A 66,101-nucleotide genomic window follows, 5' to 3' on the forward strand; every position below is an offset into this window, starting at 1 on the left:
GAAGTATTTGTACTTCATTACTTTGCACCTCTATAAATCCAGCATCTGTTCCTTTAGCTAGCAGACACATTGTGCAATAAACTCTGCAGAAAGTTTGTGCGTTTTCCTGATATTTGTTGCTCTGCTTGCACTCGCTCCTCTTCTGCAGTGGTAGTTGGATGCTGAAGTGCCACGACCACAACTTATCGACATCAGCACTTAAAACGCTGTTTCAAATCCCTCCAGTACACTTTAATGCCCGAGTGTTACACTATAAATGACAGATAAATCATGCAGTGATGGATATTTTAATTTAAACTTTCACATTGTTTTTCAAACTATATCTAAACTCTAACCGATTACCAAATGCAGGGAAAATTACATTTTAGGATAACAACAAGAAGAGAAGTTGAACTAACCGTCTGACACTGAGGGCGACACAAGGTTGTGGATGAGGAGCTAAAACTTGAACAAGGCATGTGTGCAAATAGTTACACCGTAGTAAACCATCATAAACAGTTTTGTCACATCTGTTTAACAAAACCAAACCAATGGCTGATAAAAACTAGCACTAATACAGCATTACAGAATAACATCTGTATATTTATTTACTTGATAGTTGAGTAGAATGTGGTAGAAATATATAATTTCATATTAAAGGTATTTGCATATTTTTTTTTATCGAGAACAGATCTACTTACACCATGGACATAAAAACAATAAACAAATACATAAGACTAAATGAAAGCCACAGTTTAAGAGTAACAAGGGAAGCAAAACAACTAAAGACACAAAATTGAATACAAAATAAAACACACAAAATGCACACTTGTGATGTTATAGTTAAAAACACAAAACCAAAAAAAAACCTTGGATGTTTTCATTTTTATTGACCTCAGTCGACACTGTCATGAGTTCAAGTGTGAACCAGAATTCATAAAAAGTTAGGATAAGAGAATCTTAGTGCTTAGAGAATCCAACTGCATGGGTTACATCCATTACAAAGGAAAGACAAATTGTGCAGAGTATAATTTTATTTCTTTTATCTCCACCTGTTAATCCATTCTCCTGTACTCATAAAGTATTTATATACTATATAGGTACTGAACACACTAAATTAAATATAAACGTTCAGAAATTAGAAAAAGGCTGTATTACACCGTTCTACTGAATTCAATTTCAGTTGAAGCGCAATGACAGTAAACCTGAATTTTTCATGAATAGATTCACACACGGGATGGTTGGTAATGTCATATTATTATGTGGCTGCTGCTTTTATCTTTGATCAGAACACATAGAATGAGAGACAAATGAACCCAGTCTCATCATACTATCTCAGTCTGATAATCTAATCTTTTATTTCCAGGATCTTAGAGCCTCTTGTTCCTCTTTCCACAGGTGTAACTGGGAAAGATTGTTCAATATTTTAAGAACGAGTTTATAATATTACATTTCCATGTGCAAAAGATCTTATCTTGCTGTATAAAATCTTGGCACAAAAATAGAAACTGATTACAATGCTGTACTACCAAATGGAGTCATCCAGGCATCTATATCATAGGATGATGAGTCAAAATGCACTCTGAGAATCAAAGATCTCACTGTGAAAGATGCTGGACATCACCACTGTCACTCTCCTCACATCAGCAAGCACTATCGACATGAAAGCCTTTTTGTAGGATAATAACAAGAAAGCCCTGAGTAACGAATCTATGCAATTAACACATTTTCTTGTTTCTCTCATAACCTCATGCCCGATGAAACATTGTCACTACAGAATATTCTGTTCACCTACCCAAAGCGAAAACATTGATATACAGTGGGGCAAAAAAGTATTTAGTCAGCCACCGATTGTGCAAGTTCCCCCACTTAAAATGATGACAGAGGTCAGTAATTTGCACCAGAGGTACACTTCAACTGTGAGAGACAGAATGTGAAAAAAAAATCCATGAATCCACATGGTAGGATTTGTAAAGAATTTATTCGTAAATTAGGGTGGAAAATAAGTATTTGGTCAATAACAAAAATACAACTCAATACTTTGTAACATAACCTTTGTTGGCAATAACAGAGGTCAAACGTTTACTATAGGTCTTTACCAGGTTTGCACACACAGTAGCTGGTATTTTGGCCCATTCCTCCATGCAGATCTTCTCGAGAGCAGTGATGTTTTGGGGCTGTCGCCGAGCAACACGGACTTTCAACTCCCGCCACAGATTTTCTATGGGGTTGAGGTCTGGAGACTGGCTAGGCCACTCCAGGACTTTCAAATGCTTCTTACGGAGCCACTCCTTTGTTGCCCAGGCGGTGTGTTTTGGATCATTGTCATGTTGGAAGACCCAGCCTCGTTTCATCTTCAAAGTTCTCACTGATGGAAGGAGGTTTTGGCTCAAAATCTCACGATACATGGCCCCATTCATTCTGTCCTTAACACGGATCAGTCGTCCTGTCCCCTTGGCAGAAAAACAGCCCCATAGCATGATGTTTCCACCCCCATGCTTCACAGTAGGTATGGTGTTCTTGGGATGCAACTCAGTATTCTTCTTCCTCCAAACACGACCAGTTGAGTTTATACCAAAAAGTTCTACTTTGGTTTCATCTGACCACATGACATTCTCCCAATCCTCTGCTGTATCATCCATGTGCTCTCTGGCAAACTTCAGACGGGCCTGGACATGCACTGGCTTCAGCAGCGAACACGTCTGGCACTGCGGGATTTGATTCCCTGCCGTTGTAGTGTGTTACTGATGGTGACCTTTGTTACTTTGGTCCCAGCTCTCTGCAGGTCATTCACCAGGTCCCCCCGTGTGGTTCTGGGATCTTTGCTCACCGTTCTCATGATCATTTTGACCCCACGGGATGAGATCTTGCGTGGAGCCCCAGATCGAGGGAGATTATCAGTGGTCTTGTATGTCTTCCATTTTCTGATGATTGCTCCCACAGTTGATTTTTTCACACCAAGCTGCTTGCCTATTGTAGATTCACTCTTCCCAGTCTGGTGCAGGTCTACAATACTTTTCCTGGTGTCCTTCGAAAGCTCTTTGGTCTTGGCCATGGCGGAGTTTGGAGTCTGACTGTTTGAGGCTGTGGACAGGTGTCTTTTATACAGATGATGAGTTCAAACAGGTGCCATTCATACAGGTAACGAGTGGGGGACAGAAAAGCTTCTTACAGAAGACGTTACAGGTCTGTGAGAGCCAGAGATTTTCCTTGTTTGAGGTGACCAAATACTTATTTTCCACCCTAATTTACGAATAAATTCTTTACAAATCCTACCATGTGAATTCATGGATTTTTTTTTCACATTCTGTCTCTCACAGTTGAAGTGTACCTCTGGTGCAAATTACTGACCTCTGTCATCATTTTAAGTGGGGGAACTTGCACAATCGGTGGCTGACTAAATACTTTTTTGCCCCACTGTAAACAGCAACAAAAGCTGATCATTCAGACGTGGGTGGATGAAACTGGTGCTCAAATACAAGAGGACGCTCAGTATCAGATTAAGCAGCAGACTGCTTGTGATATAACTCTGACTGTCACTCTTCAAAGTCCCCAAAACAAGAAATTCAGGTGCTGGGTGATTGTGGATGAGCAAGCCAAAATGTCAGTGGAGCTGTGGGTCAGGGTGTCAGGTTTGTTTAACTGTTAACCCTGACCAGTAGACTCTGACATACTGAAAGTAAAAGAAAAGATAATAACAAATGTATTTTTGTAGCACTGAAAGGGAGACAAAGAGGCTTCATCGTGGATCAAGAACCTGAACCTCTAAGTACAGATTTATTCTTATTCATATACAATAAAAAAAGGTTTGTTCTGCATATGTGAATTTATAATCCTCATTTACATATTTCAGCTAATCCAGCAAGATCTATATATTATTTTGAGGGTTTTTTTTTTTCTAAAACCACCATTTGGGCATTGTAAACATTGCTTTTACCAGCTCAGACACCTGTGAACATCATCCCAAGTACAGCAAAAGACAACCAGTGCATTTCACTTTTTATTTATTTATTTTTTGGCAGAAATCTGCTTAAATTATTTTTGGCCATAAGATAAACTAATTTTTCACACTTCGCTTAAAGAGACCCAATTAAAGAGAGCTAGTTAGAAGTGATCTGATAATAATAGTGATGATAAAACCTAGTAAAGCTGAAATAGACCAAGACACTATGTCAGCATTGCTTTTCTAGCTCTCATTCTTTAAGATTAGATGTGGTGTTAAAGAACATTTCTCATCATTGCAGAACATTATTTCAACATTTAAAAAGTACCTAATCTCCATTTTCAGACCTCAAAGGACACAACACATGCATTCATATCAATAATATGAATGCACGTGTTTTTTATTTATTTATTTTTGTAGGAATTCAGTTACTTAATGACCCATCTAACGCAATTACTTCCATCAATGTAGGTCTTCAAAGAACATAAACTGCTAACCTGCTTTTAAACTGAATAAATATGTCTATTTGTCTATTTGTTTAGGTGATGAATGTAGATGATGTGATGCATGCAGACAATAATCTCTCTGCAGTCTAAGACACACTGTGGGTTCAAGAGTGCGAATCCACACAATACACCTGTGTCAAACACAAAAAGCATGCTGTACAAAACAAAAGAAAACCTTTGCCATGTGTTTAATATCACTATATATCACTATATTCTCAGTATTAATGTGTTTGATATATTAAAAAAGATCTGCTTCCTTTTAAGATTGAAGTTTTAATCCAGTGATTTTGCTTGTGTGTATTTCCTAAACATGTAAATGTAATGTAAGGTTTAAAATTTAAGGTGCAAAAGTGTGTTTAAATCTAAAATACACAGATGATAAGATGACAAACATGGTTCAGATGGATGATAATTGTGCTTTAGGTCAGAGTCATACTCTCACATGGATGGTTGCTATTAACTTGAGAGATTTGGTGATGACACCTGGTTCGCAGTATAGGAAGTGACAGTGGCAATAGCAAATTTTGGTTTCCTCTGGACAAAGAGATTTTCTGCCTACCCACGTCTAACTGACTTAACAAAAACAGCATATAGGAAATGCACTGGTCTACAAGCAAAAAGGGGAAAACTACAGACAATGACTAGAATTCATTACAAAAAGACCCCCCCCCCCACCCCCAAATGCTGTTTGTCAAGTCTCATGCTTTAGTTCTTTTCTTGGGCCTCTTCTTCAAAGCAGGCTCCACCCTGGACCACCTCTTCTGCCCAGGTTAATTAACAGGCAGCAGCTACAGTGTTATCTGATGTGGAAACCGTTTGCAGTGGTGAGAAATAAGAGTTTGATGATCGAACTGCACTGAATGAGGTTAACACTTTATATACTGAAGATATATATTTTTAAAAAATGATAGGAAAGTGGACAAATTGGTGGAAAGTGGAAAGATGGGGAACTGAATTAGATTCTAAATGTGAAAAAAAAAATCACTAATAAAAGTCGGCAGAAAGTAGATAATCTAGTGAAAGTCGAAAACTTTTGTTTACCAGAGACTAAATTTTGACCTGAGACTAACATGCACTGCATATGAGTAATACAGTTAGAACGGCAGTAATGTCATGGGTTATGTGGTGGGGCAAGAACGAGAAGCTGATACTGCATTATTAAAATATATGTGCATGCATAGATTGACTGGGCAAAAAGGAAATCAATGTGTGGGGTATGGTTCAGCAGCCAAGTCGGCATCGTCACACCTGAATATTATTCAGGCTTGTCTCTGAGGATTTGCTTAGGGGCAATGAAAACAACACCAGTATATGCTTGAGGCATTAGAAATGCCACTGTGGCTCCGTAGGGAACAACTAACGGTCAGGTAAAGAAAGCTACCCAGCAAAAAGGTAGGTTTGTTGAAAAAAGTATCAGTTAAAAAAGGACGCAGGTAGCAGAACAAATCAAATTTAACTTTGTCCTACAGTGTTATAACAGCCAGTCTGGAGCAAGTCTGGATGTTATAAAAACCCTTGGGTGATTATTAGAAAAGAAAAGAAAAGAAAAGAAACGAAAAGAAAAGAAAAGAAAAGCTAGTAAAAAATCCACTGAGTTCATTTGTAGGGGCTGAGCTCTTAAATGATGAGCAGTGAGAAATCACCAAGATTTAATATATCAACTACTGTGTACTACCACACAAGAATCCCTTGAAATGGGACAGTAGACAAGCTCCAAACAGGTCAGTCAGCACAGGAAATACACATGTTAATGTTAAACAATGGCAAGGGTATTTAGGTAGTGCAACAAAAGAAAGACACCCGGAAAAAGAATTTTTTGCAACTTTCAGCTGGGCAGTAGGATCAGTGATAAGAAAATGAGGCAAGAAGTGAGATAAGAAAAAGAAGAAAGTTGAAGAGATGTAAGTAGATGTTTTTAAACCAGCACATTCAACACATTCAACCTCTAAAACTAATTTTTATGTTTAGGAATGCAAGTAAAAAACTTAATCAAAGATAATAATGTGCTTTTTAAACAATATTTTTTTTTAAAAATTCATTGATAGCAACAGTAATTATATTTTAACAATAAGAACAACAATTTGGTTAAAGAGCCTGGGCATATTGGTGGATTAACCATTACAGAAGCATAACACATAAAACACAGTACTGAGCTGTTCCAACATGTAAACGATACATTTTGTGGTGGTCAAATAACTTGTTAATCACTGTATGCTTTATATGTTAAGTTCCAGAATTATCTGGCTGTACAATCTCAAGTTCAAAAACACTGAAAACTGAATTTTTTAAATATTTTAAAATATTTAGATTTAGGCAAATCAGTTCCATGTTTGGCCACTCCTATGCAAATTGTAGTACTTGTTAAATTGAATTAATCGCTCTGCAAACCAGGTGGAGTAACTGGGAAGAAACTGAAGCACATGTACACAAACAAAACACCGGATTGATAACACATAAAAAGCACAACAAGCACAACAAGTCTAACTGAATCGTTTAGCAGAGTCGCATGTTCATGCAAGTGATGGAGTACAAGAAACTGACCATTCAGCAATTTGTGCCATGAATGTTAATTAAATTTCTATAGAGTGCAATGTTAGATGCAATCTAAAGCTCTGTCCCTTCTTTCTCGCACTTACACACAGACATGCATCCACAGCAGGTAAGAAATTCCTGGAGCCGGTCCCGGTGCTGCCCTATTTACATTTTAAATACTTGCAGCCAGCCCACTACTGTGTTCACAGTGCAATGCAGCACAGCTAATCTACACACCTAAGGCTAAAGCCAGGAGTCTGCGGGGGTTGAGGAGATGGTGAAGACAAACACTGACAAGAAAGGTGGCATGAATACACATGAGGAGCCTTACTGGAATTGGCTAAAGGCACTTATTCCATACAATGTTAAGTAGAAGCAAATATCTTTATCAGATTCTGAAGACGTACGCTTATTTTAATGTCAAACATAGGAATGCAACAAGTGAAGATGGATAGAGTACCTTTTCTGCCAATTGCCCGAAAGCCACTAAAGTACAGATGAAATTTAAGAGCAGACATGAAGATGTTTTAAAATGTTACTGAACTAGAACTACATAAAATGTACTTTTCAGTCAAATTTGTAATGATGTGTGTGGTCTCTCACACTCTATTCATCCAAGTGGAGCCTTCCTGAGATCAAAAATCACCATTTCCAGATGGACCTTGCCAAAATGGCACTGCCACACTGTACAACCTAGGGAAGACAAAATCCAACTCATATGCAATCTTACGGAAAAACAAGATTCAGTTTCAAATGAATTTCAGAGTAGCTTTATTGGCCAAAAGAACTATGTTCTCAAGCTTTTGAAACCAACCTACCCATATGGAAAAGATATATATAAATCTTACAAAGTTTGTATCTGTCTTGTGTGAAACTTGTATGAAAGCACACAAGAGTGAAAACAGATATAAGATCCCTTGAAAAATTATATAATGAAACTTGTATGTTTTGGATACTTACTAGAACAATATATGAAAGTAATGAGAAAGTGGCCACTTTCATGAGTAAATCATATAAGCCTTATATGATTCACTATATGAAGTAGGCCACATCTTATGCAAGTCTTTTATAAGTTTTTACTATTTCTTTTCCATATGGGTAAACTCCCTTGTAGTATCCAGATCTGACAGTTTCAGTTCCTTCTATAGATTATTCAGGCCAAAAAAATAAATAAATATGGCGGCGTATTTAAAAGCTTCTTTGCCCGTTTCACTTTGTGATTTCTGCGTCACCATAGTGATCATCTTTCAAAATCTAAGTGTTAGTGAACCCTTTCTGTGGATGTCCACATGTTTTTAGACTTTAAACTAAGACAATGGATGCAAATCTAAAGGAAAAGAAATTGTCCACACACCTAGAGCTGCACTTTTTAACAAGTGGGTGTTTGTATGCATTATTTGCAGTGTTAACTATACAAACCAAAGTGTAAAATGTACCCATTCTACTGTAAACCCCCCACACAACCAACCACATTCACACATTGACCAATTAGCTGATAAGCTTCAGACCAAAGCCTTGAACCCCGGTGAACTCAGGCACCAGTGAGTCTGCTCAGAACTTGGAGTGCACAGATCTTTGGTGTGTCCCCTGGTGTGTGCATCCACACACCAGGGGACAAATGCTCTTGTCCCCTGGTGTGTGGATGCAATGGGGGAGTTTTGGAGGTTTAAAAAAAAGTCCTCCAGAGAGGGTATCCTCCAGCTGTGGGGGGTTAGGGTAGAGTCACTGGGATTGTGTGTGTGTGTGTGTGTGTGTGTGTGGTGGGGGTGTCTCTGTGTGTGTGGAACAAAAGGCCTTGATCCCTGAAATCCTGCAAAAGGCAGGAGAGGAGGTGTTAGAAGTGATACAGTAGAGAAACAAGTTGACCTGGGCTTCTGGAGCCTTTTTCTCCTCTCATGTCCACACCCTGTCTACACATATCCACTTCAATAACTAAGTAGCACTTACACTACTGTCTACCCTGGACAACCTAAAACTGATTTGTAGTCTTCTGAGTGGAAAAAAATATAATAAAAAAAATAAACTGACAACGTGTATTTTTATGCAGCATAAACGTAAGGTTGGTCAGTTAATGAAGCAAAAACGGGGCCCTGCTGCTCTCTTAACCCGAGAGCACTTGACAAATAACCTTGAAAATGAACTTTTCAGTGTGAACAAAAACAAGCCAAAACGCGTTGAGGAAAAAAAAAACTACAAGTACCTTCTTCTTATGGCCCCTAACACATTTGCTCCTGTTAACACTTCACTTTGAAATTGACCCTGGCACGACGTAAGGAGGAGCAGGCGGGGAAGACGAGAAAAGGAGGAGGTGTTTCGCGGGGAGGGACGGCGAGAGGCGTCCAGGGTCGTCCGTGGACTGTTTCCTGAAGGGAGGTGTCGCTAATCGATGTCCACATCTCAACTGCACACCGGAGAACAGGACTCCCAGAGGTTAAACGGACGCAATGGAGTAAAACACTCGCAGTGTGAAAGCAATCTATGATCTGTGAAACCCTCCAGTAAGATACCAGTAAGAGTACGTGGTTTTCATTGATACTCATCTTAGGTCACTAGGCGCTCAGGTAAGAAAGATAATGGCTTCCATCATTGTTTTGGGTTGTGATGTGGAGTTACTGTTCGGCGTTCGTTCAGGGTTTTTTTTTTTTTGGGGGGGGTTTTTTGGGGGGTTTTTTTTTGGTGACTAAGAAGGCGTCAGTGGTATTTTTTTTTTTTTTTTTTTTTTAAGTAATCAATAAGCGTTGGCAGAAAACAAAAACACGAGTAAATAAAACCCCCAAAACAAACAGACCATGACGCAGCGCAAATTGAGCCATATAGCCTACTAGGTAATGACTTTGAAATTGTTCAGATTTCTTTTCTTTCTTTCTTTTTGTCCTTTAAATAATGTAGCTAACAATTTCTCTATTTTAATAAAAACAAAAATAATATTCATCACGGGCCACTATGACCCAGGCCAATTTTACAGACTTTTTGTTGATTGCATTTTTATTAGGCGACCTGTAAATTTACGGAAGTGTGATGCACTCATTTGAGTTAAAACAAAGTGGTTTTTTTTTTTTGTTCTTCTTTCAATTAACGGGACTATATCTAAATTTTAAACATAACGTTTTATGAAACTTTGAATAATTAAAAGGTGTTATTTCACAGATCATAGACCTGCTTAGTTTAATCCAGTTTTATTTTGGTTTAGCTTTGACGCATTAGGAGATTTTAGTGTTTGTAATGTAACTGTATCGTACCTGTGCTGACCCCCTCGCTTCACTGTAGGAGGGGTCAGGCCTGTTAGCTGCAGGTGAGAGCTTCTAGCAATGTTTTGGGCTCGCTTTAATTTTATAATTGATAATCAACATTTTATCACGTGAATACGCTGCGCTTCTGCTGAAAACACAATAATTTTACATTTAAATAACACTCTCTCAGATGAGTAGTAGAGACATGCTTTAATTTCCAGGTTAGCCTTTCCTTAATTAAGGAGGAGGTGGTGTGGAGTTATTTGTTACTAACAGCATTTGGTAATTCAGGATTAAAGTTGTTGCAGTTGTTGCTTTTACATGTTTCAGCCACAGTAATCTCAGTAATGTAGTTTACTTGTGATAAAGGCATTGGGATAAGATTTACCGGTCATTTTTTATTTAACAGTTTAAATAATTAAATCTCAAATAATCTTCAGTTTTCCTGGGATCTGGAATTGTTCTCTCCCCCCACTGTTCTTCCTTTAGGTCTTATCTCCTCCTCCTTCCTTGCAGCTCTGGTGTGATCCACAGGTATGGTTCAGAGGGATGAGGTCATGCTGTCTGCTCTGGGAGAGCTCCAGGAGGCCACAGAGAGCCCTGGCCTAGATGCAGTGACCAAAGTGGCCCAGAAGGTGGAGCAAGTCCTCGCTGCCTTTCAGCTGCCCAAGACCACCTGTCAGGATTTCCCTGAGTGGGCAGGAGTTGACGATGCCGCTCATGGTTTGTACCCAGCTGATGCACCCAGGGGCCTCCTGCCTCTAAACTGTGATGGAGAAGGCAACTTACTGTTTGATGCAATCAGCTTGCTGTTAGTGGGCAACACTGGACTGAGCTTGGAGCTACAGGTAAGCAGGATCGTGTGCGCTAATGGTCTAAATCTACTGCCTTGGTTCAAAAAGGTTACCCCTGGTTTTCGTGGAAGGGAAAACATTTAAGAACTACAGTCATTTCTATACACAGCCTCATTTCATTCATTTAATTTAATTAGCAAAGCTATGTAATGTTAAATATAAGGACTGTCTTTAATCACTGAATAAAAATAATTTGCTGTGACTTCCTGAAGTCTAGAACACATGGACCACCAAGTGCTGGAGTTCCTCCCTTGAGATGTGCTGCTAGGCCTTTTTTGTGGGTTTATCTGTCTTTTGTTTTATCTTCCATCACTGAAACACATGTTCTGTGACCTGGTGACTGACTTGACCGGTGGAAAAATATCTAATTTCTTCCTTTCCTTGATACACTTTTGTGTTACTTTTGGAATTTTTTTTGGGGGGGGGGGGTCATCATTCTTTTGCACTTTGAAGCACTCTGATCAGCTTCACTTCAGAGGTGATCCTGTAGGGACTCCGTTACACTAGCAGCTGTACACTCCCAGACCATAACGCTGCCACTGTGTCTGACATATAATGGGAGTTTTTTTTTTTTTTTTTCCATCATATTGATACACGTTCATCTCAACTAGGTGCAGGGTTTGATGGATTGTTTTAGTCTAATATGGCCTCTTTGTTCTTCAGTGTAACCAGTGCTTTGCACCTCACTGTAAACCTTTCATATTGACATTAATGTATCTCTTTTATATACTTTTAAAATGATGTGGCAAGCTCCTTAAGAGTGTTCTTGATTTCATTAGAAATGCTCAACCTGGTTTTTCTTAACACTCAAATAATTCTCTCATTTTGTACTTTTAGTTTCCTTCTGTGATCTTTGGGATATTTTTTTTTTGTGTGTGTGTTGCAGAGCTGACTGTTGTGCTTGTTCACTTGCCCTGACATGTCTTTGGATGTCGAATTTAAAATTAGAGTGAAAATCTGTAAAATGTAATTTAACACTTTGAATCAACTTTCAGTTATTATGTCCCCTCAATTGAAATAACAATTAAACAGACATTACCTGGCCATGGAACTGCTTGTCAGTCAAGTGTCCAATCAATTTTGAGCCTTTAAAAATGGGGGACTATATATAAAAATGGCTGTAATTCCTAGAAATGTACTCCAATTTTTCTTATAAAACCACTTGAAATTGTGCACTTCAGTCATATATTGAATGCATGATTTAAAATCATCAACATTATCAGCAAATAGGGATCGGGTTATTCCATCTCAAATCATCATATTTTTAGAACATCTCTGTTAAAACAACCTCCAATTTGCCAGAAATTTTGTATTTAAAAATTTGACATATACAATGATATGTCAACTACATTTCTAGATATATATTTTTTTAAAAGACCTGTCCACCTACTCTCAGGCCTCTTTCTTTTCAGATTGAAATATGAAGCAATGAGCATGGATATCTCAAAAAAGTTTGAAGATGAAAACCTACAATTTTACTGATCTTTTTAAAAAAAAAAAAAAAATTGCAAATGGCATTTCCCCCCCCACTAATCATGTTTTCCACTTGCACCTGCAAAGTGGAAAACATGTCAGCATAACATTTTCAGATCTTTTGTACTCTCAAACTTTAGTCTCGTCTGCATTTAGCAACTAATTTTCATTGTGAAATCATTTCAATATAAAATGCTGTCAGAACAAATCGACTGTGAATGCAGTCTGTATTTAAAAGACCACTTCTTAAATTCTTAAACATCCTGGAGTAAGAACCACAATCATCCTCACTCAGAAATGCTCTCAATCATCTCAATCATATGATGCCAACTGTGAAAAGAATATTTAATCTGTGCAGCAGGAGGAATGACTGTTAATCAGTGTCTCTTGTGCTTCAGTGTAAGGGTATTGACTGCTAGCAGTCCTAATGTCCACGCAGTGAGAGAACTCTAAAGAAGTATAGCTTTTATTCCAAACTGAGGATGAGTTCATGTGGCATGGATCATATCAGAAGCTTCATAAGAAACGAGTGGTCCTTAAATGTCTTGTCATTTTTTTTTTTAAAGGATATAAGCTAAGCAGTTTGGGGTTTCGGTTAAGGTTCAGAGTGAGTGACCAGGATATGTATGGGGCGCCGTTTGTAAAGTGAAACATGCTGAAATTAACGGCAACATTTTTCCACATTTAGCTCAAAACCTTACAAAAACATGTTTTTTCGAGTAATTTTTTACAACATTTAGTAAAATATTTGTAACTTTTCATCAAATGTTAAATATTAAATCTAAATGTTAAATATTAAATCTAAATATTATAATTAAATCTAAATGTTAAATGTTAAATCTAAATGTTAAACCTAAATGTTAAATGTTAAACCTAAATGTTTAGGCTAATATGCAAATTTATTGTACGAATCAACGGAAATACCAAAATAAAAGCTTCCCGAAAACCTCCGGTGCAAAATTGTGTCTGTTCTCCTCCTCACTTCTCCCCGCCATGTGCTGCTTCACTTCTTGCCTACCAGCATGTCCAGCGATTTTGCTGGACATGTGCTGCAGCGATTGTGAAGTGGAGACTACAGCTGCTAAGAGTGCACTACTGCTGAACCTTTGGATGGCCGACGAAACGGATCTTCCGATGTTTTCAGCTAAATCGCCGGACGTGCTTTCTCATGGTCCGTGCCAATGACTGTATAAATGTATATACATGTATAAATGACTTTTATACAGTCATTGGTCCGTGCCGGGTTATGGCTGAATTCCAGTGGAATGACGGTCCCGCCATAATAGACGTTCCAGCCCTAAACCTAACCTTATCCCTAACTATAACCTTATTCCTAACCTTTACTAGCAGTTAAATGACGTAAAATAGTGTTTTCCAAAGCGATTTTTAGAAAATGAACAAACATGTGTAGATTGAGTCCAAACAGTTCTCATGTGCTCTCCTTTTTCCGATGCCGTAATTTAGGAACGTGTTGGGTACCCGAAAGCATAAAATGTTGACAATTTGTCACCTAGCGAAAATTATTACGCTTTGGGAGTGAGAACGTGTCTGAGCACTACCGGCACACTTTTGCACCGGAGGTTTTCGGAAAGCTTTTATTTTGGTATTTCCGCTGATCCGTGCAATAAATTTGCATGTTAGCCTAAACATTTAGATTTAACATTTAGCATTTAGATTTAACATTTAGATTTAAATATAATATTTAGATTTAACATTTAAAATTCTGTTTTAAATATGAAAAGTTACAAATATTTTACTAAATGTGGTAAAAAATGGCTTGTTTTGAGCTAAATGTGGAAAAATGTTGCCGTTAATTTCAGCATGTTTCACTTTACAAACGGCGCCCCATAGATATGTGACCAAACCTTAAGGCTTGCTTCATGCAAAAAAAGGGAAGTTCTCTAATATCAGGATTAACAAATCAAATCTCCGTTAGCAAGTTGACGCCATGCAGGGTCTTTTAGGTGGGGATCATACTTTTCATTCATACATTCATTTTCATTTTGTCATCAGACAGTTAGAGCAATGGTCTATGTGGATGTCTGCGTGCCTGCCTATTTTTTGTGATTGCACAGACTCGTCAGTGGAGAATTTACGTAACAGTCTACCAACTATGCATGAACCCAGGACTTCAAAGAAGTATAACGTGAATGACTGGTTGGTTGCTGGGTCGCCAGCTAACAATGTCCGTAACTGTGTATAATACAGGCTTTAGAAGCCATTTGGTGTTTCTGAGCCGAGCAGTACATTTATTCTTGTAAAGAATAGACCAGATTGTTGATTTGGTCACTCCTTTTTATTTTCCTTCAGCCCAAAACTAGCTTCTCTCACTTGTACTGACATGTCTTTTGTGTGTCATATTTAAAATTACAGTCAAAATGAAAAATACTTCCAAAATTATATCTGCCATTTGTCATGAAATAACAAGCAAAAAAACTCACATGGCCATCAAAGTACTTGTCAGTTCATTATCCAAATAGTTTTAAGCCTGTGAAAATGGGGACTACGTATAAAAATTGTAATTGCAATTCATCAGCAGTTAATGCAAAATGGCCCCATGAATTAAAGTTGAAAGTCTACACTTGAATTTTAAAATTGGTGAACAGAAGCACAACAACAAAAATTTTCTTTGTCCCTGTTGTTGTCCCTCACAGGTACGAACCACAGTGGAAATGGCGCTGTGGAAGAGATACTACTTGTCTGGGATGATAGATTCTAAAATGATGCTGCAGGCTGTTCGCTTCAGTCTGTGTGCTGAAGAGTCTGAGGACATGGTAAACCTGCCTGGAACAGTATTGGAGGCCATCTTTGATGCAGATGTTAAAGCTTCCTGCTTCCCTGGCACCTATGCTAACATGTGGCATGTGTACGCCCTGTCATCAGTTCTTCAGTTCAACATCTACTCAATCTACCCCATGTTCAATCTGAAAATCAGGCCCTATTATAACAGAATCATACGCCCGAGGACCTGCCCCAAAGACTTTGAGCCCCAAACCATCCACATTATGTGGTCTGGTGAGTTGCAGTCCGAATCATCATTCAGACCCAATCATTTTGTGGCATTAGTCCGCACAAATGACCTTACATTTGAAAACCCTAACAGCACACAGAGTGTGTCAGCCATTAAGAGTGACGAGCAAATTCAGGACCCCCAGCTTTCTTATCCCAGTCTGAAAGACAAGTACAACATCACCAAGAGAACCTTCTATCGTTGGAAGAGGCAGACGCAGGAACACTGCAAAAAGTCAGCCGCCAGGTATGAGGCTAAACATTTCTTGCAAGCTTGCTACTTATCAGGCAAGCTCATCCCTTTGCACCTGTTTAAACAGTTCTTCCCCGAGATCTCTAGGTCATCTTATTACAACTGGAAGCATGAGCTCATGAAATCTGGAGGAAAATTCTCCACCACCTCTTCCACTGGGGAGACGAGTTCAGGAGATAGCACAGAGCAGGAAGCCTGGTCATCACCTGATGCAAAGCAGGATGAGCTGGATCCTAATGATAGCGTTGCCGGTATGTTTGGCCTCAACCTTGGCAAGCTGGATGCAGAACGTGCTCACAATGTTGCACATATGCAGGAAGCTAAGCGCTGCCTGCAAAATTGCATTGCCATGAACGCATCCTTGCCCTTCAGAATCTTTAAAAGAAATTTTCCAGGAATCTCAAGATCAACCTACTACAACTGGAGAAGAGAAGCCATGCTGTTCAACAGAGGGTACAAAGGCAGCACTGGCAGCAGTGAGGATAGCTCAGACAAGAGTCAAAGCCCCAAAAGTCTGTCACCAGAGCTGCGCAATGTCAGCCAGCCTGCTTTGGCAAGGATGAGGATCTACAGACAAAAACACAGAAGCTACAGGCTTGCATATATGAGCAAAAAACAGCTCAGAGAAGCTGCAAAGTTGCACGTCCAGAAGGCCAAATGGTCCCTGGCAAAGTTTAAGATGAAATTCCCCTCCATGTCAACTTGCCTCTACTGGCTGTGGCGTAGTAGCCAGAACCACAAAAAGAAAATGGTCACCCAGAACACAGAGGCCAATGTCCTCAAGACGCTGGAGAGCACAGGTACAGAAAACCAGACCACTGATAGCAGGGTGGAGAGTCAGCATGTAGCCCCATTTGTTGAGACCCCTAAATTTCTAGAAAGGCCCACCATGCCCCCCTTTGTCCCCACCCACATCCTTCACAGAAAGGCACCTGTAGGTGAGCCGATGTTTCCGATGGATGTTGTGACTCTGGCCAACTTTAAGGCAAAGGCCAAGCTCTTCCTACAGCAGCGCTTTGAGGAGAAATCCTTCCCCACATTTAAAGAATTCAGGTCCTACTTCCCGTTCACCCCTCGCTCGACCTACTACATGTGGAAGCGAGCCTTGCATCACGGGGTGTCACTAATTCACGCTTAAAAGCTTTTATGCCACTTAAAAAATTGGCATTCAGGAGCAAAATGAAAGCTCTGCTAGTCTATGTCACGTTCATACCGCAGCGTTTTGTTCTAAACAAACTACCTACACATTGTTGCCTTATGTTCTAATGTTCTAAAAGACTGTATACATGGGCTTAGCATTTAAATGCATTCTGTCCTTTCCTCCCCCCCCAGTACCACCCCAGTAGGTCATTCCTCCCTCCTGGACATTTGCACATGCACATGTGTGAAAAGAAACTGAGCTGTGGGTCCATTCAAACCATGCATGTTACCCTCCAGGCAAAAGGCAGTTCAAAGCTTTTGTTTTGTGTCATTTTGTTTGAACCTGCATCTCCTACATTCTCCTTTAATCCCCATCCCCACTATATAATTCGGGTGTCCTTATTTTTCTTTCTTTAACTTTTTATTTTCTTTAATTCTTAATGCTTAAGTGTAAGTCTTTAGTTGTAATTGGCCTGGGGATTTAATGATTTTTAAAAAAAAAAATTTATTTCTTTGAATGTAAACAACAGTGTTAGTTTTCAGATAAGATTACTTTTCGTTATAAAAAAAAAAACAGGGTTGCATTTTCCTTTCAGGTTGTTGTTGTGTATTATTTTTTTTTTTTTTTTTTTTGTACTACAAATTAGCGAGCGAATTGGTGAGCTGACAATTTAGGTAGTTTTTAAATGATCTTAAGATTTTGACATGCTGGCTTGACTTTTGTTTAGGAACTTAGTAGTTCATAGTACCAGTACACTGTTGGATGTATTACTTGAGCCATTACACCATCTAGTTCCATCTCCCAGCATGTCAGTTACTGCCATGTTATCAATAGGCCAGTGATACTGCAGAAACATCCACATGGTGTCCTTTTCACCTCGTGCCTCCATGCATCATTGGAGGCAGGAGTGACAGTGGTGTAAATCGGCACTGGTTTGTCAACCAGAAGACCTTGACTCCTTTTCCACTCCATTTAACTACTGGGTTAGATTTAGAGGAAATGATCTTGACATTCTTGGATTAAATGGCCATCTTAAAAAGGTTCCTGTATGCTAAAAAATCATGTTTAACAGACCAAATCGGAGGAGGTTTCCATTTAGGGTGACACTTTTCTCTTGACATCTTGTGCATATTTTTGGCACACCAGTGATTTGTGGCAGTATCTGACATCCATAGCAATGAGAATGTGATACACACTCTGAGTATGTACTTCAGAGTATTTTATTATTTTATTGTTGTTGTGTGTTTTTTATTTTTTATTTTTTTATTTTTATTTTTTTTTTTAACTGAATCTAATTTTGTGAAAAAACAAAAAAAAACCAAAAAAACAAACAAGCTAAAAATTGAATGTATGAAGACGTGTTGTTGTGCACACAATTTTAGAACTACCTACATCAGTAAAATATCTGTGAAGATTTGTCTTTTCATAAGCTACTCTTTTGTATTGTGCACCCTATGGATTCCCCATAATAAATTTAGTCTAAATTTGACCTGAGCATTTGTTTTTTGTTACGTCTGAAAAGTGTACAGTTAAGAATGCTGGCATGTGTTTTTTTTTTTTTTTTTTTTTTTCTTCTCAGCACAGGTTTTGCTTCTTTTAACTTCATATGAACCTAAGCAGTACAGTGCTTTATGTCAGCTCATGAACACGGGTTACCTGGTGCAAAGCATTAAAACCACCCATTGTTTACTGCAAACATATGGAAGATTGGGAAATAGTTGAATACCTCTACTTTTCCTAAATAACTTGGTCATCCTTCCAAGTTTTTGGATGGATACCAACAACCCCTTTCTGAGCATATCTAATCTTGTACTCCATCAACTGAATCCTGATTTGATTGTCTGGTAGAATGAATTGGACCACTTAACAGGTGAAATTGTTCATTCCACAGTGCGTCATGACCCAGAGGAAGTGAGGCATAGGCAGTATATTCATATTAACAAATTCCATGCTGTGCAAAACATAAGCAAGGCAAAAATAAAGAACAAAATCCCTTTATATAACCGCAGACGAGCAGGTCAAACCGAGCCAGTGGCTAAAGAATAACAATGAGCTTTGAGACTGGTTTTGTGGTTTCTGCTTGCCGCCTCCTCTCTGTTTTAGCTATTGTGCTCATGTTAATGGTCATAAGTGTGAGGTCGAAAGGGGGGAAGGGGGTAATTGTATGCATGCGGATAAAAGTGTTGGAGATCAGACCAAGAGATCCAAGAGTTTGGGGGAGGGATGGAGGTAATGAAAAGGAAGAAGGGCTCTGTGTAGCTTTTTGTGTTTAAAAATCAGCATTTAACCCCTTGTAATGAATAGCTGATGCCACACTGGAATTTTACTACAAGTAGAAATTCACAAGTTATTGTAAATAGGTAGTTTCCAGCGTAATGTTTCTTACATACTCTTCAGTGATTTTACTTGCCCTGTGGTTGGACATCAAGTCTGGAAGCAAAACAATTTGTTAACTTAAGAAGGCTTTATAAAAACCGGGGATAGTTGTAACATTTTTGACATTTCTGTCTGTAAATTGGAGCTCTTTTAAGGTAGTGGATTCAAAATGTAATGCAAAGTATTTACATGTCTCTGCTATTAAATAGTGCAGCTATTTTCTCTGCAGCGCAATTACCCATTGCATGGTATGGTCTCAAACGCAAAGAGTGAAATGTTACAATTAACCCCATAGTCTGGGTTAGTTGTAACATATCCTGGGGTGAAATGTAACACAATGAAATAAGGGTACTAACAAAACATTAACATGTAATCTTTTTTATTCAACACATGAATGCACTTAGAGCCATTTATGTAGCTGTGTGTGTGACAGAATGCAGAAATCTAGCTTTTGAACATGTTCCAACCCCCCAAAAAAGACAAATTATGGAATTTTCTGCAACTGAATATTTCATTAATTTTGGTTGGTCTTCCTTGAGTTTGGCCTCATTGGCTCAGTGGGCATTATAACCTACAACTCTTGCACCAACTTTTGAACATAACAATGAAGCTGAAAAAATGTAGTTGTGCACCAGCATTGCAATTCCATTACGTTTTATCATGGCTTACCTTGGTGTGGTTTGCAAAGTGCTTCAGAAAGATGAGGAAATCTGTTTCTTGCACCCATCCTGATTTATTTACACTACCAGTACTTCCTACTGGTCCATCTCTGACACAGTGCTCTGCATAATGTATGTGTGGGGACACAAACAGTGGAGGAATTGTGTTGCCAATGGCATTAACCGCATATACAAAGGTGACCAGTGAACCTCTCTCTGCTGATGTCATATCCCCAACTTGTTTAATATAAGTTAAAGTAATAGTGTGGTAAGTTGTAACATCTGCATTATTGTTACAACTAACCCAGACTGTTGCTGTTACAACTGACCCAGACTCCTATAGCCATGAACTAGCTAACATTACAGCCAACGGCTAAAACATTAGCACTAAAGACCTACACAGAATATATCCCCATAGGCATACAAATAACACAATTTAAGTTTGATGCGTTTAACTGCAAAGCAGATAATATTAGAAATTGAAATAAAGTAGAAAAACTTACTTTTTGGCAAACAAATGACTTTTTTTCATGTTAAATTGTCTGTGTTTGACAAAATGTGCTGATTTTTCACATGTGATAGCAGAACTGAATTGGGCATGTACAGGATGAATCACATCATTTGAAACTTAGCCCTGATTGGAGAAATTGGAAGTGTTACAACTGACCCACGTTACAACTATCCCCGGTCTCCCCTACATGAAATCTAAACAAAGAACTGTTCTTGCCATTGTTGCCGTTTACAGCCTTAGTGATGTGGGTGATGACGTCTGGGCCTGTGGATTCCAAACCATATTCTGCATCTGTAATAAATGATTCGGAATGCAATGTGCAATGTAGCACTAATCAGAAGCTGGTGAATATAATACATGTGCAATTCAGCTTAAACATAAAAATTTGAAAAGTTTTTCATTTTAAATAGTAATGTGATCGGCATCGTGCAGTCTCAAAGTAACTGACCTTGGTATAAGCAAATATTTGATGAAGTCTCTTTCTTTGCCTTTGGGCCTGTTTGCCATCTCTATCTTCATTACTGTATGATGGAGGGAAATCTCGCTGGCACTAAGCTACTCTGCATTGTTTATCTCAAAAATAGCATGAAAATAATGAGGGCTGGCAGGTGGGAGCTGAAGTCTTCAAGGATTAGCATACTGCAGTTGCCTCAGAAAGACAGAGCGATAAAGCAGAGAGGCATCTCAAGGATGCCAGGTTTATCAGTAAACAAAACAGGCCTGTGAGACTCTTTAGGCTTCCAGTTTTCTGCCAATTATTCTCTGACAAGAATGGTGATGTGAACTCAGACGCAATCTGACATTTGACCCTACAAGAAAGGAAGTAAAGAAAGTGAGTTATTACTGAAAATGTTGCAACCCTGATGACTTTTAGAAATTACCAGATAGTCATTATGACCTCATTTCCTTACTCAAAACTGAGCCGTGCCACACAGGATAATCATGTGTTTTCTGCCACCTTCATTTAACAACAGCTCTGATCTACATCCACCAAAGCATGCATGTAAAACATTTGCCCACTTGGTGGCAGTGGTTTGCTTCATAAGAAAATTTCCTCGGTTTGGTTCCCTTTGTGAAAAGGTTTCAGGCACACACATTTTGGTTTGGACACAAAAATCAATATGTTACTGCACCGCTCAGGGTGCTCAGTGCAGATTTCTCTTGTGATATCTCCATTAATAAACATAATCCTACAGTGCAGCCAACTAATGCTGAAACCAGATAACATCTGGGAAACAAATTGTTTAATGCCAGATTAAACAGTGCAAGAAGAAAGAAGGAAAACATGGAGAGACAAGAACACCTAAGAGACCCAGTCAGGGATTATTTTTATGCATGAACACTTGATTGGTTGTTTCTATTTCCTGCATGGAAATTCAACCCCCAAAATAAAATAACATTTGAATAAACACTTTGCCTCAAACGTTAGGGCTCCCCAAGAGAGCTAAAGGTAAGATTTTAGATCAACTAATGGGTCCGGGGTTCACTAAATCACAATAGCTCACATCACCCCGGTACATTTTGTTTCCAATCTCCGAAATAAAGATAAAGATTTGAAAGACCACCCGAATGGAGGTAACATCATTAAGTTTATTTTTTTGCAGTATTTTTAATTTAAGTACATATAGCACATCTGTGCCACCTCACCCTTATGTGCGACATTTACATTTGGTCTTTGTTTTATTTTAATGGCAGAATTACCTGTTGAGCTTTGATGGCTTATTCGTGAACTAAGGCTCCCAATTTTAAGTCCTTCACTCCTCAGAAAAAAGATCCAATTTTTGGTCATTTTGAGCTGGCCCAGCATAATTAGAATCAGCACCTTGTCACGTTAGGTGATAAAAAAAAAAGTATATCTGAAGTTTACTTTTTTAATGAGCACTAGAACCCGCTTTTTTTTTTTTCAATACTCGATGGCAGAAAAACCAAAGTGGGTTTGCAGAGTTTAAACCAAGATGCTCACAAAGGAACAATGAGGCGTTACATTTGACTTGAAAATGAGGCTGATGTGAGATGAAGTTTTGAAGCGCTCACATCAGGCGAGAAGAAAAAAAGCTTTTTGTGAATTTTCCATGAGTAATGTGCCATTTTTATGCTTAATTATGCATCGTGCTCTGTCTGAGATTTCTCAGATCTTGAGGGCATGGCAAGAAGGACTTTTTTAAAAAAAAAAAAAATACAAACTTGAGGAAGAAAGCATCAGTTAATACAGTAGGAATTGTATTTACTTACTGCTGCCTCATGGCTTTGATCAATTTCCTCTCATATTTATTTTAGTGATTTACAGCAGTTTTCTAGTTGTTGTTGTTTGTCCAGCACCTCCTATTTCATTTCCAAACACACACACACACACACACACACACACACACACACACACACACACACACACACACACACTATACAGCTACTAATCGGGGACCTGCACTGAAAAGCAAACCAATGAGTGACAAAACCAGACTCACTTTCCCCACATCAATTTTTATATTGTTTGTTTGCACTGAATCAATAATCATTCTTTTTTTGGGGCTCTCTGAAAGGAGAGAGCGAGACAGTGAGTCTGTCCATGCAACGACGAATTGTTAGTGCAATGCAGTCAACAACTACTCCATCACAATTTCTCCTAGTGCACTCTCCCACATGTTGACAGATGATAATCAGGGTCAAAGGTCAGATACATAAAGACCTCGATGGGTAATCCCTGTTTGTGTTCAAGTAATCCTTTGTGTATGTTTGCTTTGTGGTCTTGTAACTTCTAACACTTGTTCAGTTTCAACATAAGCTGATAAAAAGCAAGAGGCTTGATACTGCAATGCAACTCCTGAGAGCCAGAGAGCAGAACTGCAAAGTTCAATAAAGTTGGATCTGGAGATAAGAAGGTGAAAGGGAAAATCTTTTTTATCTTCTTGGGCATCCAGCCCTCCATCACAAGTCTTAGTTCCGTTTTGAAAATCAATTTTCAGTTAAAAGTGCAAGGAAAGCAATAATTAGCTATACTACACTTTTCTTTAAACTTTTTTTTTATATGTTTTGACTAAAACCTCTCCTGGCTACAACTGTCAGTTTCGGCGAGAAAAAAGGTTGTTTTGCTCCCTTGGCAAAATGAGAGATCAATATCACTCTTGGTTCAATATCAGCAGCTCTTGAGGTTAGCATAAAAACTGGAAAAGAAAGAACAACTAGCATAACTGTATTCCAAACCAAAACTGAGACAGCACTTTTCTAGCATAGTTTTAAGATAAATATATTTCATTTCTATAAAACATTGGATGGAATTTGTAACAATCAGGTGGTCAGGTGATAGTTGGCCACAACAATAAAACGAGACAAGAAAGCTGCTTTCAGGTATTCCTTTGCCACGGGAGTCAGCTTTGCATGTTTTCATTTGGAGCTGCACAACAGATGCTCTTCCTTTGTGTCTCTAGCTGGAATCAACAACCTTTTGCAGGTGAAGTGAAAAACCTTATTTTGCTGCAGTGGCATGAGTCAACAGTTGAAATACATGCAGCTTAAGAGTCTACACACCTTTGACTAGGGAAAAAATTGTAAAGTCTAAGTTGGAATTTCAGAGTTTGCAGTCAGTTTGAATCTGGAAGACTCCCTCAACTCAAATTTCACATTTAAAAAGGCCAACAACTCCAAGCTAACAATCCAAGATGGTGGCACTGAACATAAACACTAGTAAAACTGTAAAACTTTCAATCTGTACTGTCACTGTTGTGTGTTTGTGACTAATTAAATAAGCCACATGCAGAGTACTGACCAGGCTCTATCCATGAAGGTGCTGCAGTGCTGTTTTAAGTGCAACAAAATAAGTATCATGCTGTATTGCCAGGGATGCCTGAATGGCTATTCATTGTTAAGAACAAAAAAACAAATCCCGTTTTTCCTCACTCATTCTGACATATGACTTTCAAGGTATCCAGAATGTGACGTGACCTAAAGTACTGGAGTATTCCAGGTAGGACATGGGTAGCACAAGTAAGGACAATGGTTTGATCAGGAACATAGTTGTTTACCTGAGTAACAGATGCCAGCAAGATGCACTATGGAAAGAAGAAAACCAGCATAAGAAGAATGGTATGTACCATTTTCTCTCGGTAAACCTGGATCCTGGTCCGCTTTGTACCAACCACCTAAACATTACTGCAACCTCAGGCAGAGCTCCTTTTCACCAAGACCAATATCTATGTCCGATCTTTTCAGGCCCCATCTCACATATCACTCAATATAGCGTTATATGACTCAGTATAGAATCTTGATGCCTGATGCAACTGGGCACCTTAAGAGGTCTTGTGCTATTTAGACAGCTAAATTGAGGAAATGTTGTGTCTTAATATAATGATGTTATATGTACAGATGAGGACAAACCTGGCACACATAGGAAGTGTAAGACTGCAAAGACAGTGGACAGAAACTACTGAGGCTACGTCCACACTAGCCTGGATAGATTTGAAAACTGAGTTTTCGTCTGAAAACGCTCCGCGTCCACATTGAAACGGGACGAATTAAAGAATTCGAAGAAAAGCCATCTGAAGCATGTACAAAGTGATATTAATCTTTAATAGGGCTGTCAAAATTGAGAGCAAACAACTGCCCTCCGCTATCTTTGTTTAATTGGTCACATGACTGCATCATATGACTAACATGCCTCATCGTTTTCCAAAGTCTCCGTTTTCGCTGTCCACACTGCGACGCATAAGCACAGTCTTTAAATGTATTCGTTTTCGAGAGCGTTTTGAAAAACACTGCATTTTCCTTAGAGGAAAACGCCATCTCAATGTGGACGGGAGGCCAAAACGGAGAGAAAATTATGTGTTTTCAAATGAAAATGCATTAGTGTGGACGTAGCCTGAGACACGTGTTTAAACACTCCCAAAATAACTGCCAGGACACCAGTGAATGACTTAGCCATGTTGGGAATTGTTGTCTCAAAGCAGACCAAGAAAAACACTTTTTGGAGAAGGGACACCTCCAAGCCAGACTGAAGTAAACTAAGGTCAACCTGGAGTGAGATTATGCGTATTGGAACTATGTCCTTTGGTTAGATCAGATGAAACTGGAGCTCTTTGGAGCTGCTGTTTATGTTTAGAGAAAGAAGGGAGAGGTGACAACCCTCACCCACAGTGGTGGGAGGATTACACTGTGGGGATGCATCAGTGTGTCTGGAACTGAGAATCTTATAAAGATTATGAAAGAAAACCTCAAGCAGTCAGCAGCAAAACTGGGTCTCAGCCATCGGTTCATCTTCCAGTACGACAGCAACCCCAATGATGAATTATATCCCATTAAAAATCTGTGTGGTGAACTAAAGACCAAGGTCAATGCCAAAAGGCCATCAAATCTGGAGGAACTTGATAGATTCACAGAAGAAGAATGGGCTGCGATCGATCAGGAGATGAGTGTGAACTATAACAAACAACTACAGGCTGTTATCCAGCAAAAAGGATACACAATTTACTATTAGCATCAGAGGGGCTAACAATTTTAACCCTGGCATTTTTTTTAGGTTTTATGAAATAACTTTGTTTATGTGTGCAAAGTAAAAATAATGTAAGCATCCAAAATAAAAGTTTGCTTGAGAAATACTTACAAAAATGAAATTGTCATAGGACACCTAATAATTCAGTCCCCATCTGTATGTAATACCATGTTTTCACTGTTGTCTTTGCTATAAGGAGAACATGTGACAGGCAAAAGCCCTAAGATAATTACAACACTCAGCGCCTGTGTGTCTTCTTGGGTGTCTGCTGAAGGCCGGATAATCCTGCTTGTCAAAATGATAGGGAAACTATCTTCCATATCCCGGCTAATGCCCTGTTTTGATCCCCCATGTTAATAAGAGAGCCTTATTAGTAACCTCAGCCTCGCCAAATGAACCTCCCATAATAGCCATCTGGGTTTTATTGTGAGCTTGGTGGGTGTAAGCACAGCTGTTGGTTCCTCTAATGGCTAATGTCCAGGGTTGTGATTAAAAGCACAGCGACCATGAACCATGAACTCATTTCAGTGCAGCTATTGTCTGCAGAATGAGACGATAAGAGCTAATAGCCAGATTTTGTTTCAGCACAAGAAAAGAAGAGTGACGTACAGGGGAATAAGTATGAAGGAGGGGCAGGAAATTAGAGTCTGAGTAATAACTGGCTGGATGGTTTACGAAGTAGAGGCAAACGCTTTAAGTGAAAACTTTAGCATTTGTGACAATTGTGAGTTTTATTTCAAATGGTAAGTGAGAATGAAAAAGAACCCAGAATAATAAAGTCAGTCTCTTTTATGACAAGGAAGAACATGCTCAGTGAGAGTCTAATTGTTCTCAATCATCACCGCTTTACTTCCTACTCTACCGAATAGCTACGGTATATGTATCTACTTAAGCCTTTATCCGAGTCATCGAGATAAAAGGATTCATTATTATAATATGATTTAACTGCCTCCATATGTGATTTAAAATGACCAAGCTTTGCAACTTGTGCTTTTAAGTTTCCATCTTCAGACAGTGATTAGAGGAAAGAACAAACCCGGAACAGAGGGGGACAGGTGTTTTCAGGAACTTGATAGTGACGTGTGCTGTTCTGGGATCAGGATATTACATCACAATGCAGCAAAATTAAACCTTGACACTACCGAAATTTGGAAGCAAGATTCAAGTTTAATAAAATTACAGGCAAATCGAGCTCAAGCTGGATGAAACAAATCATCCCCTGTGTCAATTTAACTCCTTTGCAGAGTATATTACGTTGAATTATTGCTCCTGCTTTAGTCATACAACCTCTCAAGCTTTGGTTAGACTGCTTCAGGGTTGCAGTAATTAAAGAAATTTCCCCCAACTACATCTAAAATGTACACTCTGGGGAAATACATTTCACTCACAAACTAAATGTTCTACAGAGCGGCTTCCGTGAGTGATTTAGTCCACTGTGTGTGTGTGTGTGTGTGTTTGCACTTGCAAGTGTACATGTGTTTGTGTTCAGGAATTTCAACACAGGGCTATGTATTATTTATACTCACAGGAAATCATTATTTTATGTTCCTTTCAACATAATCCAGAAACTCAGTACGGCCTGGCCTATTTCACAAGCTAATTAATCCAAGGAGATTAGAAGAACATTAGCATGGTGTCCGTCTTTTTCTGTATTACTATAATGAAGAAAAAGTAGATCCCTGAATGCACATAAAGTGCCTTTGTTTCATAATAGCAAGTCCATCTAAAAGGTTGTAAAAATGCCCTGAATCACAACATACACTAGATCGACAAACACACTGGCGCACTTGCACGTCACACCTACAAGACCATGAGCCTTTGTGGCAAGGGTCATGGAAACCCTTGCCACGAAGTTCCTGGTACACGGTTTTTGTGCTGATCATGATGTCAGAGGAACTTTTGGGACTCTGCATTAGTGTGTCAGCAGAGTGGCAACTTTTACCCAATATGCACCTTATCATTATGTGGTCTTCCTATTCATGGTTGAGTTGCCATGGTTCCCAAATGCTTCCACTTTGCTATAATACCACTTACAGCTGATCGTAGAATATCACTGAGGAAAAGAATTTCAGAACTTCTTGGTGAGATGGTGGTGTCCTGTTACACTACCAAACCTGGACACTTTGAGCCCTTTAGAACAAGCCATTCTTTCACAAACATTTATAAAGGCAGACTGCATAGCTGTGGGCTTTGTTCTGCTTTTGTGAGTTATTCTTTTTAAGTTTTAGGTTATTGATATTATTGTGAGTCTTTCACTCCTAGCTGCATCTGATGTTTGGTGTTGAATTCTCAGTTATTTCTAGCATTTTGAGTTTTCAGTTCTAGTTATAGAAAGTTCCTGCACTGTATCCTGCCTCATCTTCCTGTGTCGGTTCCTTTATGTGTAGTTTATTTGTGTGTCTTCACTACCCCTTGTGGTTACTTTTCTCACTTGCTGTTTTATTTTGAAGTTATTTGTCTGTATTGCGTTATGTTTAATTTTACTTACCCATCCTGTCTAATGGTCTTTGATTATCTATACCTGAGTCTGGTTGTCTTTTTACCCTTCAATTCCCTGATTACTTTTTTGTGTATAAATACTGTTGTCTTCCCTTCAGTCTTTGTCTCAGCACCTGTTCCTTTTGGATCTGGATTTCTGTTTGATGCCTTTGGGATTTAACAGTATGCATTTTGGATTCTGACATTAGCATCAGCCACAAAAGATTTTTTTCCATATAGTCTAGCTTAATAACAATGTACTCTAAGATCAACTGTGTATTTCATAGCTCTAACAAAAAAAAAAAAAAGCAAAGCAAAAAAAAAGAAAAAAGAATCTAAATGAGCTTAAAGGGTAAAACACACTAGTCCTCTTTCGCTTTAGTCCAATTCATCACCAAACGTTGTGTAAGTATCCATCCATCATCTAATGTTTTTGTTTGCCTTTTATATTTGCTGTTTATTATTTCTTATTTCCATTCTTTATCATCCTGCCAGAAGGCTGTAAAATTCTAAGTGATTTTGCTGTATAAAGATATACTGAGTAAAACAGGAGAAAATTATCTGTACCTTAGAAGTGCCCATATGGTCTCTGTGAGTGTGTGTGTGCGTGCATGCATGCGTGTGTGTGTGTGTGTGTTCTTCTCACTGAATTATGGTTCCTCTCACACTGCTGAATTATAGCTGTGTCACTTCCAATCAGGTCTGTAATATTTCACACAAAGGCAGAGGAGTCCCAAATCCTCTGTCTGAGTGCATTTGTTCATCTGCCTGCTCTAAAAGCAGAACTCTTTGATTGTATCTAGAGAATTGGACCACATTGTTTCTTATACCCACTAAGGAGGAAAAAGACTTTAAAAACTTTTTCCTATGTTGCACAGGTAGTTATGGATATAATGTCACCCACAGGAGTGCCTCTGATGTTTTTGATGTATTAAAAATGTGCTTTGGGATAGAGGACTCTGCTGGTTTGTATAAAAGATGTGGGTGCTGGGAGGGGTGTGGGCGAACAACACAAAAGTTTTTTAAAGATAAAAGTCTGGATTCATGTTGGGAAGGACGCTTGCTGAGCACACCATGTTCTCATTTATACAGAGATCAAGATATTGTGATTTCAACATGTTACTTTAATGGGAGGCAAAGACGAAGAGTAAGAAAAGGTGGAGTGCGGAGCTGCTCTGGGTTTGCTGCATCAGCAAATATTTTAGAAAATATTTTGGGTAATATTTTGAGGTGTTCAAAGGGAGGGTGTGTTTACTGTAATCTTCAGATGCTGAAGCTGTTTTCAGAGGTCTGTAGAGGGCAGCTATAAAAAATGATTTGGAAGGTTGGCAAACTTTTCTTTTTAGTCTCAGCAAAACCTCAAATACAGGAACAAACATGAAAAGCTACCCACAGCAGTAGGGTGAGGGTTTTACTTCCACTTTCGTACTCTTGAAGTTTTAATTCACCTCTCATATCAAAGCCTGAAATATGCTCAGCATTTATGCCGACTTTAATCCTGTTGTGCACTAAAACACAGCTCCCTCTCTCCTTTTCTTTTGAAGATTCAAGGAATGCTTATTTTGCTCTTGATGCTTTTTACTTGGTGTTTATATAAGTTTGGTCTGAAGCAGCAGAAAACGTGGTCATACAGATAATTTTCTGCTCAGTTCAGTTCATTTTTGTTTGTCTCTTTTGTCTCTAATTTAATATTTTTCACTAAATTAAACAAAAAGTTCATTTTTTTTCAGCCAACTTGTGAAATTAAGATTTGTTACAATCTTGAGCAGCTGTTATTTGAGCCATTTCAGAATTAAGAGCTGCCAGCATTACTCTCATTAGCTTGGTGTACAATTCAGTGTCTTAAAATTTGAAGACCCTTTGTTTTCTTTGTAAAGTGTGCACACCATATTGCCAAAAATGTTCACTCACCCATCCAAATCATTGGACTCAGGTCTTTCAAGCACTTCCATGGCTACAGGTGTATAAAATCAAGCACCTTCATATTTGTAAAAGATTTGGATTGCTTTCAGAAGCTCAGCGCATTCCACGATAGAATGCCACCTGTGCAACATGTCCAGTTATGAAATTTCCATGCTGCTAACTTTTTCCTCTGTCAGAATACCAATACATTTTGGACAATTTCATGCTCGAAACTTTGTGGGAACAGTTTGGGGATGGTCCCTTTCTGTTCCAACATGACTGTGCACCAGTGCCCAAAGCAAGGTCGGCTTTGGGCATCGGCATCTGTGGGTGGACAGCAAAGAAAGAATCTCATTGCACAGAGAAATGCCTTTTCTCTTGTGACACATGACAATAAACACTTTAAATCTTGAATCTTTGAAAGTGCCACCGATGAGACATTGATGAGATAGTTTGGTGTGGAAGATCTTGACTTGGCTGCAAAGAGTCCTGAACTCAACTCGATAAACAATCGTTGGGACAAATTAGAGCGGAGACTGCGAACCAGACCTTCTCATTGAACATCAGTGTCTGACCTCACAAATGCACTTCTGGAAGAATGCTCAAAAATTCCCATAAACACTCTTAAACCTTGAGGAAAGCCCTCCCAGGAGTGCTGAAGCTGTTATGGCAGCATAGGCAGGCCCAGCATCACATTAAATCTTATGGATTAAGAATGGGATGTCACTCAAGTTGTAGGCAGATGAGCAAATACTTTTGGCAATATAGTGTATGACCCATGTGAGATTGGAAAGGCTTAGCATAAATAATAAGTAATAATAAGTTTTGCATGATTATTTATATAATAATTATAATTAAATAACAGCTCATTGATGCTTTTAAGAGCCACAGTTGGGATACAATGGGAGGGATACAGTTTTGCAATTCAGATACTATTCAAATTGTAACTGCGGGTCATTTACCCTTGATGGGAAGTTGCTTTGTTAATGACAGAAAACATAAAAACTTTAATTGGCCTAGATGATGTGGAGAATTTAGACCCTGTACAGGCATGCACAGTTTAGTCTGGGTGTCATTTCAGAAACAATTGCATGTAGTTTAGCATTACATAGCAGGATTTATGGTGATTTGAATGAGAAGAAAATCATGGGCTACATCTGCTAATTGTTGGAATGCAATAATCTCTCTCATACCCACAAACATCCACTGTTCCAATTTTATGCTCTTGCGATGATGCTATTTTTTTGCCGCCAGTCTGTTATGGTGGAAATGCACAGAACACGCTCTAGACTGGTCATCTGTACCAACTTACTAGATATTAGGCATGTGACGTTTAAGAAGATATCAGAAGGTTGAAAGCACAGGATGGGCTAAGGCACTCATGACCGTAATTGAAATTGAATCAATTTAAATCTCACCCAAAATTTCTCTTCAAGTGTCGGCTTATGTTACATTTTGTTTTCCAGTTTTTGTTGAGTTTTTCCCTTTACTCTTTGTAAGAGAAAGACGTTCATCCAGATGATATCATATTTCACCTGATATACTTGTATCTGCTTTTATGATCCAAAAGCAATCTGGCTGGCCTGTCAGTTGGTTAAAAATTAATTATGTGTTTTCTCTATAAATACAGCAAGCAAAGAGGACAGAACGTAAGGAGAGGGAGTTGCTTTGTTTTCATTAACTCTGAATTTAATGGCATTTTTCCCTGTCGGCTGGAACTTCAATCTGTCTTGACTGATTAGCTTTGGAAACAAACTCTGGGAGCCGTGCAACAGATGACCAACTGATCCCCTGGGCCAGATCTTTCATTTGAAGCATGCAGCTGGAGCAGCGCTGCATTGCTGTGTATCCAGGTCTAATCTGTCACGAGAATATTGACTGCATTACTCATTATCAGCCACGAGTGTCTCTCCAAGTAAACTCTCACTCAGCTATCAAAACCAATACTCAAGAGGACGTCCGCCCACAAGGAGATGATCCCAGTGCAATATCCCTCACCGTCTCTATTTCATTGTCATAAATAATCTGTCGCTTTTTCTCCCTCTTCCTCTGTAGCTTTATAGCTTTTTAATCAGCTCTTCTCATCACCAATCCGTGTTCTTCTAGAGGGAGAAGGGAAAACAAGACGATGACATCAACTTCAGACGCTTCAGAAACCAATTTCTCATTCTATATAAATAAAGATGACTCTGAGTAAGAAAAATAATAAACACTCCAATCAAGTGTATTATACATTTAAGGCAAGAAATCATTTAGCATCGATGGGCCAGGAGGTAATGTTCTGAGTAATGCACTTTTGAACAAAGTCCCTAATAACAGAAAACTGTAACAAATAGCATTTGCTTTCTAGCCAAGATTTAGACATTTAGATATATAGTAGTTTACAGATTCTCCTAACATGAAAAAGATTTCTGGTTTGAGACTGGGAGGAGTTGCCAATTAATGCTATACATGTCTTTTGGCTCTGGGAGGCAGCCAGAGTACCTAGAAAAGCCCCACATATACATGGGAAGAACACAAAAATTCCACTTAGAAAGGTCCCAGAATGGATTCAAACCAGGGTCGGATCTGCAGGGGGGCAAAGGGGAGCAACTGAGAGCCGTGGCCCCCCAACTTTCATGTCCTTAAAATACTTGTAAAATTGCTTGTTTGTTCAAAAGATTTGTTTTCTTAAAGTGTTTTTGTGGATGTTTTCTTGACTCCATTTCCATATAGGGGATTCTCACATGCTTTGCTGAAGAGGTATGTGCCACCCTGCCCAGACCTGTTGCCCCTCCTTTGCCCTCCCATGTAGAATTTTCTATCACTGATTCGAACACAGGCTCTTCTTGCTGTGAGGCGACAGCACTAAACACTGTACCACCATGCCACCCTCTGTCTGAATGTGAACTAACAACACTTGTCTGATGGCACCTCGATAGCAAACTAATGTGTACTTTTTTTAAAAAGTGGATTTTGTTACCATGGGAGAGAGGCAGATGGTATCTAGTTATCCACTTGCTGTGGGCTAAGCTAACTCCCTGTTATAGTCATTTAATTAGCCTACTGTAGGCTATGGAACTTTCCAACTCTTGGCAATGAAGGTTATGATTTATCATTATTTATGATCAAAGTCTGTTTAAAGCACTAGATATGAAACTATCTCCTCCTAAGAGCCTCCTTGGACTCTAACGCTGAATACTTTTCAGCAATGTCTTCCAAACTTTCCTCTGTCTTTGAAAAGTAATTCATGCAATCCATTTATTCAGCTCTTAATGAAGACCAGACAAATGTAATACATCCGTTGCCTATATCTATAGTCTCATTTCCCCTAAGAAACACTGAACATTCATTGTCATCTTGTCTTGTCTCTTACCTGTTGAACATAAATAAATAAACAGTCAAAGTCTCGAAAATGTTTTCCGTCAAGTGCTCTCAGGAATTTCAAGCATAAACAGGGTAAAGTTTCCTTTCATCCAGCCTGTTTTTTGTCTCATGACTCGGCTTTTGTTTACTCTATGAAAGTATGATTTATTTGTGCAGCATATCCACCAAGGCATCAACAGCTTCCAAACAACAGCAAGGAAAAACAAAGAAGTGGCTTGAGATACACCCAAATAAAAAGAGAGAAAAAAAACATAATTACTTTGCAGACTGTCAAATGAGTCCTAAATTTTCTTTTCTCCTTTCAATCTTTCCAAAGACTGAACTTCAAAGAACAGATCAGATTTGAGTCTCTGAACTAAGAAATGCACCATTGCTGTGAGTAGCATTTTCCAAATGTCACTGAGGAGGGTGAGATGAGATAAATACAGCGATGCAGAGAACATGAAAAGAGCAGAAGAGTGCAAAAATGGTAAAGGAGTTTTTTTTGTTACTGTCTGAGCTACAATACTGACTGTCACAATGGCTTCTCATGAGTAAACTGAACAACCTCTATGAAAAGGAAAGCCTGTGAAAGATAAGCAGGAATTTCCCTTCCACAAAGCACACGACTTTCTTCTCATAGCAAAAAATAAGAAATATTGAGAAGGTCTAGTTATACTTTCTGTTGTTCTAGGATACCATTGTGTTACAGTTGAATATGATTGGTTGTAAACATCAGCATCATTGGCATTTGTAAAAACTAAACACCATTTTCAGTGTGTTTATAAAACCCATCTGGTGATAATAAAGTAAGAAAACCAGGATCTCCAGCCTGTCCATGCATATTTTTGTGCCTTTTCAGCTTATATTTATATACATCTAAATATTTAAGATGTGCACTAAGCTGTCCCTGAGAAATAAAACCTGGATTTACTTCCTGTTCTGGTCTTGGTTCTGGTCATTATCTCTTTTAGTCATCTCTTCTTTCTTTGTTCTGTCTCTTCCTTCCTTCAAGTGTTTGATTATGCAAAACACACCTTCTGCTGTTGTCCTGTCTCTAAAAGTTTGATGTTTACTCTAAAAACTATTTTACTCAGTGGCCTCTCCAAAACCCACTTGAACCCACTCCTTCAGAAGAGGTTTAGAAAACCTCTAAAGTTCATCAACCTCCTAAAAGTCGTACGCAAATTCAAGAGATACTTGAATATTCTACCCTGCTTAATTCGTTAGTTGAGTTACAGATGTGATTTATTCTTCTTTAAAAATATATTTCAAGTCCAGTATAGAGCCCAGATGTTGCCACAGAGGAGAAAACACTCTATATTTTATGGCAAATTTGTACACGGAGCACTTGCGTGAGATACAATCTTTTAACGTGTTTGATTAATTTGTGAGTGCGCTTGGGTTGATTTGTGGGCATGCTTTGCTGGATAAAGACAGCCAAACAGACAAGCCTTACTCCCTGACGCACTGATTTAAAAGATATGCATGGTTTTGAACTCCCTGGATCAAGACTCCTAAGGTGAATTCAAAACCATCTGTCTTTTGCTGTCCTCCAGTCTGAGTGTGAAACATGTTAGTGATGTGTGGGTGGACCAATAGCCCATGGGTCCAGAAGGAGAGAAACTGACAAAGCAGAGTTCAGATAATTAAAAACACAAGATGCCTGTAAAAAGCGAGGCTGTAATTACTACTCCACCTTCTTACCGACCCTGTCTGTCACTCTCGCTCACACACATCTCAAACATGCCTATGAATGCGCATAAGGGTGCAGTCTCCCTTAAGCCATGACTATCACTAATCTAAATTACCGAGCTATAAAATAAACTGCATTTATCACTTGTCGCTCTGCTGCTAAGATGCAGTCACTGCTAAGGCAATCAGTGCCTTAGCTAGATGTCTGGAACCCGTGACGCTGTCCATGGTGCTGACGTAGGATCGCTGCCTTCACATTCCCATGATATTCATATAGCTTTATTTTTTAATATTTCTATGATTGTTTAGTAGCAGGTGTGGCACTGAAAATACACCTAGCCACCCGACTTTGTAGGAAAGGTTTCAGGAAACACATGACAGCAGATATTGTGTTACTATAGATGTTCAGTGTGCTATAGGGGTGGAGTGGAGAAAATGATGGACGAGAGTGACCTGTCATCGATTCTGCTTATCCATTCCACTTCCACTTGTGTTACAATCAGATGATATCAGTTCATGTGCCAATGTAGGAAAATAGTGACACAGTCTACAGTGTTGATATGACATTGTCTTTATTTTCATTGCTCTGTTCATAACTATTCCCACCTTTTATGCTACCTTTATCTGTATATATTATGCTCCTATTGCACTTACATTGTACTTCTGATTAGATGCAAACTGTATTTTGTTTTCCTGTATTTATACATGTGTAATGACAATAAAGTTCAATTCTAATCCTAAGGCAAGCGTGTGATGGTAAACTGCAAACTGCATGCAGGATGGAAACAATCGCATTATGCTGCTAACACAACTTTGGCACTTTGCAAGCATCTGCACAGACAGCATGCCAATGCTAAGCTAGCCAAGCACCCAGAGTGATGTTAAAGCTGAGTGAATACCGACGCCAGCCCAGCTGCCAGACCCTGAACTTCAACAGGTAACAAAGTTATGAGCAGTCAGGGTGCAGCCTCTGTTTCTATCTGCTCATGTTTCTACAGTAGAATCACTGTGACAATCGCTTTAAAGTTTTATTGTGCTGGTTTTCACCTTTGATTCGTGCTGTCAACTTAGTGTTCATACCTAAATACTAATAGAAAGATCACATGTGTACTCATTAGGATAGGGATTTGTGTTGTACATGGAGCACTTGTGGGGCTGTAACCTTTAGGTTTATGTTGTTAAATAGTAACTATGAGACATTGAGTTTCAGTTCATTTTATGGAGAAATGTGAATGTAAAGACCAGAAATACCTCTAGCATTCATTCAGCAACATTTAATCACACAGCAGAGACTGTAATGTCTTTATTTCTTTATTTTCTTCTACTTTTTTGTAAAACAGTACAACTCTGTCTCTCCCTCCCTCTCTCTCTCTCTCTCTCTCTCTCTCTGTCTCAATATAATTTTTAGCTTTCAACAAGTTTCTGACAGATTTTGAATATATTTGCATGTATTTGTTTTTACTGTACCTAACGACCTGTATGAGATAGTTAGAAAGAAAGCATTATGACCAAAATGTATACACAAATTAATCAAAATGCAATAATCTTATCAATTTGTATCTTGTGTGTGATGGTATTTCACACAGCATAAGTGGCCTCAGAATATTTTTTTCTGCAGGGGCTACTTCCAGACTCCGTAGTGGGTTACTTAGAAATATACTGCAGTCATTAGTTTACTGCAGTTTACCAACAGCTGGAAACACATGTTCAAGTAATCTTTGTGAATCTCTCAATGTAGCAAAGAATGGTAATAAAAAATCAGGCTGAACATACTGTAAAATATGGATACTTCAATGCTGATGTTCAAATAGTCACTAATCATCATTTGCATAAATTACAATATTATAGTCCTTATTAGTATAATACTGTAATTAATAAGCCACAGTTATTTATTACATTACATTTTTTCTACAGACTGTGAAATACGTCAGAGACAGAATTTAGCTTGTTTGAATTGGTGTTCATTTTAATACATACATTTTAAATGAAAACACATTCTGCAATTTCCTATTTTCTTCATGCATAGTCTGCTCTGAATAGGCAATCAACGACCTCCGAAGAACTGAACAAAAGTAAATTTCTCAGTAAATTTCAAGCCTGGATCCTGATCTGAAATTAGGTCTGCTTTTTCACTTTCAGATAGAGGATGCTGGGTGGGGCACAGAGGTAAATTGATCCCAGACTTGATGGAAAAGTCCTCTGTAGCTCAGGGGTATCAATCCACTGTCGCCTTTTGAAGATATAGCAACACTGTTTAGCATTCAAAAAGCAGCTCCCTCCGAGAGAACAGAGGAGTGCAAATAAGAGATCGGTTCATTTCTATGCCCCCGTTGTAACACAAATGCACCCTATCAAAAATACCAGACAAAAGCAAAGGGAGAGGGCCTGGGGCGTCAATATCTTCAATACCTGTCCCTAAACTTGAACCAAGAGTCTGCCTATCTAATTGGCAATCAATCTAAAACCAGAGAGAAATCCTGAAAATTGAAGACCTCTCTTCCCTTGGTGTCTTTTCTTTATGAATGTCTTTCTATTAAAAAATAAATAAGTAGCACCGCTGTGAAAGATAAGGGTGTCATTAAAATTCACTCAAGCTAAATACTTACCGCCACCCTGTTTGACATAAACAAGTCAGCACAAATCCTGCTCTAAGCTATACCAATGCACTTTGTGTGCCGCGTGAAAAGGTTTGCACAGATTGTCAAATGCTGGAACAAATGTTCATGTGGCATTTTGCATTCATCTGGTAGCACTGTGTTACACAGGAAATCACGCACACGGAGGAGAGGCTGCTGGGAGGTTTGATTCCCCCAAATTTCAGCCAGCTAATTCATAAACCTCAACAGTTATTGTGTTTTCCCCCTTAGGGCCACCGGATAAAATACAAAATAAACACACAACTTTAATTTTGTTATGCTGCTGCCACACACACACACACACACATAACCCAGCATTAAAAGAGGGAAGTTAAGCCTCTATCACCCTGCACTGGATGAAGTCAAGCTTAGTGGAGCCAAACATCTGGAGTGGAGTTAGGAGCCCCAGAAGCAGGGATTAGGAGCAGCACGCCACCTCTGCTCCAAAGCCAGGAAGGTATTGATGCTAATGGGGCTGGGGCAGCCTCGCAGCCTGCTACCTGTATAATCTCCTCTAATACTCTCACCACCTGCAGCTGTTTACTTTTACATTTGCCTCTGTTATTCTTCCACATGCAGCTCATTGGTGGGTTGACCCTCTACAGACACTTAAAAAAAACTATTGATATTGTGCAACTTATTGTTTTTTATGAAAAAAATGAGAAGAAGGATGAACTTAAGACTCATTATGCAGTTCTATGTGTGTGTGTGTTTGTATGTGTACTAGAATTGCTACGTGCCCAAAAACCGGTAATCCTCAATCAAATTTTTAATCCGGGATAAAGGATACGCTGATCATGCAAATGTGTCAGCAAACAGGTTCTAGTATTTCGACTGCATAAACCAAACACAAATGCTGCTTTTATTCTCTTTTAGGCAACTCTATGAAAAGACTAAGAAGTGCCTTTTGAAGCAGTTCAATCCTTCTAAGGGAGAATCACTAGGAAAGACAAGAGGAGAGTGCTACAGTAGAAAAAACAAAATACTGGCTTCCTGATATGACAGGACTACTTCTTCTACTTGTCAGTCAGTCGCAGCAAAAGCCAACTGACAACATCCTGAGCTTCCAAGGTGTCATTGTGGTTTCTGTTTCTTAGCATGGCAGTTTTCGAGACCCAATATTTTTAGCACTACTTTAACCACTTTTTGTTATTTGTCAAAAGTCAGCAAATATCACTCATTCTTACCAAAAAAAAGATTGGATTACCCTAACTACCAGGGCTCCAAGAAGCCTCAAGTTTCCCCCATATCATTAGGGTCTACTGACATGTGTAGAGGAACAGCTCATAAGTCTAGTGGTAACACCTTAATTGTGGCTGCAGGTCAGGGGGTAGAGCAGGTCATCTATTAATCAGAAGATTGGTAATTTGATCCTTCCCTGCGCCACTCTGCATGCCAAATATACTTGGGCAAGATACTAACCCAAAGTTGCTCTTCGATACATCCATCAGAGTTTGAATGCTAGACAGCATTTATGCATAGATAAAAGTGCTTAAAGGCATATTGTATAAAATGCTGAGTGCTCATGTAGGGTAGAAAAGCGCTATATAAGAAGCAGTTCATTTATCGTCAGTTGTCTCATTTGATGTTGTGACTATTTCTAAAGGCAGTGTTTTGTTAAATTGTGTCAAAAAAGAAAAGGAAAACCTCAGGCAGTTTCATCATTTACTTACTGTGAGGAAGCAAAAAAGTTTAATATGCTCAAACAAAGTGTGTGCACGTGTGTGTGTGTGCGTGCGAGCGTGTGCATGTGCATGTGTGTTTTCTAACAAGCTGTCAGAAACTAATAAATGTTGACTTTAGTGTCGTAGAAAACTAGAAAATTTTCAGATTTGAGAAGCTGAACTTTGGCATCATTAATCTATTTTTTAATTGGTTAATCAACCAGTCACTTCAGCTCGAGAGCGCTGTTTGGTTTCTGGGTGCCTTAAGCAATTAAAAGAACGCAGTGTATTCTGGGGTTGAGCAAGCCCCAGCAGCGTGTCCCTAAGAGGTTACTCTAGCCATCTATGTTACCATGGAAACATGGCTCTTAGTTCTATCTGTTGTAAATGCGTGTTATGAAAAGGTCTCCCAAGGTAATTTTTCTCAAACCCCCCCCCCCCAAAACAAAAACAAAAACAAAAAACAGGGATCCATTCAGGGCCAGGTGCTCCTTGTGTGTTGGTTTATGCTGTAAAATCAAAATCTGACTAATCTTGGAACAAAATTAAGACTCAGAAAGTAAAAAAATAAAATAAAAAAATAGATGAAGTGGAACTCACTCTGCGGTCTCACTGCAGAGCCTCCTGATGAAAGTCGATCACCTGAATGACAGTATGTAACTGCACTTCTAAAAACCAAATAGGCAATATGAAATAGTAGCAGCCATATTTATTACATTTACACTTATTTATGGTTTTCCATGAATAGATGTTTTTTTTTTTTAAAGGTTTAAAGAATAAGTCGATTTTTACAGAATAGGTTGAAAAGACTTTTCATTACATTTTGTTTAGCCCATTTATCAAGTGCAGTGCCATAGATTTATTGGACCGAGCTTCCTAAATGTGCCAGCTGGCCTCTATTCTCTGTTTTGTTCAATTCTAAACTTGAGTTTTCGACTGTTTACAGACTAAACAATGAAAAATAATCATCATGTGCATTTTGCAAACTATACTGCTGTCTGCTGTTCCAGTAGCCATACTGGTTTAAAGATTGTGAAATGAGGCAGATCCTGTTTACTACCAAATTGTGCAGACCCTGAGCTGTTCCACATTCCAAGCTCCATTGTTACTACAGACTGTTGTTTAACAGTCAATAGAGCAGGTAAGTGGCAGTAAGTTGATGTTGTGGCACAAGCTGTATACAATCCCAGCTGAGCTACTCAATGCCTGACACCATCCACATTTTTGACTCCCTTTCGAGCTCATGCCAATATGTGTGTCCAACTATTAAAGCAATTGCCTACACTAACAAAGCACCACTTGGATTTGGCAAACATGATTTTTCTTGTATTACGTTGATCCCTTTTACTATCACTTTCTTTTCCCTGATCACTCACTGTTCACACTGACAAGCATATGAGTACTATCTAACAATACTATAATATAAAACACACACATCCTTCATATTATAGTATGTACATTTATATATAAATGTCAATATCTGGCTGATTCTGGCCGAAGCTATTTGAACTATCTTTGCAGACACATTCTCCGAATCCAAAGACAATACTCCAACATTTTACTCAGTGCTCTCCAAGAGCTACTTGTTCTTTGCTAAAAGGGTAATTTTGCTTTACAGAAAAATGATAGCATTTGGTATCCCTTCACAAACACACACACCTAATGAAACCTGACAAAACACATATTTAGTACCTAAACAAAATGAATCAAATCAAAAACAATTCTTGTTGAATTCAGTGACAGCAACAGGGACAAAGCTGTTTTTAGAAATCTTTGTCCTGCATCTTGGAACTAGAAACCTCCGTCCCCATAGAGGATGGAAACCATTTTTAAGAACTGATAAAGCCATCTGTTGTACCTGTTTAGAGTACAGGACTGACTCACCTCAGACCACTGGACCATCTCACTATCTGAATCAGTGAGCTTTTTCTCTGTGACACAGGTCTGACCACGCCACCAAACAAAAATATAAAACAGACTTAATAAAAGAATGATGAAACTAAGCATGTTTACAGTGAAGATGAAGACTGAGACAAAGTATGGTGGAAGCAAGAGGTGTTTATTTGCCCACAGATAACTAACGCCATGACAATCAATGACAGGTCAAGCTGCTAACAGCAACAGCAATCACTCTGCTGTCCAATGACAAAATGGCAGCCTTTAATACTCTCAGCTGTTACGGATCAAAACATTATTTACTCTCAGGTGAGTTTTTCAAATCTAATTAAATATATACACACATTTGACCATTCTCTGAAAATTAAATGTTTTACATTTTAACCTTACACCTTAACCCTACTGCAAAAGAATTAAAACCCTGTACAGAGATTCCCCACACTCCCTTAACTCTTGGCCTTTCTGGAACCTTTAAACAGTGTCTGGACCCCGGGGAAACATTTGCCCAAACACCCTGGAGAGGACACAGAAAAGACAGGTGAGTAATCTCACAGCACTTCTTTGCACCAACACTCTTACCTCTAGACTTTGCACAGATATTTGCATACGTTATACTTAACAGTAGACCTTATTTGCTGCAGTAACAATTCTTTCCTCCTCACAGACAACCACCACACTTCTCAATGAGGAGCAGCTGTGCAGGACCTTGAACAAAAGGCTACCTGCTAATTATTAAAATACTCAAGAAATATTCAATATATAATTAAACCTCTTGAGTGCAAATGGTTATTGATGTGCAAATCTATGCTTAAAGCACCATGCTAAATAAAGTGCTGTTTAAAGTGCTTTTAATAAAGTGCAAAGGTCCTCCTAAAGTGCTATACTAGTTACAATACAAGTGATACTAGTAAGGAAATCATCTTCCTTACAAGGTGAGTCCTTGAAGAACCTTTCTGAGAAGTATCTCAAGGTACCTTTTTGAATCAACACGGTTCCTTCACAGTGGCAATTGTGACTGAACCCCTACAGGATCCTTGAGGTTCTTCTACTTTTAGAGTGTAAAATGTAAATGCTGGGCAAACAAAACCGATAACCATTTAGAATGTCATGGTTGCTATTATTTTGTGAGCTATGAGCTAATCGTTTCTGGGATATGAGTATTAAAAACAGGCAGTCATGACTCAGCAGTGATTAATGAACCAAATAATTATGGTATATAGTAATTGCTTAATCCTTTCATGCTTGAATTCTTAAAGATGGAGCGAGCCGCTTTGCTTCATGCTTTTATTGCTGCTAATACAATGTGAATACATACAGAAGAGCATTATTTTCAAAAACCCAATGTATGACAAAGTTTATATATTAAACACAAGAATATATTATTACAAGCTAGTAATAACACAATGCATGGAATGATTAAATGTCTCAGTACCTTTATTTTTTTTTTATAGTATCCACTGCTAAATCCTTTAAACTGTATAGTGACTGCAGTTTTACGCAGTAATATTAATGTAAATAATAATAATAAGGTAAAGAATAAAGCATCAATCATAATAAATAGTCCCAAAAACCAAAGGCCATGTATGACTATCCATGGTAGTGTGCAAAAGCCTCAAAAGCCAGAACCACCCATTATTTTTTATGGGTTTTTTTTTAAGTAAAATGGGAAATACTTGCAGCGATTTACATGCAGCCATACATGTTTTCCAGCTGACATTGCATGGTGGATCATGTAATGCTGTGACAATACTTTTATTGTGGCAAAAACTATATACAATCTTAGCTTAGTGACTCAACACCTGACATCCAATGTTAGTGCAAAAAATGCTATTTTATGCTAACTCTCTTGTCTTCAACGTCTTTCATAGATTCAACTGAAGAAATGGGAATAAATTATATGTTTTTTGTGATAGGCTGCTAGTAACAAAGTGTCCGAAGGGAGAATTTAAAATTGAACTTCTGAGAAGTTGCCTCTTATTTATAAACAGAACACTGGTTCATCCTTTGAGTAAGGTGCCTTTTTGATGCTTGAATGGCTCATACATCAGTGTGGCTTAACATTAGTAAAATGCTGCATTACTTTTCAGAAAAACAGCAACTAATGCGTATACTGCTCAAGACCACTTTCAAAAATGAGTCCGTTTCCTTGGAAACACCATAAGAGGTGGATCAAAACTTTAGCACAGGGATGTACACATTTATTAGTGTATATAAAAAGTCGCAAATATTAAAAACTAAAACTAACTTTGCTGCTGTTATTTTGGGATGACAGATTTAGGTACATGGCTCCTAGTGTAATGCTAGGAGCCATGATAAGCCATGAGGTCGGAATTTAAAAAAATTAAAAAACAAGGCACAAACGGTTTTGAACTTCTACATTTGTATTCCACTTAGCTGAAAGGCAGCTGGTTGTGCGAAAAGACTGTCTGAGTATATTATTATCAGTTGCTAACCTGGACATGAATACACACTGTCATTTTGTGACTTTTTTATAAATAATTTGGTGTAAAAAATAACAGCCTACGGTATTTTTGGCATGCTTCACAATGATGTTTTAAATTTAAATATATCCTGAAATATCCACAGGTTGCTGATTTACATTTTAAGCAGCACATAAGAAAACAAAAGACATACATATTCAGTGATTCAGCAGTGTTGTGCAGACTAACAGTTATATGTTGTGATGAATAATATATGGATAGAGAAGAATAGGATAAAAATATGTGCTGTGTTGAAAGGACTACTTCCTCCGCTAATTCAAGGCCTTGCTGTCAACACATCACCCCTCGGAGTCCAAGTAAAGTCTATAATTGAGCCGAGGGAGACAATGTAGTGCGCTTAACTTTTCTGTTGTAAAACTTAATGCAGTGATGAGATATGTAGTTTCTGGCCAGTTGTCTGTTTTGTAAATAAAACTGTCCATTGGGAGATAAGGGTGTGGGTGGGTCAGGTAGGAAGAAAAAACAACAAGGGAAAAAAGTCCATAAATATATTTTGAAGCATATTCTTCTTTTTACAACTTGCACTCTGTACATCAGCCAGTCTGAACTGACTGTCTGAGGTATGAGTCATAAAAAAACAAAACAAAACCAAGAAAACATGATGGTATAAATGTTTGGTGCTGTTCTTTCACTGGAAACACATCTCCACTCTTCTGTGGTCTTCTATACCTCTGTCAACACATTTATATGACAGGCTCTCAAGCTACTGGTTGAAAATCAGTGAATAGTTCAGGGAGTAAATAAATGAAGTCAGTCTACCATGCAAACTTCAGGTGATCACAGGAATGTGATTAAAGCAATCACAAGGAGGTTTTTGGTGCTGCCCACTATTTGTGACCAACCTCCAGCAACCAAAGACCAATCAGTAGGGAAATAAACATTTTTTTCATGACCAGAAGTTGCCATGGTCTCTTTGACCAGTCTCCAGGTCTGCACGATTGAGTGATTACAGATGAGGCTATGCAAATATCGTTATATATAGCAAAAACTTTTGTTTTGTTATAAATAGCAAAAACCACATTTGTTTTTCCCCAAAACATACTTAACATACTTAAAATTGACCAGTCTTACTCTCAAATTGTCTCATGGTGCACCTCTGGACCACTTTCAACCCTGTTCCCTCATTTTAAGGGCTTCATACAAGACTATTCTGACCAACATTCCCTCCTGTGACAACAAAATCGCTGCTCTGTAGGTCATAGTTGGGGATCCAACTATCCTCACACAGGAAGGGGAAGAATCGCCACATAAAAGTCCATCAGTCTGATACAGAACTTGGTGTTTGGTGTATGCAAAAATATGAGATTCATAGTGAAACTGCATGGCAAGATATTAATGCAAGAAGAAATAGCCTCTTGGTTGTGATTTAAAGTGTTTAATATCCATTATTTAGACCTTTTTGCTCTTTCGACTTTCATGAAAATGAAGTATATTGAGTCAGAAACAGCTACTCCAGAACCTTGTTAAAAATTGTAACCATGACAATGAAAATCATCTACTTTAAACCTAATCAAGTTCTTTTTGTGCTCAAACTCAAAGAAAGAAAAATAACTTTAAAAATCTATGTACTGTAATTTAACTCATCAGAAAGTAACCTATATGGTTGCTCCAGATAAAAAACAAACTAGCCTGACAGCTTAGTACAACACAAACCATGCACAAAGATCTGGATGTCTGTGCATGGTTTAACCTAAACGTAACATTTTAGTTACTAGTACCTCTTAAACACTTTATTACACAGTTATACAGTATAGTATTTGATTTGTGGAAAAAAAAGGTCATTCTTAGTTGTCTAAATGTTTTCAAAGTTTTATGTAATGTGTTCTTTTCTGTATTTTTTGTTGATTTTTTTTTTTTGTTGGTTCTGTCTCTCTCTATTAAAAATAAACTATAGAAAAATGGACTTTGTTCATTTTGTGCAAATAGTAACAAATACAGTATATGCATGCAAATCGTGATCTAATTATCAGATCATATATGTATGTATTTAAATAAGTATAGAAATACTTGCGTGTAGCAGTTTTGTGTACGTGTGTCTTGTGAGAGAAATTTCTTTAGAGTTAATTGCATTGTTGGCAACAGTCCCTAGTGCCAGCATGTGGCTTAAAACGCCCCGTAGGTCCTCGAGTTAGTCACATGATGGCAAATATAGAGTTAGTGATCCCGCTGGGATTATTATGATCGCATTTTTAATTATCATTTAATTACATTCTAATTACATTTTCATGTCAGTGTGACTCAGTAATTGTCCCGGCGGCTTTCAAAATATACTACTGGAAGAGTAGTAAGTGAGAAGGAGAGCACTGCTAATATGAATACAGACACATATTACAAATGATTTGGGGGGGTGTACGAGACTTCATTTATATTATTTTCAATAATATTTCTAGACAATGTTAAAAAAATGAAGAGCCAACTAGTTCACATGATGGCTTTTGCTGTCAGCACGGACACAAAAATACAATATGCCTGAGATTTTAGATGTCCTGCTTTGGTCTAGGTTACCCATCATATTTCAATGGAGAAGTTGTTGACCTTTCGACTCTTGTACTAAATCCATGGCTGCGATTACTGGCTTCCGTTTTCAGGCCCTGCTGAGCTTCAGTGCAAGATTGCGCATAAATCTCTGTGAGAAAATAATAAAGGGCTTGTTCTTCCCGTCTCATAGATTTTCATCATAGCCCTGAAAAACCACCCACACATCTGCACAGTTGCATTGACATTCACACATGCACAAAATGCATCTAGTTCAGGGGTGGACAATCTGGTGTCCCTGCAGGTTTTAGATGTGTCCTCGAACCAACACAGCTGATTTAAATGGCTAAATTAGCTCCTCAACATGTCCTGAAGTTGTCCAGAGGCCTGGTAACGAACTAATCATGTGATTCAGGTGTGTTGACCCAAGGTGAGATCTAAAACCTGCAGGGACACCGACCCTCGTGGACTGAGATTGCCCACCCCTGATCTAGTTCCTCCATGTAACTGTGATACTGATTGAATTTCTAATATTATGAAAAAATATTTTAAAAAGCACTGGGAAAACATTTTTGAGTGGAAGAATTGAATGAAATAACACATTTAAAAAATCGGTTCGTTGTTAAGGTGCTGCAGAAGACTGTCACACTTTTATTCGAAAGGGTCCCCAGAGGCATCATTTTGGTGTTGAGTGCACACATGACACACAAGAGGGTCTGAAGATGAGCCAGTTACCAGAGCACATCTTTGCAAATGACAGGATCTTCCAACTGTGAGGATGATATATGAATAGTCGTGGCTGAACTCAGTGCTGAGTATATTGCCACATCGCAGCTGTGCTCGGGATCACACGACTCACAAGCAAATCTGGCCAATATGTGCCACCTGCACCCAAATGGATCATATAGTATCACAGCTGTTCTTCACACAAATGCACACGTCCACACATGCGGGAATCACACATATACAAACATGCATACTTCTATAAGTTAAGGCTTCAAAGCCAGCCCTACTAAGTAAATCTGCTTATCTCTACAGATATGATGCACAGTGCTACTTCTAAAATTAGTAGTTTATCATAAGTGTGGACTGTAACTATATTATGTTGCTCAGCAGCTGCAGCAAGTGCATATAAATATTTATCTGTGTGTAAGTGCCTTTGCATCTTATTTTTTCTTTTTTCGTGTGTATGTTTTCAAACATCAACAACCGCCCCGTCTCTACCCTCCGTCCCCCGTTTCTGTATACGCACAGCCTATTGGGATCCCACAGAGTCAACAGAATCAGACAGATCCCCTTGCTACACGCCTGTCTTGTCTACTAATCTTTGCACGTCCCATCCCTCCTTCTGAGTTAGATATCAAGCAAATGAACTGAGGACACATCCCCAGTCGATGGGCTTTCATTTGAAAGCAAGAGGCATTAGTGCAAGGTTCTTCTGCACGCCTCCCACACTCTGAGGCAGAGGAGAGGGAATGGGGAAAAAATGACAAGATAGATTTCCCATGGGCTGCTACTCAAATGATTTTTGCCAAAGTGCTTCGTTCAAGGCAAAAGTATGAGGATATATTTCACCACCAAAGGAATGTGTCAAAGCTCTTTATGTAGCAAATATGTTCCCTGCTGTTTCTTAAATAATAGAAAACCTCCACAAAGCTCGAATTCCCTCTTCATTGTGAAGCAAGAGTGAATACTTAAATTGGAATTATGTGAAAATTGTGCTTTATTTATACTGATTGAAAGTAAAAACCTCTTTTAAAAGATGTCTCTAGTCAATAGAGATACCGATAACATAAATGTGAATAAATGTGGCGAACAGAAAGTGTATGATTGCTAGTCTTACCCCACTGCTTTTCGATTTATAGACTACTTATTTCCATTCTATGATACAAAGTTAATGAATGACTTGGATGTTTTTTTAATGTCACTGTCAGCATATATCATAGCACCTTTTTTGTGGCACTAATACCCAACCACATAGAAGAAGAAAAAAACAGGTCACAAACACAAAACTCAGCCAGTATTTAAATCTAAGGACGATGTTAAATGGACTAGTATTTACACAGCACTTTTCTACTCAATTTGAGCACTTTCTAACGCCGAGCACCATTTACAAATTCACACAAGCATTATGCCTAAGCAATTACTAGTAGCCACACACTAATACTCCAATGGATACATCAGAGTTCAGTATCTCGGGGTTCAGTCTCTTGCCCAAGGATATTTTGGTACGCAGGCTGAAGAAGGGAGTGATTGAGTCATACTCTTTCACATTCATAAACAACCTACTCTACCTTTTGCTGCCCAACCGTTATGAGCAAATACTAAAAAAAAAACTAGAATGCACTTGTTTTTCTTTAAATGAAAGAGGATGTCTTGGATGGCTGGAGGTTTAAGTGACTTCACCACTCAAAAACTGAATGGTTCATTATGTATAGGGCCATAATCAAAATCTGCACCATAGGTGACTTTTTCCTGCAAGCTCCTGCAATCTTCCTCTTTGCCATCCTTTGCTCTTACATAAATAAGAAAATGTCAGCTGAAACCATCATGGCACCATTTCTGGCACCATTTCTTGTAGAGTTTTTAGTTTTTGAACTTTTAAATTCCTGTTATTTACTATTCTCTGTTTGGTTTTTGGTTGTGTTACATCCCTCTGCAGCCCCTAATCTCTTTGCAGTGGCAGTGCAAGAGTGTTCAGCTGTTGTTTATTGACCACACCTAGTCAGGTGTGGATAAAGGCATACCTGAGGCAGGCTTTCTTAAACGCTCGCCAGTTTTTGTCTTAGTGGTACCAGCTATTTTAGCCAACTTGTTATGTAATTTAAAATAAAACCTCTTCTCGGTGAAATTCTAGTATTAGTCTCCATATTTATGTTGTGGCTTTTGAGCCGGCTCGTAAGAGTTGTATTTTAATTTTTCTGTAGATTCATTAGTACTTTAGTCTTAGTCAGTGGTTCCAGCTTTTGCTTATATTAGGATTAAGTTGTTCCCTTTGTGTTTCCTCTAGTTTATCTTCCTCTGTCAAATTCTTCTGTTTCTAGTGGTCCAGTGACTCATTTCCTATTTTACTTTGGTTGCCACTTTTCTCCTGTGTTTGGATTTAGTTTGACTTCTTGCCATTATCTTAATTAGTTTCACCTGCGTCTCATTTCCCCAGCTCTCTCATTCCCCCCCAATCAACCCTACTGTGCATATTCTGTGTATAGAACTGTGTCTTTGTCAGACAATCTTTTTTTAAAAACAAATGTAACCTTTTTTAAACCATGTTGTGTGTAGCGACTTCCTTGTCTTTTGCATTTTCTTTGGATTTTGTTACTTGCTTTTTGTGATCTTAGAAAGAAGTTATAACATATTTATCATAGTCACTAACAGATAACACAGCTAATATCATAGTTATGTTATCTGTTAGTGAAGAGGCAGAGCTCAAAATGAAAGGTTAGCTGTTTATTTGCCCTGATCAAATGTCACAAACATAGAATCCACAACTAAGGAAAACCTGAGACCACAAAGCAAAGAAGAAAATATCCAGGAAAATCTAGGAAGAAACCTACAACCGATAGGTAACAGTACGACATGACAAACAACCGAGGGGAGACAGAGACTATACATACAGAGAAGGCAATTAGAGAAGCTAAACATCTGAAAACAATCAGGATAATGACAAAGTAAATAAAACTAAATGCAAAACATGACACAGGTGACTATAAAAATAAAACAAGAAGGAACTAAATAGAAAATCACTAACACATGAAGAATTGACAAGATACAGAAAGACACTAGAAAAGTTGGATTAATTAAAACACAAAGGACAGTAATAGACACCAGATTACAAAGGTACCAAGAACTCAAGGTGAAACATGCAGCAACTATTAAAATGCAGGAAAAACTAGGAACTCTAAACAACTAAACCAGAAACTGAGGATGCTCAACAGTTCATAAGAATTCCAAAAATAGTCCAAAAATACAAAATGCAGGATTTATCATCCAGTACCATGACAGCCTGTGGTTAGGTCCTGCATGTGGAGTCCGCCTCTACCTCTGTGATAGCTGGGATAGACTCCAGCCCCCCCTCCAGACCCTGACACGTGGAAGAGAATGGATGGAAAGCTTTCTGTGAAATTTAAGCGTTGAAAAAGAAGTGCATAAAATGCATGGCCAAAGCTATCTTCTTTTGAATAAAATCAGTTAAAACTGTCGCTAAGTGAACCCAAGCATGGGCTTCTTGCTAAGGTTCACTTTGCAATTGTGTGCTAATGGGGTTAGCTCGTAAATCTTTATTAGACTTGTATAATCTGACACTACACGCTTTAATCAGCCTTCATTCACAGGCAGAGCCTTCTCACACTATAAAGACTCAATTGACCAGCCATCATAAAGGGCTCACCTTCAGAGTGGAATTTCACTTTAGAAATCTCAAATTACTCTGAATGTCATGTACCAAAAGAGCTGAGATGAATACCCATATGCCCTTAGCTGTTATTTTATAGAAGGTTCAGCTCATTGCCTTTCTCCTCCGACCCATAGTGGAAAATGGATCAGTTGTGCTGTGTGTCTTGTGTGTACCTTGGCATTCTATGTGGACCATATAGCCTCCCTGAGAGGCTCATACCAGCTGTTCGTATTTATGGTAAAGGAGCTTGAGGACAAGAAACCGAACAAACAACAGCTCGTACATTGGCTCAGTGAAAGCTTTATATATCCTGGAGGGGGGGAAGCATACATCCAAGAGAATGGTAACTTCAGGGCTTCTGTTTAGTCCAGTGATAAAAGACATGATTTGGAGCATCTTGTGGTTTATGCCAGGCAAAAGTCTGCTGTTATTTGAAATATTATCCAGTCTTAAAATATGATTTTATGGCACAATTTTCATATTTTTGTCATTTATCCACATGTTTTCAGTTTCATAGATTTTATTAATAATATATTTTGATATAAATTTTTAACAAAAAAGGTGCTACACCAAATCCTAAAAAATGATGAATGACTTTTTATTGGCTACATTGCTGTGTAGTGGTGCTGCTTGACAGCTAAGCTGGCAGTACTTATTGCATTACACTGATTATAGATCTGAACCGTCTGAAAGTCCTTATTTCCAACACAGAATGTGGTGTTTCACTTGATTCCTTCATGCCTCAAGAATAAATTCTGTTTGTAAATGCTGACATTAGATGACTGCTCATTTCACTGTTATGCTGACATATCTCTCTATTAAACACTCAGAATGCAATAATTTGGTCAAATAACAGAGATGATGTAAGTACCTGTAATCACAGAACTTTCTACAATTAAATTTTGCCAAAAAAGATTTGATCACCATTGGCTCTGAGACCCTCGATAATCAATTCCAGCCTCTGCTAAGTCCCCTAAGGGCCCTATTAGCAAACCTGAGGGTTATTTTTTGATAATTATCTATGTTTTAGAGAAATTAGTGCAATCATATTCCTGGCAGTTTTATCACAGCAATTGTCAACAAAAAATATACAAGCTTTATTTTCTTAAATCCTTTTTATTTATTTATTTTTTTTTTATCTGCCAAAAACAGTCACACAGGGATGAAAGACTTAGAACAAGAAAATACCTCAATTTTAGCTTCTTTGTACCATTTACCATTTTCTTTTAGAATATATTTTATTTCTGCTCACAGCATACAGGGGTTTACATTGCTAGACACCTCAGTACACCAATGCACTTGTCATTTCTTACTATTCACAGAGGGTTCTTTCATCTGATTGGTTGGGCCTTGCAGCTGCTCCAGTGTCCAGGGTGGCCAAATCCGGGCCTCGAGAGCCTGCAGGTTTTAGATGTGTCCTTGATCCATCACAGCTGACTAAATTACTGGCTAAATTACCTCCTCAACATTTCTTGATGTTCTCCAGAGGCCTGACAATGAACTCATCATTTGATTCAGATGTGCTGGCCCAGGGTGTTATCTAAAACCTGCAGGAGACCGGCTCTCGAGGCCTGGAGTTGGCCAACCCTGCTAGACAACCAGCAATCGCCCTAGGTAGTATTCAATGGGATCATCTCATATTGTTGGTGTTTTCATGTAAAAAAATGTGAATGAAGTGTATAATTTTGATTGTTTTTTGCTGCTTAGTTTTCAGAAAATGTCTTCAACAATCCTTAATAATGTGCTTGCACTGTGCCGTTTCCTGTACGGTTTATATATTTTGGGGCTTCCTATGGAAATCACCTTTTGCTCCTAGAGTGCAATGCAAATAAACTCTTGATTTGTGCTTTACCCTCCAATCTGTTTGAATTTTTACAGCTACGTACTCCGTTGTGGTACTGCAGAGTTTAAGCTGCAGGAAATGTTTCTGCAGTATTGTAGCCTGTGAAAAAGGCAGAATACATTATCAGTAAGCACTGAGCCAACATGTTTATTGCATACTGCTGTAAATAACATGCCTTTGATTAAATTCAATCACAAGAAATAACTGAAGAGTAATGACTCACTTGTGCCTATGGAGATATGAATAACTATAATGAAGCACCAAGGATGATCACATCACTCGTTTCAAGCTTATGTGGAATTTTATGATCTACCGCTGCTCTTTAGTAGATAAAATTGGATTCTTTAAGGAAATACTCAGCATCATTGTTCAGCAACTTCCTGGGGCGTTAATAGATGCCATTCTTTGATGGTATAAAAGCAATTATTTGAAAACAGCATGAATTCTTTAAAATAAAATCTAGCTGTTTTCTATTCAAATGAGCGTGAGACGCAGTGGGGCAGGTTGCAAACTCATATTGTAAACATTAAAACAAAATAGAAGTGGCGGTGTGAGACAAAACATAGGATTAGGCATGTAGAAGCAAAGCATCTTAAACTGTGTTTATCTCTGCCACTTTTCCCAAGTCCATATCTATATTGCAACAGTTCTAAAAGGTTTTACTGAACACGGGTAAAATAGCTGGTGTTTGACAGAAAATGAAAAGAAAATGAAAGAGAGTGAGAGAGAAAGGCAAATCCCATCCCACCCTCCATACCCTGATTAATTAGTTCCAAGTTATCCATGAAAGCAATACACTGATAAGGCCAGGACAAACAGAAGCCAATTACTAGAGTTTCCCTGTGAGCTCAGAGCTCCCGAACACCAGCAGCACTGATGGAAAGCATTTATGGCTTGGTCTTGTGGGCTGATTGGACAGGTGTTGGAGGGGGTTTGCAACTGCTCTTTCTGCCTGGCAGCACACAGCACATCTTTTCATTACTGAGCCAAGCACACCCTTATTCACGCTGTTTTCATCGATGACGGGAGATGAGACCTTGCATGAAAAAGCCATCTACAACAACAGATTGAAGGAAACCTTGGGACCTGTCCTTAGTACACACAAAATACACACACATACACACACTCATTCACACTCCCACAAAAACGATCTCACGGTGCCACAACTTTTTTCAAGTCTCCAGGTGTGTTGTATTGCCAGGATTCTGCTCCCACCATGCTTCACAGGCTCCCTTTGACACAGAATAAGAGGTTTTCTACAAGCCTAACAGGAGCAAAATTAAGAACCAGTTACTACTGGACTGGTCTACTAATGCATCATACTCAAAACTACAGACCTGGGAGCTTTCAGCATCCCCACATCTATGTTTTATGTCCATTTGAAAACTCTCAAAGCCTACAGAATCTAAGAATAAGTATACACAAGTATACCCTGTATTTAGAGACACCACAGCTTCGTAATATCTATTATGTCCAATCTGGTGTCTCACAAACACAGCTCACCTTCGAACACAGAATGACCTGACATGTTTGTAAAGAGCACATTTACTCTTTCTCCTCATTCTTGTCATTACCTATTTTTGTAAACCAATAATCAAGCCCAATCTCACACCCTGTTATCAGCAATTTCTCTTGTTTATGAAGACTTTTTGCTTCCTCCTAAGAGAGCCTATATTCCCCCACGCGTCACTTACAAATTGTTTCTTCTTTTTCCGATTCTCAAGGGAGAAAGGAAAGATGCAGGCAAACACAATTGTTTCGTGATCGCAGTGCTGCCTTGTAAACTTGGTCGTGCCCTGGGGATGTCAACAAAGCCTCCACATACACTGGCTTGCCAGTGGGTGGGGCTGTCATCGGGAGATAATTGACAGTCAATTAGCCACAGAGACAACAACATGAGAGTCAGCATGAAGGCAGTAAATCACTACCTGTTGTCAGGCGGCCTTGGTTGTCCCGCTCTTGTCTTCATTCCCTTCACACTCTACCTTTATGTCTCTCCTATTTATGGTAACCTCTGAAGCATCCTGCTCTTTGATACCTCTTCTTTTGTCTCCTGGCACTCTCCTCGATTTTATTAACAAAACAAAAAAGCTCTGTTCGGTTTTTACCCAAAACCTTCCGAGGAATGATCACATTAAACTGTGTCAGGACACCTGAGTGAATGGCCTCATTTTAAAGGTTTCCCCCTGCCACCGGCTGATTGTTGCCACTCACATCTTGCTTTGCTTAAAGGCCAGACTGTCTCAGCACCATTCCCCAGGTTACACAGATTGACTCGTGCAGGCAGCTAACCCCCCTTTCATCTCGTCATTGTGAGATCTAAGCTCGTGGCACGGAAGCTCTATTGAGCTGCTGGCTTGTCTCTGTGCTTACAAGCACAAACACAAGGCTGTGAAGCAGTCAATAACTGTAAGAGCCATTTAAATAGACCAGTGTATGCCCTACAGATGTGACAAACCCCTCACAAACCTGGTGTATGTGTAACTAGAAATGAAAGTCTTGGTTATTTTTTTTCAAACAATGCAGCAAACTGTTTAATTTTGTGTGTTCTTAAGCTTTAGTTACTTTGGAAGGAGAGCGCTGTCGCTAATCAAAGAAGCTAGTGCTGAAGTCTTTACACAGGTTCTTGATCAGACTATTGGCTAGATGGACTGTGTCTTATATAGCACTATTCTGCCCAACTTGAGCACACAAAGTGCTTTATACATTCTCATACATATCTCATTCACATAAGAACTTTTTTTCTATGTCCAAGTGCTTTCTATTGAACATTCACACACATTCCCACTCCAGTGAATGCACTGGGAGCAACTGAGGGTTCAGTAGCTTACCCAAAGATACTTTGGAGTGAACCAACAAACCTTCCAATTAGCAGATGACCTGCTCTACCTCCTGAGCCACAGTCATCCCTAAGAACTAGTAATAAGTGTAGCAAACAACAAACAAACTCTTCTAGTTATGAGCTCAAAATTAATAAATGAAAGAAATGAGTGACCTGAATCCAATAATACAAATCTCTAGATTCTGGTTCACTGACTGAGGCTGAGACAATGCAGCTGGCCATCTGAAACCCTCCAACAACACAGTAGTAAAAAGAAGGAACCTATGACTTGAATGCACGTGAACAGAAGAATGGCAGCTGCAGGGGGTGTTCCTACAGAACCAGGTGTACCGTGTAAGATAATGAAAGAAACAAGCGTGTGTGGGCGGCTGGTGCATTATTCAAAGTGTTGCTGTTTCCATTTCACGTTGCCTTTCGCTGCACGCTACTTGACGCCTCGTCTAGTCTGGTGAGCAGAGAAACTGTAATAAAACTCCCGCTGAGATACTGTCAACTCAATCAAGCATGAGCACACCGAGGACAAGGAGTTCCAGATGCCATTTGACTGTAATGCTGTAATCTTTTAAGAATCATTAATGTGACAGTTGTCTGGCTGGAGTTACAAAAAGTGGACAGATTTATCACTTGACAGCTTCGCATGGTATCGTTCTTAAAATTTAATGAGGATTTTATGACTACCTTCTCATTAAAATGAGAATGTCTGTCTCTCATAAAAATGGCCCCAACTCCACTAATGATATTGTACCTGCATATGTAGATCTGCAAAATTCTTGTAAGAAGAGGGAAAGAAACAAAAGGACGTACTTGTCTTACTCAGTCGAGAATCATATTCTCGCTTCGGTGACATTCCGAAAGTCAGGTTGGCCTTGTTAACATGTTTAAATTGGCACTATACAGAAATAAAAGGTATGAATGTCCACATTTCCTCTGCAGTGCATCACTGCTTGAGGCAAACTGCTAGTTCTGATGAACTGCTGCTCTGCTATTACTCTGCCGCTGTATCAGGCCTAAGTCTGTTTGATGGCAGAGCTGAGCCCACTTTAATGTTTCACTTAATAAAACAGTATCTTAATCCAACTTATGAAACATCTATCTGCGTAGTTCTATTGCTTTCCCTGCAAAATCTCTAATTCTGTCAACAAGAAGACTAAAGTATGCCTTTTTATTTGAGCGTTGAGGGAGAAAACCGGGCTTTAGAAGGCAGCTCCCAAGGACTGTGGGCAGACACTACTTTGACCTCGTTGCTTTGAGTTATCCATTTATTTTGTTGTATTCACGTTTTACCGCATCCCCTTTAGTCCTGAGGAAGATAGCTTTTGAATTTCATAGGCAGTCATGACTGTGCTTGGAGCTTAAACGTTTATTGAAAAGACACACACAAAAGCCAATATAGAAGCAAAAAGAGATTAGTTTTCACTTCTCCTAAAACATGTGTTTTTGCCAAAAGGGAGGAATTTAAATGACTGTGTGTGTGTGTGTGTGTGTGTGTGTGTGTGTGTGTCCCTTCTCGAGTGTGTTGGTATGTTAATCAGTTGTATTTGAGGCATGAATAATCTGACACTGTTTCAGCCTGTACACATTCCCTGTGGCATCTTATTGTTAGACCTATTGTTACTGTTACAAAGGAAATGAATGGACTGTAGCATGAAGCAGATTCCTGAAACCCTTTTAACCAATGGGAGTTAAGGTCACATGAGGGTAAATGTAAAGGCTTTCTCTCTGGGTTGCCCACGGATGTGCGTGAAAGTTGCATGTTTGGACTTGCTGCTATTTCCCCCAGCTGGAACCTATAAATATATTACCTGTTGGCAAAAAGGCTCTTTCCCCACAGACCACTATTATATTGTAAAATGGAAGTCTGCAAGAAATCAACAAAAATATTTGTATCCTCTGAGGTTTTCAGCATGCCCAGTCCCCAAAGATTATCAGTGTGTTTATTGATCACGATTTCCGCCGTTTATTTTGATGCCGGGAGGAGACTCAAATCCCCCGGGGGTTGTGTCAGGAAGGGCATCCTGCATAAAAATCTGCCAAATAAAACATGCGGCGCTACCCGCTGTGGCGACTTGCGAATAAAGGAGCAGCCAAAAGTAGTTTATTTTGGTTTATGGCTTGAATCTGTTAATTCGACTGAGTTGGGTGTTTTGATTCAGTGTTTTGATCCTCTGCGATTTATTTGTGTTTCCTGTGGAATCTGCAGTTAATCAGTAGTGGCGAAGTCGGGTTTGCATGATTAGATCCTGAGCTGTGAGTGATTGGGGCACAGGAGCAGAAGAGGGAGAGAATAGGTGAGTGGTTTTCGGTAGTCATTGACATTCTGTGAATATGTGGATGCGCAAGATGTTATAGGTATCGATTTTTAGGGAGAGCCTGGGCAGGAACCAGGGTGACCTTTAACCTTATTGTTGTATATATATTTTGTGTTATTTGTGTGTTGATCATCCTCATTCCTGAAAAATAGCACATACACAAATTTATTAAAATTTAATATTACCCAAAATGTGTGCTTGATCCAGTGTACCCAAGTGGTCAAATGCACTGCAACTCAAGAAAACACAAGAAAACAAAAAAAAAATGTAACACTGAAACGAAACAGAAGTGTTTCTGGGGAGACAATAACCTGACAGAGCAGCTGTGGAACTGACAAGCTAGCAGTAAAAGCCTAAAGGCAAACATGTATCTACAGTATTATATGAATCATGTGATTAAAACACATATTACCTGCATCTTTCACTAATTCCCAACACTAATGAATCCACCACTTCTTCTAAGTGTGTCTCAGCGCATTGCTTCGCTTATTTGGATTTCTTTCACTTCAGCAGCCGGTGCACAAACGCAGAAATGTTTCTTTTGTGTTTTGTTCAGTTCTGTTGTGCTTTGTGTGCTGTTGCTGCATTTTTCTATTTGCTGGCATTTTCTTGAGTTGCAGTCTGTTCGATCTCTCAGGTCCACCATAGTCTGAGAACATTTTTCCACATATTTCACTGGGATCATTAGTCTTTTTGCAGTTTCGGGTATCGTCCCCTGGTGGTGTTTAAAAAGAATGCAGGTTAGAGGAACCTCCATGTCGACTTCACTTTTCAGACCCAGAAGCTACATCCATCTTTTATTCCGTCTATGCTCTTGATCTAGCTTGCAGTGACAATCTGCTTTTTACTCCCATGATTCTTAGCTGTCATTTTATTTTATCTTCTGATCACCTCAACCACCCAGTTGCTCCCTTTGACCAACTTTGAATAACTGTGCACAAATTCCTCCTCTAATCTCACACTTCCTTCTTGACTTCGTTTCCTCTTTGCTTGCTTTTGAATTGATAGATAAATCTTTACAGATGTATCTGGGTCTTTCCCGGGGGATTGGAAATCCATAAAATTAGCTCTCTCTCGCCTCTGTTCTTTCCCATGCTTACAGACAAACCGACGAGTGCAGCAGCAAGATAAAAGCCAGTGTTATGTGAAAACACGAAATCACTCACTTTCATTTCATTTGAAAGGATCTTCCTAAAAAACCACTCCCTTTAGTCAAGGAGAGGTGTAGAGTCATGGATAGAGTTCAGCAGCACAACAGTATGGTTTCAGGCTTTACTAAAAACAGAGATTTTTGTCTGTATGAGATGTTCTCAGGCAGCTCTGTGTTATTCACCTGCTCTGTAGCCTTACTATCCACATTCTTTACTGAGAAACTGACTGAATATGTGTTAATGCACATCCTCCTCATGCCAGCTCGACTCAAAGCGCCATAGCTTTCTGCAGGCATGTAAAAATAAATGTATTTCACAATAAGCTCCTCAGTCTTACGAGTGCACGGAGCCATACACATTCAACAGTTTTGACAATATTCATTTAACTGCAGCCAATTAAAACTCAGGTAACAAAATGAATGGCTCTCTGGCCCTCACTCTAAAGACATTTTTAACTATTTCTCATGAATAACTGACAAATTCAGTTATTCAGCGGGGACATAATTTTATTCTCTCTGCTGAGGTTTCTTTTTTGAAAGAGATAAGTGAAAGCAAATATACCCACAAAGAATATCCAGTCTAAATATATTGGCAGGAAAAGGAAAGATAGATAAAGCTCAGTTCAGTTTGAAAATGCAAATACTTCTGTGGGTTTTTTGAGGGTGTGTGTGGGTGATGTGATGTAAACTGTATCCTTGGGGTCTGCTCTGGAAATAAAGCTGAAATAGCCCCCAGCTTGGTTAATACTGTCATCTGAGATGGGAACATTTAGAAAACATAACATCTGTGAGGCGTTTTTGTTTTTTTCTTAAACTGTTTTGGAGATCTCAGTAGAAAGAAAGGCAGCACACACTCCTCTAAGCTCTTTTCCCTGAATAATCTAGCATTACAAATTCACAAGGTATGCTCAAAACCAGCACCTGCTCTTCGTGCTATTTTTATAGACAGCGCCTGAGTCACATAAGCTAAATGAGCCTCTTTTTAGAGTTTGCAGTCTGTCCAAAGCCCTCCTTAATACCCCAAGCAATTTCATTAGAATCCAAAATTAGCATGTTGTTATTGTTTTTAAAATGAGACAACACAATAACAATCCAGCCCAAATCAATTATGTTAAACGTACTTCTTATTTTACAGCTGTAGGGAAATATCATATAGTGTGACCTAAGTGGGAGGAGACGAGGGGGTGCTTGCTCTTCAATTTTCATCTCCATCAGTCTCCTCTACCGATATGGAATTCTCATGGGTGTCTTGGAGCTAGTTATCTCCTCAAAAAAAAAAAAGAAAAAGAAAAAGACAATTGTTGATGGGGTGGGGGTGCTGGAAATATCTGGGTTGCGATGCATTACATCCCTAAATCTATGTGCAGAACATTTCTGCAAAAAGTTTATTTTTCCGACCAGCTTCATTTTCATCTTTGTCTCCTTCTGTTGCAGGAAAATGGAAAAAATGAGAAATGGTAACTGCAGTGCACGGCAGCTGAGAAGGAAATCACACTTAAAACCATGAGGGACATGTAGTGTTGACACTGTAATTAATACCCAAATTGTTTCTGTAGTTTGGAAGCTGCTCCACATGTCTTTTTTTGGCTTAATCCACCGCTAAACATGATTACTGGAACAACTCCACTTGCTCACAGATTTTGTTATGCATAAGGGTTCATAAAGAACCGCACCATCCTTGAGTGAAACACAAAAACGCATCTCGAGAAATCCACTTGTAGACTGCAGTCCAGTGCTGTAGCTTCCAGTCAGAAACATGAGGTGAGCAAATACAGCCAGCCTGTTTCTCTCCTGCAGGAATCTTTGGCATTGCCAAGAAACGCTCGTTGAAATGATGAAAAGTGACTCATCCACAGATGAGAACGACCGAGGAAGTTGCTTTGCTTTTTCTTCTTTGTAAACTCTCAATAATTGACAGTCTGTGAAGATTTTATTAGTGACTTCATAACAACAGGCCCCCTTTCCTGCACCTTCACAAATGATTTTATTTAATTTAAATGTACACAAGAAATCTCTCGTGCACAAATCAGACACAAAATATTTTCCCACTCACTGTCTTGTTTTCTCAGGCAAAAGCACGGAGCATTGGCAAACACAACAGCCTTCTTTTGATCTATACTGCTTATTAATTCAATCTGCTTGTTTGTCTGCCTGTTCAGCATATCCTGGTGGAAAAAAAGTGAAGCAAGCTCTTTGTTTTGTTTTATATGAGCACTTTTCACCCTGGATGACTAGGCAAGCATCTCATCATTGGTTATTGTGCTGCAGCATGTTCACTGACAAAGACATCAGCATGTGACTCACTCCTCACTCTCCTACTGTAATGAGAGCTCTTCCCCAGCTGGTGCTGCAGTCGCTGCTGTTGCATGTATGCTGGCACGGCAGAGCCGCGTTTAACCCTCTCACAGAGGGGATTCGGCTATGCAAATTTAGTTTCTTCATTCTTAAGGAGGAAGGCGTACTTCAGTTTTTGTCAGCATAACTAAAAAAAAAATGCACATTCATCAACCTGATTCAGCTGCAGCATAGTGACACCAACAAATGCTTACAAACTGGAACATGCACAGAACCGGCTGGCTACAAGTAACAAATTAGCAGCTTTAAGAAATAAGTAATTCAAATAGCTGGGTGAAATGTTTGACATTTTAAATAAAACAAGCTGTTGAGGCCAGCTAAAATGATTGTAATTAATGTGCATGTTAGCTAATGTAATAGCTAACATATGGTGTATTGTACAGCTATTAAGGCCCCAGTTTGAATTCACCCCAGGTTTACTGGCTGTCATTCCCCTGCTGTTTCTCAGCTTCCTTATCTTCTGTCTACTGTCCTATTCAATAAAGAAAAAAAAATGAAATGTTAGAGATTAAGCTACATACTAACCTTTATTATAGCGGTTAATAGACAACAGAATTAACTGTTAGCTAGTGTAAAAATTGAAAAGCAGTGGCTTGAAACTGTAAATACTAAAGGGAAATTAATCAGTTACTAATAGTAGGAAAAAGTTGCAGCTGATGGTGACTTTGAAAGAAAATGCAAATAAAATATCAAAAATGTAATGAATAACTGAAATAGCTGAGCTTAATTCAGGGAATAATCCTTTTACAAAATTCATGTGATACAGCACAGGAAAAGCCGGCCAAAGATTGAGCTTGAGAATCTTGGTAAATACAGCCAAGCAATGATGCGATGCAGAGTTCTAATATTTTGATTTCACCATTTGCAAACATTTTCAAAACTATGTGTGATAAATGTAGTCTGCGGAGCAGTTTGTGATGCATAAATTGCAGATAATGCAGCACTTCCCAAAATCCTCACCCTGTAAACCTATTGACTATAATAGGAAAACTCATACTCGATGAGGCCACACTCAGCCGAAGGTATGATCTGGCCAGTCAGACTTTCAAATTTTCCTCCCTAGTGATGCTGGTGACCTTTTCTTCTTTGTGACAATACCAAAGAAGAAAAGTGCAGACAATCGCTATTTGCCTTTTTACTAAATCACCATAAATTAAAGAAGGGACACAGTTTGACAAGTTAAAAGTCATGGAGATAGATTAAAAAAAATCTGCTTTTTTAAGCCAGCAGTATTAATATTTTAGGAAACAAACAAGTAAAGTGGTGTTTGCGGGCTGCACCACACCCGTTGTGCTCATCTGATACACTGTGGGGGTATGTACAACAACAACAACAGAAAAAAAAAGTTTAGAGCCATTGATAATGTGCGCCACAACCAACAATCACAACAGAATATAACATCATTGCTCTTCTTTGTCAAAGTGACTGCCGCAATAATAGGACACCATGTGGGAAATGTTAGCTTGTTCTGTTGGCATTTTGTTCACTGTGTGAAATTTTGAGCTGGGTAGGCTACAGCTCTGTTGTTCAATAACCATAATGGTTGACAACACAAAGGGAAATGTACTTTCCTGCATGCAGCAAAGAGAATGGTGCAGTTATACAGATTTCAAAGCTGCTCCTCTGTCTCTTTCTGGCAAAACCACCTACACCCCATGACTCAGTCTGTGTTTGCTTTTGCTTTAAGAACAACTCAAGCATCTCAATTACTCAGCCAGTTCCTTCAGATTGTGAAGGGCTTTTCAGATATGAATCCAACTATAGAACTTCACATTACAAAAATCAGAGAAAGAATTTTTGCTTCAAAGAAAGGCCATCCTTCCTGATTTATTTGTCATTACATTTGAACATGTCTTTATTTGCAATATGTACATGTTGCCGTCACACAAGATAGGAAAGAAATCCCAAAGATAATGTAACAACATTGTTTTTCTTTAACGCGGCTTAAAGCACGACACGAAGAGATCACTATCAACCTGGCATTCAGCAAACTTCTTTGTTGCATGGATGTGTAGCTCATCACAATGAGGAAAAAAAAAAGAATAACAGCATTAAAACTTACGTATTGTTGTAACACTTTGCACAATACCATGTTGCCAAAGAAGCCAAAAAACACATCATTTGAATGACACGCTACAAAACACAAAGTATCTTCATCGCTATCAGCAATAAAACTTTCTCCGTGAGATGAAAACAAACTTTCACTATAGGTACAGTGATGGTCATGTGTGCATACACTGCAATCAGTAGCTTGTGAGTTAAGTTTGGGACAAGTGGTCAAAAAGGTGTCAAAGGTTATTAGACTAAACATATACAGATACATTATCCTGTCTTCAGAACCCCTTAAGAGTGCACTGTGGTCCATTTCTGACTTATTTTAGTCAGAAGATGATTGTTTACCCATAAAGGCAGTCAAAGACAACATTCAAAAGAAACTTTGGGGTTTTTGAATTAAACTGCAGCTCGGACCCCAAACTTCAAGCTTCCTCTTGTAGAGAATATGGAAAGATATTCACTCGTCATTAGCACATGAGAACAGAGTTACATTTTAGCCTAAAAATTTCACAGAACCAAGGATGTGTGTAAATGGATTGTTTACTTGCCTGGTTTGACAGCAAGCAGTGACATCAAAAGTGGCTTATTAGTGAAATTAATGTGGTTGTGCTATTTTAGGGCTATTCTCCAGAGAATATGCATTCCTTCAGAAAAAGCCATTAATGGGAGCTAATTGTGCACCATAACTGTCAGGTATGACTAATGCAGGACCTGTGCAGGGTAGCAAAGTGTATATCATCCCCTCTTGAGGCTTCACTGCTTGAAATAGTATCTGCCAGACTTGTGTAAAAACACAAGCTAAAATATCAGTAATTAATAAGCCCTTCTTGCAGAAAATCTGTGAACTTGTCTGTTGAACGTCTTCACCTTCAAAGTGTGAAGGAACAAAGCGAAATCTCCCCTGTTTTATTAGCTGGAATAAGGGAAAGTGGGAAAAGGCATTGTGCAAAATATGAGCCTTTTGGTTTGTTTTTTAATTTAACTCAGTTGAATTTATGATTAAGGAAAGCTCTAAATCAAATAAATGATCAGAGCTAAAATCAGGACTACCACACTTGGAAAAGTCTACATATATATATACATATATTAGGAGTGCAACAATACTCGTATCGATATTGAACCGTTCGATACAGTGCTTTCGGTTTGAACAATACCAAATTTTTTATTTATTTTATCAACTTTTCTTCTGACGATGCTGTCTGTGTTAAGAGCTCAGTGGATCTGCGTTCGACTACTCCGCCTAGGCTGCACTGTCGAGTGCAGATCCACTGAGCGCAGCACAAGCTAGCAAGACAGAAGCTAAGCTCGTTGCAACATGGCAACTGCCTCAACGCTACCCGAAATTGAACCTCCCCCACCCTCATTCTCTGTATTGAACTCTCTTTTCCAAAGATGAGTGATTCCTCGATCAGATAGATTTATTTGTTTTATTATTTTGCTTTTGTTGTTTCAGCAACATTAAATTTAAAAACTGTACTTTTGAGTTAAAATATATATTCATAATTTTAATAAATGACAAATTAAAAAGGCATGAACATTTTTTTGTATCGAAAAAATATCGACCCGTGACACCAAAGTATCGAACCGAACCGTGAATTTTGTGTATCGTTGCACCCCTAATAAATATATATATATATATATATATATATATATATATATATATATATATATATATATATATATATATATATATATATATATATACACACACACAGTTAGGCCCATAACTATTTGAACAATGACAAATATACCACCACAGTGAATTCAAACAATGAAGATGTGAGTAGAGTGCAGACTTGAAGCTTAAATTCGGTGGGTTAACACTGTTTAGGAAACACAGTCCCCCATTTTTACAGGTTCAAAATTAACTGCACAAACTACATCAGTTTAAGTAGTTTTTAATACTTTTTATTTAATCCTTTGCAATCAGTGACTGCCTGAAGTCTGGAATCCATATACGTCACCAAATGTTACATTTCCTTGCTTCAGATTTGCTGCTAGGCCTTTACTGTGGTCACATTTAATTGCTTATTATTGGGTTTGTATTTAACGGCATGCTCGGTTCAGACAGATACGCACGAATTACTTCACCATTGAAGGATATGTAACTGTTTTGCCTTGGGTTGCTTTCGCAGTATGCTTTCCATTTCCACTGTGAAGTTCGGTGTGATCAGTTTTACAGCTACAGCTGAATCTGAGCAGAGTGTAGTCGTGTCATTATCATCAATAAACACCAGTGACTCAGTTCCACTACCAAATGCCACATTTGACCATTTGAATCTACTCCAGATCTTTTATTTGCTTAATTTATAATAGAACGGTGCAGAAAACCAGGCCTCACCTGGCTGTGTAACTGCTTGTTAGTCCATTGTCCAATTATAAGTATTTTTTGAGCCTCTTGAAATTAAATACTAATTAAATACTTCTGTTAAACCACTTGAATGAAATCTGAAAGTCTGCACATCTTGATCGTTTGATTTCCAACAAACCAGAATTTACACAATTAAGTCTTTGTCCAAAAACCAAGAACCTAACTGTATGTAAGTCCTGCTTTGAACTGACATTATGTACCTGATGTATATGGCATCCTTAAATGGCTCATGCTTCATTTCATATT

General features: G+C 38.6%; 1 protein-coding gene and 1 long non-coding RNA gene across 4 annotated transcripts; one reads left to right on the forward strand and one right to left on the reverse strand.

Moving 5' to 3' along the window:
* Positions 1-3,422: 3,422 nt before the first annotated feature.
* On the forward strand, positions 3,423-18,414 carry vrtn (vertebrae development associated). 3 transcript variants are annotated; one of them, XM_040017439.1, is made up of 4 exons: positions 3,423-3,433; positions 9,304-9,521; positions 10,680-11,038; positions 15,172-18,414. In XM_040017439.1, the coding sequence occupies exons 3-4, from the start codon at positions 10,727-10,729 to the stop codon at positions 16,915-16,917; spliced, it is 2,058 nt and encodes a 685-aa protein (XP_039873373.1). In that variant the 5' UTR covers positions 3,423-3,433; positions 9,304-9,521; positions 10,680-10,726; the 3' UTR covers positions 16,918-18,414. The 3 variants fall into 3 exon arrangements, with proteins under 3 accessions (XP_039873373.1, XP_039873372.1, XP_039873374.1); XM_040017438.1 differs by having other exon boundaries at positions 10,707-11,038; XM_040017440.1 differs by having other exon boundaries at positions 10,725-11,038.
* Positions 18,415-25,418: 7,004 nt separating this feature from the next.
* On the reverse strand, positions 25,419-50,617 carry LOC120724953. Its single transcript, XR_005694024.1, has 3 exons — positions 49,350-50,617; positions 45,125-45,132; positions 25,419-25,435 (listed from the first exon to the last, which is right to left on the reverse strand). It is a non-coding gene; the product is annotated as an uncharacterized LOC120724953 (long non-coding RNA).
* Between the last annotated feature and the right edge of the window lie 15,484 nt (positions 50,618-66,101).

This window comes from Simochromis diagramma, unplaced genomic scaffold, assembly GCF_900408965.1.
Source record: "Simochromis diagramma unplaced genomic scaffold, fSimDia1.1 OVJJ01000802.1, whole genome shotgun sequence".
NCBI lineage: Eukaryota > Metazoa > Chordata > Actinopteri > Cichliformes > Cichlidae > Simochromis > Simochromis diagramma.

Coding starts and splice junctions, on each gene's coding strand:
- vrtn (XM_040017439.1), top strand. CDS start 10,727: ATGGTTCAGAGGGATGAGGTCATGCTGTCTGCTCTGGGAGAGCTCCAG. Junction 11,039..15,171: donor GACTGAGCTTGGAGCTACAG/GTAAGCAGGATC, acceptor TGTCCCTCACAG/GTACGAACCACAGTGGAAAT.